This window comes from Nicotiana tomentosiformis, chromosome 1 (genome assembly GCF_000390325.3).
Source record: "Nicotiana tomentosiformis chromosome 1, ASM39032v3, whole genome shotgun sequence".
In the NCBI taxonomy this organism is placed as follows: domain Eukaryota; kingdom Viridiplantae; phylum Streptophyta; class Magnoliopsida; order Solanales; family Solanaceae; genus Nicotiana; species Nicotiana tomentosiformis.
In genome coordinates, this window is record NC_090812.1 from 129,132,451 (window position 1) to 129,204,539 (window position 72,089).

Genomic DNA, 72,089 nt, shown 5'->3' on the forward strand with positions numbered 1-72,089 from the left:
TTACAACCCACCAATCGGACTTATTCTGCTGCAATGGATAAGGAGTATAATACACTTGCCTAACGTTATGTGCAATTATGAAAGGATCATAACGATCATACTCCCTCGTATGATTAACCTCAATTATGTTGTATTGGTGATTTACTTTTGTACTTCTTGTTGGATTTGGGTCAAACCACTTGCTTATAAAGAGTATCAATTTCTTATATGGCCAACCTGTATATTCTAGTTGTAATATTTCTTTGACGATGCCATAATAATCAATATCTCCAACTTGGTTGTCATCACCACCTTGAACCCACTCCCCATTGTTGTAGATATTTTTATTCTTAGAGCAATCCTCTTTATGAAACTTATAACCATTCACTACGTACTTAGACATTGTTGTGACCTGAAGCCCAGGTCCCCAAGATATATCTTTTAAAAATTAATTTATACTATTATTTAGATTATTTACCTACATAGTATTAAAAAAAACTCATAAGTTAGCATAACCGAATATATATATATATAGAGAGGGAACTTTAGAAGTACATTATCAGGATAAACTTACAAACTATTTGAACCACATATCAAAACTCGTATATACATCATCATGGCCAAATTGATCCACGAAGTGACTGTGACACATCAAAAACTTTTATTAGTTGCATCAATATGTAATCACTATAAATTTTATATTTTGATTAGTAATAAATCAATACTTACTTAAGAAATGGTTGAACTTCAGGACAATTTAGCAACACATGCCTTGTAGTTGACTTGTACTCCATATCACTCAAACTTCTCTTTCTAACATCCTTAGAATATCGGCCTGGTTGATTGAATATGGACATTGGTGGATATAATGGATCATTCACACATTCGACAGTGTGCCTATTCCTAGAACATGACATGTTACTCTCAAAATAGTAAGAACAAAAATTTGAAGTTTCATTTGCAAGATAGGCTTCGCATATAGATCCTTCAATCCTATTCCTCTGCTTAACAAATTATTTGCATTTGCCAATTGTCCTACATTATGTCATGTTAGCCAAGAACATTCAAATAAAATAGAGTATTACATCAAACTTATAATATTACCTCTCAAAGGGATACATCCATCTGCATTGAACAGTCTCTCCAAGTCGTGCCTCGTGTACAAGGTGGATTGAAAGGTGTTCCATCACATCAAAGAAACCACGTGAAAATATTTTTCCATCTTACTAGAAGTTACATGAATGTTCTGATCCATCTGAAGTAGGTTTTCTTCCCTTAAAGTGGTAGAACACAAGTCTTTGAAAAATAAACTAATCTCTGTGATGGGTTTCCAGATTCTTTCAGGCAAACTGCAAAATGCAATAGGCACTAAGGTCTCCATGAAAAGATGACAGTCATGACTTTTCAAATGGCTCAACTTCCCTACCTCCATAGCTACATTGTTTCCCAGATTCGAAGCATAACCCTCAAGCATCTTCAATTTCGTAACCTAATCACAAATTTGTCGTCTTTTCTCCAAAGTGAATGTGTAACTTGCTCTGGGCTTGAACACCTTACCATTGTTCGCTGTCTGCAAGTATAATTTAGGTCGCCTGTAATATTCTTGTAAGTCCATTCTAGCCTTTGGGTTATCTTTTGTCTTACCTTTAACATCCATCACTGCGTTGAATAAATTGTCAAAATAATTCTTCTCAATATGCATGACATCAAGATTGTGTCGGAGAAGATTATCCTTCCAATAAGGCAACTCCCAAAACATACTCTGTTTCGTCCAATTATGAGTAACATCATATCCGGGGAATCTAGAAGGTGGAGCCTCAGTAACTTTACTGAAGTTCTGGACCCTCCCCCAAATTTCCTCACCCAAAATATCGGAGGTGGCAAATCATGTTCCACTTTATTCCTTTTTAATACATTTTTCATCCTTCTAAAATCACGATCATTAGGCAAGAACTGACGGTGACAATCAAACCATGATTGCTTTCGCCCATGTTTCAAAGTGAACGCTTTACCATCTTCCATGCAGTAAGGACAAGCTAGTTTCCCATAAATCATCCACCCAGACAACATTCCATACGCAGGAAAATCGTTAATAGTCCACATTAAATTAGCACATAAGTTGAAATTCTGCTTGGTTGATATGTCATATATTTCAACACCATCATACCACAACTGTTTTAGGTCATCAATCAAAGGTTGCAAATATACATCAATCAAACTTTTCGGATTACGTGGACCGGGGATAATAGAATTTAAAAGTATATATGGACTAGTCATACACAACTCAAGTGGGAGATTATAAGGTGTAAGAAAGACAGGCCAGCATGAATATGGTGTCACAGATATAGAAAAAGGCATGAAGCCATCAGCACACAAACCTAACCGAATATTCCTTGGTTCACTAGCATAATCTGGATATAACCTATCAAAGTGCTTCCAAGCTTCTCCATCTGAAGGATGACACATAACACCAGGTGGTCTTCTATTTTCAAAGTACCATCTCATATGAGGAGCAGAACTCATCGACGCATATAACCTCTTTAACCTAGGTATAAGAGGCAAATAATACATCGTCTTCACAGCAACCATATTCCCGCTGGAAAGTCTCTTGAAACGAGGCTTTTCACAGAATTTACAACTTTCTAAATTTGCATCATCTTTATAATATAACATGCAACCATCTTCACAACAATCAATTCTCATCGACGAAACTCCTAGCTTAGAAACCAATCTCTTTACCTTATAAAATCACTAGGTAAGTTGATATTTGGATCAACTAGTTCACTCAGAAGGTCAATGAAAGAGTCCATGGCCGTTTGAGAAATATTCCAATCAGATTTGATACTTAGTAATCTAACCGCAACAGACAGCTTTGAGTGCAGACTTCCTTCACGTGGTGGACGACTAGCTTCCTCTAATTGTTCATAAAAATATTTTGCATCATCATTAGGAGTTTGTTCAACATTTTCATTGGGCTCGACCCCGGAGTGCATCCCAAAAGCATCCGCAACCATATCATGAATTCTAGAATCTTGATTCCTATTCTCCACCGACCTACTACTTTCACCAACAACCATGTTATAAAATATTCCACGGCTACTATCGGTCTCTTCATGATTAGTCCACATAAAGTAATTCTCTATAAACCCCTTCCTATAAAAATGAAGCTTAACTTCCTCCTATAATTTAAACTTCACACAATCGCACTTGACACAAGGGTACCTAATTACTCCTTCAATTTGGTATGATGAAAGTGACATTGCATGTCTAATAAAGTCATCAACTCCTTCTACAAAATCATCTCTCAATCCCCGCCGATTAGGATACTTCCTATTGTACATCCAAGTACGATGTTCCATCTATACAAATAAAACAAAAATAAATTGAGATATTTCTATAATTATTAGAACTACTTAATTTATTCTACAATTATAAATTAATTAAATTATTTTTAGTTAATTAAGATAATTAATTTTTACTAATTATACCAAAATTAAATTATAGTAAATATAATTAGTTATGATTCATTCAATTTAAACATAAACTATAAGTTCAATTCCCCAAAAAGTTCAACACTTATCCCTAAAAATTTAATTTATATCCAAAAAGTCCAACCAATACCCCCTAAAAGTTCAATTCATATCCTAAAAGTTCAACCCAGACCCTAAACAATTCAATTAACCTCACAAACATAAGCTCTATCCAAAAAGTTCAACACTTACCCCTAAAAGTTCAATTCATACCCTAAAAGTTTAATTTACAAGAACAAATCCTAAACTACTCAAGTCAATACAAACTTAAAAATTCAATTTACACCCTAGGTAATCAATTCAATTTTAACAAGATCTAAACCCTAGATTTCAATAAAATTTAAAGTTAAAAAATCAATTTAAACAATAATTAACTAATTCATAATTAACAAAATATTAAAATTATACAAACAATGTAAGTTCAAATTGAAACCTAAAATTTTAGGAGGTGGAGAAGGAGGGGCAGTGGCGGATTCTGAATGCAGTAGTAGCAGCAGCGGCGGGGGCAGTGGCGACGTGTGGTGGCACGGAGGAGTGGGGAATGAGATTTGTGTGAGGGAAATAGAGAAGGAGTAGGGGAAGAGTGTTGTGTGTGAGGGAGAAGAGAGTGGGGAGTTGGAAAATTTTGGGAAGAGAAGAAGAGAAATGAGGGGAAAACCCCGTATTTCAGATCTAAAATTAAAGGTATCGACCGACGTCGGTCGGTACACTTAAGTGACTGTTGACTGTGTTTGACCACAGTTAACCGACCGACTTCGGTCGGTTATCTTAAAAAGAAAACCTAGATTATTATTTTTTTGTGTTATTATTTCTTAAAATATTATAAAATTTTAAAAAATAATTATAAACTATAAGCATATATTTTATTCACATATATATATTTACTAATAAATAATTATAAACTATAAGAATAATCTTTGTAAATATTTATATTAACTAATTACTTTTAATAAACTATAAGCATATATTTTATTCACACATATATATAATTAATCAATCATGATAAACAAATAAAGGTATATATATGAGACGTTTATTTTATTCGAATTCCACGTTTCGTCTTATATATTCATTTATTTTATAACTAATTACAAATCACATAGATTAATAAATATCGGTCAAGACGTTTTACCTTTTGTATTCTTCTATCTAAGTTAATTTTCTATGTTATAATTAAGTATATGAGTCATTTCACGTACACAAACACACACATATATTATATTGTAATTGATGATCAATCACATACATTACTACGCACGAAAACATGATCAATTGATGAATTGGTAAACTAATATTATTCTATTTTAAATATGTTTAGTCGATTGTTATATTAACTCGTCTACTTAATGCTAGTAGCTTCTTTCGTTTATTTAATTTGTGATACATATATACATGTCAAAGAAGTTTAGCATTGTTCTATATTTCATTCATTCATCACTAATAATGCATGACATAGATTAATCGATATAGGTCGAGACATTTTATTTTTAATATTCATCGATATAGGTCGAGACATTTTATTTTTAATATTCATCGATGCATCTAAGTAACTTATAAGTCGATGAATCAATTTACAAATAGATATATTTGATGATGATCAATTATATATACAAATTAGATTATTGCTTCTTCACAAGTCTATCCCCAAAAAAACCCGACCTTGTGGCCCTAGCGCTTCACGTATATATTTACACACTTCGTTGTATAACTATATATAGCTTGTTATAGTATATGTTAGTGCACTCATTATTTGTAGTATAAAATAAAGTGTTAATGGATTATATTTATATTATTTAGATAGTAAATTTTAATGTGATTCAAAAATTTGACCATGTTTGACCTATGAACCGACCGAAGTTGGTCGGTTATTTTTCAGAAATTACAGCTACTAACCAAAGTTGGCCGGTAAAATCTTCTCCTGTAATAACCGACCGACTTTGGTCAGTAACTTCAACTATAAATTTTATAAAATATTTTAAATAATAATATAATTATTAAAATTTAAAAATATGGGTCCACCTAACCGTCCGATATTGGTCAGTAATAAAAAACGTGCTTTGACTAAGCAAGTCTGACCATTGCGGTCAAATGTTTGACCAATATACCGACCAATTTCGGTCGGTATGTAATTTTAAAAAAAATATAAAATATTTTTTTGTTAGTTTTCGTCTGCTTTGGACGATTTTTTGGTCACTTTTGTTGACCGACCAACGTTGGTCGGTACGCCTCGATCGGAGTTTTCCGGATTTCTAGTAGTGTTAATTCTAACAGCCACTTTTCTCAACTCTCTTTCTTCTCCTGCTCCCAAAATAAAATAAAAGTAATTCTATACTATTCTATATATTATATGTCACGACCCGAAATCTTACCCGTCGTGATGGCGCCTATCTCAATACTAGGCAAGCCGACATCATCAATAACCCACAATATCTTTTAAATACGGAAAACATCATAATTAAGTTTTTAAAAAACCCACAAATACTAGGTAAAATATTTTTTCAAAACCCAGTGTCACTGAGTACATGAGCATCTATATATTTTAAGTCTGAAAAACCCAGTCTATAATAATCTGAGACCAAATACAATAAACAAAACGATAGGGAAGGAGAGACAAGGTCTGCGAAACATAGCAGCTACCTCTGAATCTCCAGAAAATCAACCGTGCGAAAGAATCAACACCCACTATGTCCGGGATCACCTGGATCTGCACACGAAGTGCAAGGTGTAGTATGGGTACAACCAACTCAGTAAGTAATAATAATAAATAAAGAACTGAAAGTAGTGACAAGTTTCTCAGCTAAGTCCAAATACAGTACTTTCCAATATAAAAGAGTAGGCATGCTCTCAAGTTCAACATTTAAGATTTTACTGAAATTTCATATCAAGTTTGACCGAAACAGAAAATAATATTTTTCCGAAATTTCCAAAATAGTGATATATGACAACTGAAATATATAAAATAATGAAATCAATGCATCCTCTCAGAGTAACAGTCACTCAGTCCTCCCGTTCACTCCAACCTCACAGTCACTCTTTCCTCAGAGTCACTCTTTCCTCACAGTCATTCATTCCTCACAGTCACTCATCACTCGGGACTCGCACTCAGTAGGTACCTGCGCTCACTGGGAGTATGTACAGACTCCGGAGGGGCTCCTTCAGCCCAAGCGCTATATCAAACCAATCATGGCATAAATCAACGAAACATCCTGCGGCGTGCAGCCCGATCCCATAATATCCTCATAATTAGGCCCTCGGCCTCACTCAGTCATCAACTTCTCCAGTCTCTCGGGCTCTCAGAAAGCATGATAAGCAGCCCAACAACAATGATATGATGCTTCAATAAATAGCAACAGAGACTGAGATATGATATGAAATGAATGAACATGACTGAGTGTGAAATTATAATTTTTGAGCATATAATTCAATCACAGAAATAACCCCAGTGGATACCAACAATAACAGCATATGCCTAAGCATGATTTTTAATTCGAGTCTCAGCTCAATTTTCTGTAACACGTAGAAAATGTACATATATCAACAGATTATTCAACTATATAGTTCCATGGATTTTGACCAAGTCACAATTCTGACGGTGCACGCCCACACGCCCGTTACCTAGCATGTGCGTCACCTCAGAACCAATCACATAACACATAATCCGGGGATTCATACCCTCAGGACCAAATTTAGAACTATTATTTACCTCAATCCGAGCAATTCTTTATTCCAATAAGCCTTTTCCTCACGATTCGGCCTCCAAACACCTCGAATCGTAATCAAAATAATTCGATACAATCAACACGAGGTGTAGGAATCAATTCCATATGAAAATGCTAAATTTTACAAATAAATCCGAAATTAACTCAAAATTTAGCAGTAGAGCCCACGTCTCGGAATCCGATAAAAGTTACAAAATGTGAATGCTCATTCAACCACGAGTCCAACCATACAAAATTTTCTAAATTCCAACTCCGATTCGGCCTTCAAACCCTCAAATCAATTTTTGAAAGATTTCTATTCTAATCCCCCAAATCATGAAATAAGTGCTGGAAATAATGTTAGATTTATAAATAACGGACCAAATCAAGTTAAGATCACTTACCCCAGTCCAATTTGTGAAGTTTGCCTCTGAAAATCGCCAAAACCGAGCTCCCCAACTATTTTTATGTCAAAAATGGCCAAAAACCCCGTTTATAGAGCCTTTGACGTTTTCGAGTGCCACAGGCAGCGTGGCGCCATTTCTAGTATCCTAAAAATTCCCAACGCCCTACGCTACCCTGGGCGCTGGCGGCGACGGAAAATTATTCCCAACACGGAAATGGGCATAACTCTATCATACAATGTCCAAATTCGAGGATTCTTTTTGCTATGGCTCCAAAATTTCAATACAGGTCTAATGCTTCAATAAAATCCGAATTTGGAGCTCATTTGTTTAATGCGATACCATTATTCTCGAAGAAACGACGTCGGAACATTCTACATTCGATGCCGAAACCTAGCAATTCAAGTCCGATTGACCTCGAATTTTGCACACAAGTCATAAATGACATAATGGAGGTATTTTAATTTTCATAATCGGATTCCGGTCCCGATATCAAAAAGTCAACTCCCCCGGTCAAACTTCCAACTTAAATTTCTATTTTAGCCATTTCAAGCCTAGTTTAACTACGGACTTCCAAAAAAAATTTCGGACACGCTCCTAAGTCCAAAATTACCATACGAAGCTATTGAAATCATCAAAACTCTATTCGGGGTCATTTACTCAAAAGTCAAAGTTTGGTCAACTCTTCCAACTTAAAGCTTCCAAATTTAAAATTTTCTTTCCAAATCAACTCCGAAATTTAATTCCGACCACACGTACAAGTCATAACACCTGAAATGAAGTTACTCAAGGCCTCGAACCGCTGAATAATACGCTAGGGCTCAAGACGACCGGTTGGGTTATTACATTATATTAGACCAATTAGCATAGTCTAAAATTGTTGCAGATCTTGCCTCCTTAATAGAGAGTTTATGATTTTCTGTTTTTTTTCTTTTGTTATTTATAACAAAATATTTTCAATTGTTAGTAATTTACCTAGAGGGGAATGAGTTGAACTCTAGGCAAACTGTTAGCACACTCATTTGCTTAAAGTCTATATAACAAACATATTTAACTCCATGATTGAGTCTTTGGTTTGATGCGTTTTTTGAAGATCTTTAATTAGTCGGGGAAAGTGAAATTTTAACGAACTGAACAGATTCTTTCTATTTTCCTTTATATAATATAGTTTCTTTACCGACCAACCAATGTGAACGCTCTTTATGTACTATATGTACAAATATACAATTGATAAGTTGTCTCATCATACTAATAGGAGATTTAACCTTTATGTGTTCCCGTGAATCTAATAATTTTTGTCAAAACTTTATATTTGTATTAAAAAATTTACTATATATATATATATATATATATATATATATATATATATATATATAAAAACTCATAAACTTAATTTCTGGGTTTCACCTATTGCTTGACCAATTACAACATTCAAAAGTATAAAATATTGATATAAATTTGTTCCTGTAACTTAACATTTTTTATACAGAAGATTGTGTTTTAGTAGTTTGTAAAATACATGAGTATCCACTTTGTGTTTTAATAATTCGTAAAATACACGAGTCTCCAATTTCCTTACTCAATTTGAAATCAATTTTTACTCTCTATCCTAAATCATCTTTTTCCCCTTCCAGGTTTTTGATGATCAAATTGTACCGAATTTAAGAGCAAAATTGAACATGAACAATGCCATAATTTAAAACAATATTTGTATATCCGAAAAAAAATTGAAAACACTGCAAATTCAAATATTTTTATTTCAGAGTATAAAGATAACTAAAAATTTTGGTATAATATTGATTCACGTAACTCTACATTACCACCAAAATGTGTTTTTGATCCGCATTTTAATGTATTTCTAATTTAAATAATTTAATAACTTTAAACTTTCTAAGTTACCCTAATAAAATTATTTATAGCTACATAAATATCTACGAATTTGTTTAGCCATAATTTTCAAAAAAATATCTTTTTTAAATTTCGTATCAAATCAAATACCACCACATAAATTGAGATAACAAAAACATAATATAATACTTACAACTTATGCCAGCTGTAACAAATGGACAATGATATGAGGGGAGACGACGGGTTAGGAGTTAGTATTAACAACTTTTATTCTTCACCATATACGGGTAGCTTCGCACTCTTGGTCTCGCCAAGCGAGACTCCACTTTCAAGGGCTTCTCGTTCTTTTCTCTCGTTTGGCGAGATCCCATTATCCTATCCAAATACTATATTTATAACGAAATATCGTTCGCTTTTTTATCTTTTGTAAGTATAATTAAGTTGAATAAAATTGTACATACAAATAAAATTTATTTTCACAAAAAAATAAAATTGCCATATGACAAAAAAGAAAAAAGAAGAAGAGAATAAGTAGGAAACTCCTTCAATTACTATATACCTAACAAAGAGTGATTATCGTCGGTTTAAAAAGGAAAAAGGAAATAGTTAATATCCCTATTAAGTAGAATTCAAATTGCCATACGTTCAAAAGGAAAAAAGAATAAGAGAACAAGTAGAAAACTTATATTTAATATCTTTATTAAAACCCGTAGGTTTATATCCCAATTTTTAATTTATTCTCCATGGACACTAAAGTTTAGTTTCCTTGTTGGTTAATGCATTCATCAACTTAATTTTCTGCTGGAGTACTTAAATTAGAAGTTTTAAATTTAAAATTATATATCTCTTATTCGTCAAGGATTATCTGTTGAAATTGGGAAGGAAGAATGATAAATTCTTGAATTTAGAGCGATAAACTTATAAAACTGAAACAACTTTTTAATTGAATATATTGACGGTCTATGAAAAAAGGGTTAGGATATAGGACAATATTTATCATGTTTAGGAATATAAATTTTTATTTTATAACTTAGACACAATATTTTAATATAATATTTATATAATTTTTTAAAAACTTTATCTTTTGAGATAATATACACGCGCAGCACGCGTATCATAATGCTAAAACTACGTGCATTGATTTGGAGACGGTTCAAGTTTATTGATTCTTTTTTAAGTTTAAATTATGAAGTATGTATTTTAAAAAGATGAGAACGCGAGGTGAGACATAGCGTTGAGGCACTGGATGTAATCATCAGGATCTTTGATTTTATAAATTAATGTAACAAAAATAAATATTAAATTATAAAAAATTTAACAAATATATAATAAAGTAAAAATGTATATTGAACTGCTTCATATTAAAATGATAATCAGAATCAGCAGCTGACTAAAAGCTAATCATAGCTATTTCTTGAAAAAATTAATTAAAACTGCTTCATCAAAGAAAACTAACCAAACTTTAAAAAAAACGAAGTAAAAATCTATAAACTAACTCGAAAGATCAACAAAACCTAAAAAGAAAGAAAAGCGAGACGAAAACCTACAATCATAAGCGTCCAACCAGAGCAAGTGATGGAGTATGCTATCACTGCTAGAGAAAGGCTAATTTTCGATCGTCAAATCGGTCGGAAATCGAGGTTTTCAAGATCAGTCGGAAAACACATGGTCAAGAAAAATTTGTATCTAAGCCGCCGAATTCACTGCACCGGAGACATTGCCGGACCTCCACCGAAGGGGAGAAGAGCCGCCGGATTCATTGCACCAAAAAACGAGTTAAAGAAATTGAGGCAAACACTATTATGGGGAAGGGGGGTGTTGGACGAGGGAGAGGGAGAAGGAGAGTGGGAGAGAGAATTTGTGTGTTAATTACCTTGTATAGAGAAGAAATAGGTCGGGTGGGGTCAGAAGAGGAGAGGAGAGTGATCCACGCCCAATCCACACTCAATAGTGAGTGAAAACGGTCGTTGAAAGAATAGTACCCAACAAAGTCGAGGTCGATTTTCACAGGGAGTTAAATATAGGTGTTAGGGTATATACTTGATGAGCGTAGGTGAAATAGCTCAATTACACTTTCAAACAACGGGGTTTTGTTATCTACTTCTAAAATTGACACTAGCAATGATCAACTAAGGAAAAGAGACTAGAAAACGAGTAATTGTTTTTGTTGTTTTTATCAAATAGGCAAAAGGCATAGGGATGTAATATTCACCTAGGTGTTAGCCTAATGGGTAAATTATGTTACTTATTTTAGTGGTCGGGGTGTATTATAACTCTCAACTCTAAATTACCCACTCAATACCTCTCGGTTATAGAGTGATTTTGCCCAAATTGACTTTCTCAAGCCCAATTGGGTATCAATTCAAATAATTGATATGAGCTCAAGTCGAGTTTCCCAATCTCTAGTTCAAACCCTTTAATTAGGCTAGCCGAAACCTTAACTAGCCCAATTTCTTGTTAGCCAAGTTTTCCTAGACTAAGTCTCTCTTTCTCAAGTAAGAACCAAGTCAAAAAGGCATGAATCATTGTTTGTAACCATTAATTCTAGAAATAATGCATGAACAAGGCTAAATAATAAACACTCAATCATAAACAAGCATTAGATTAATTACCCATAAGGTTTACATACTAAGGTTGGATCACAACCCTAGAGAAAATCTAGCTACTCATTATAGAAATTAAAGAAAACAAAGAAGAAGAACTAATTAAAGCCATAATACAAGATTAAATTGATAAAGTAATGTGTTTTCACCCCAAAATGGTCACAAATTAACAAAAAAAGTAAACTATAACGGCTACGGCACAAACAGATATAAAACTTGCCCTAAAAAAGTGTTTTCCGTCTATTTTGTAGTGGCCTAAAATTCACTAACAAAAATGCCCTTGGGGAGGTTCTGCGGTGGCACAATTCCATGTGCGGTCCGTACTTTTTTGGTTCTGCAGGTGGAGGATTTCAGCAGTCGCATAATTTGGTTTGCGGCTGCATTTCAGCTTCTGCGGCTACACTTTTGGCAAGGCTTCACACTTGATCGTTTTACACACTCTCTGAACTTTTTGAATTCTTGTCAGTGTGACCATATTTTGCGGCCGCACAAATTGTATGCGGTCCGCACCTTTCCAATCATCCTCTGAGCTTCAACACCAGATCTGCGGCCGCAGAGGTAATTCTGCGGTCCGCACTTTCTCCTGCGATCACAGAATTACTTCTGCGGACCGCACTTTTGGCCTGCTGCACTCCTTCTTGCCTTATGAGCCGGAATATTCTTTTTTGAGTTAGATTTCTTCGTTGAGGTCCAATTCTCCAACATTCCTGCAATTTGCAAAATTCATTAGTTTTGGAAATAAAAATCAACATTTCCGAACTAAAACTAAAGCAAGAAGGTACTAATAAGTGGTTAAAATCCACACTTATCAACTCCCCCAAACTTAAGTCTTTGCTTGTCCTCAAGCAAATAGATTAGTTTTCACCTCCTCAAAGTGAAAAGTCATTTCAAAGAGTCAATTATAAGTCATCCATACTCAGTTGGGACCAACAATTACCCACAATACTCATGCATTTTCAACAAGGTGACAAATCACATATTATGCACATATAGTTCTAATGTGACATTTGAGCTTCAAGAATTGACTTTACTCATCAAGGACTCTTGCTCTATCATGTAGATCATGGTAGACTCCAAACTCTTCCTCTTCTACCTTCCATTTGCCAAGCTTACTTCAAGAATTAACACTCAAATTTTAGATCAATGAAAGGTTCACTCTTCTCTCACAAAAGAATGTCACAAGTAAGGCTTCAAGTACCATAAGCTTTCCCCTCATGTAGATCACCACTAATGTAAGCTTACTCGATTCAAAATCAAGTAGGACTTCTTTCGAGTTGTAATGAAGGCTTTTGGATTGGGGTAGGATACCATATGGGATAAGTGGTTACGCCTTTCCTTAAGCACTCCACATTTGCATTTCTTGGCTCACATTTACCAACTCTTAGAGGCATTTCCTTTTTCTTGGGGGCTATAGAGACTTGACATCACTCTTTCTTGTTCATTTCATTCTTTTTCTCCCTTGATGCTCATACTAGAGATAGTTGCCTCTTTTTGATTTCATCAACCTTCCTTTTTATTCTTTTTATGGCATTTTCTTTTTGTTCTTTTCTTTTCTTGCCTTCTCTTTTCATAGCGATCATTTCTTTTTTCTTTTTGGTGTCTGGATACCTGTCACGACCCAAAATCCTTGAAAGGTCGTGATGGCGCCGGACACTACTATCAGGCAAGCCAACAACAATAATTAGTAAATTCTCATTTTAATATTTTTGAAATCATAGTTATTCCCCTCAATTAAATAGCAGAAGATGGAGTTTATAAAATACGTAATAATGTCTTTAAAAGAATATCCAATACAGTGCAACCCATAATCATCCCAAAATCCGGTGTCACAAGTGCATGAGCATTTACTAAGAATGTAAAATAAAATACAACAGCTGTCCGGAATACAATTGGACAGGAAAAATGCAAGTACTCTGAAGGAAACTCTGTTGGCTGCGGAACGTCGTATAGAATGCAGCTCACCTAAGTCCCCGCCATAATCGCGCCTATGCGCCCACAAGGTCGCTAAACATATGTGTACCTGCACAAAAATGTGCAGCAAGTGTAGCATGAGTACGAGAATCAACGCGTACCCAGTAAGTATTCCGCTTAACCTCGAAGAAGTAGTGACGAGGGGTCGACTCGGATACTTACTATGGGCTATAATCAATATACCAATGATATGATAAATAATGAATTTTTATGAGGCAACGGTAAACACAATAACATGAGACAGGTAAATAATTCTCTTGTTAATAGGGGATTTCCAAATTTAACTTCATCTTTTAACGATTTATATCTCCGGCCAATGAGGTCATATCAATTATCAATTATTCCAAAAAATCAATTAAGTCATGCGCAAATCATGCCGAGGTCGTACGGCCCGATCCATCAAATATTTAAATTGTGCACTGCCAGAGGGTCGAATGGTGCGAACCATAGATGCATCTATTTACTACCGAGGCGCTCGACCCGATCCACAAATAACAATTATTTTCAAGAAAACACAAGTTTCTCATTTACAGTCAAGTATCTCATACAAACCTTCAAGCAAGTGAATTTAATCTCATACCAATTCTTTTATCAATTTCTATCATGACTAAGTGATTATATTAGCAAGTAAGGGCACAAACATTCTAAGTATAGCATGATACGTGTCCTAAACTACCCGGACAATAACATAATAGTAGCTACGTACGGACTCTCGTCAACTCGTACGTACGTAGACCCCCACATTTAGGTACAAACATTTATTTAATTCACCTATGGGGTTAATTCCCTCTTACAAGGTTAGAAAGGAGACTTACCTCGCTACGAAGTTCCATAACCGGCTCCCAAGCCCTTCCGACGACTCAAACCAATGCCCAACGCTCCAAACCTAGTCAATAATTATGCAAACCCATTAATATATACTCAAATACTCATTATAATCATATTTATAACAATTCCCAACTCCGCTTGAAAAGTCGATAAAATCGCCTTCGGGCTCACGTGCCCGAATTCCGAAAATTTTCGAAGTTAATCATTACCCATAACCTTATGAACTCAAATATATGATTTATTCCCAATTCCATGCCCAAATTCATGGTCAAAATCTAAAATATCAAATTCTAGATTTTCTACCAAAACCCCACAATTTCTACTAATTTCCATATTTAAATCCTTATACAAATCATGTATTTAACTTATGATAAGTGGGAATCACTTACCTTAGAATTGATGATGAATAATGAGCTCCAAACTCGCTCCAAGACCCGCTCTCATGGAGAAGATGAGGTGAAAATGAGCCAAGCCCTCGTTTTTAAAGAACACACTGCCCAACCCCGACGTTCGCACCTGCAGTACAATAGACGCTCCTGCGGCTCCACAGGTGTGGTCCAAATTCCTCTCCTACGGTCCTCACTGCCCAGCCAAGACCTCGCACCTGTGGAAGTTTCTTCGCTTCTGCGAGCTTCATAGGTGCGACCTGCTATGCGCATCTGCGCAAATTTTACGCACCAGCGGTAGCTGCCTCGCGCCTGCGCACACGCAGGTGCGCTTCTCCAGTCCGCTTTTGCGGCTCCCCCAGCTCCAGTCCCTTCTCGCTTTTGTGAGCAATTTGCCGCACCCGCAATCTCGCACATGCGGCCAAAGTCACGCATGTGCGATTACACCAGAAACATTAAGCTTCAGAAATTCTTAAGTCCAAAAATCGATCTGTTAACCTTCTAGAATCCACCCGAGGCCCTCGGGACCTCGACCAAATATACCAACACGTCCCAAAACATGTTATGAACTTATTCGAGCCTTCAAATCACATCAAACAATGTCAAATTCATGAATCGCACCCCATTCCAAGCTTAACGAACTTTAGGATTTCAACTTCTACATTCGATGCCGAAACATATCAAATCAGGTCCGATTGACTTCAAATTTTGCACATAAATCATAATTGACATTACGGACCTACTCCAACTTCCAAAATCGGAATCCGAACCCGATATCAAAAAGTCCACTCCCGGAAAAACTTCTCAAAAACCTTCAAATTTCTAACTTTAGCCAAATGACTCCAAAATGACCTACGGACCTCTAAATTCACTTCTGAACGCTCTCCTAATACCGAAATCACCATACGGACTTATTCACAGGCTCGGTATTCCAAACGGACATTGATAACATGGAAATGCACTTCAACCCAAATTTATGAAATTCTTCCAAAATGCTAACTTCTACAATAAGTGCTGAAACGCTCCCGGGGCATCCAAAACTACGTACGCCCATGTCTGAAATCATCATACGAACCTGCTAGAATCTTAAAATCCCGATTTCGAGGCCGTTTACTCTAAAATCCAATCTTAGTCAATTCTTCCAACTTAAAGCTTTCGAAATGAGAATTTTCTTTCCGATCCAACTCCGAACTTTCCGAAATTCAATTCTGACCATACGCACAAGTCATAATACCTGAAGTGAAGCTGCTCATGGCCTCCAACCACCGAACGACGTGCTAGAGCCCAAAACGACCGGTCAAGTCATTACATTACCTCTTTCAAATTCCTCAACTCTCCCCCCAAACTATGCCTTAAGCCACTTATTTCATAAGAGTATTAAGGAAGCTCTGGGTTCCAAGAGAGGATTACAACAATACGGGTAAAGGCTTGTGGCGTGGTTACCAAGTAAGCAAGGCTAAAGGCTCAAAGGGGGTTTACTAGGGATAACAAGCATTGGTTGGCAATAGAAATCTCAAACAGACCAAGGAAAGCCTACAATCATCTTCCAAACCAAGCAAACTTAGGATTTCGCCTTGAAGCATATTTTGGGCAAGTTCTAGACCATTCACACATATACTTGGACTAGCAACAAAAAATTACCTCACCCCTCTTGCAACTAGACCGTAAAGGAGGATAGAGTCTAGAGCCTAAAACAATCACAATCAAGTTAAAGATCACTATGGTCCAATTAACCACTCAATGATTATCAAAGTCAACTCAAGAGTCTCAAAGTCACTAACTAGAGCTATTTTCTTTCAAAAACCTTGTTTCAAACCATAAGCACGTAGTTAAGTGTGTTGGTGCCAAATGAATCATGAATAACTCTTTTTAGAGAATGACTTGATTAGGGATTTTATTCATTACTACTACTATTATTATTACCTAGACACAAAAACGGACTCATTCCCTTAAGAAGGTTGTCACACCATCCATCCTCGGGACGAGTCACCCGGTTCACACAAAAGACCACCTTTGGAAAGAACTGTAGTATTAAGAAAACCAAAGGCTTATTATCTATACTACTACGAAAAACATGAAAACTACTAACATAAAAAGAAGCTACTAACAAAACAAAAATCAAAGTAAACAATTAAAGAAGCTAATGAAAGCAATAACTAATTAAAGATAGATAAACTAAAAAGAAACAAAATTATCTGATTATTGCAGTCCAAATATATCTAAATATGTCAAATGTATCAAATAAACTCCACCCCTCCCCAAATAAAAGTAAGCATTGTCCCCAATGCTTAACAAAATAAGAGCAAAAGGAGAGAGGGCGAAGAAACTCCCTAGGCATCCTTGGACATCTCAGTGTCCCCAGCAGCATCAACTCATGTTGGCTCAGCAAACTGTATATCATCATCATATCTGAGAGTGGCGGGAGTGGCAAACATCGCACGCACTACATCAGCAGTGTCGGTAGCAAGGCATGGCTCCTCAGACTGGCTAGCTAGTGCAAACTGTGCAGATGGATCTAGGGCGGACTGGTCTGGGCCAAGCAGCATATCAAACGGTAAATCCCCAGTTATCGCTAGTCGGGTCACCTCTTTCCTAAGCTTATCCACTGACTCTTTGCTGGCTTGAGACTTTCTCATCTTCTTCACTTCTTTGGTCAAGTCCTCAATAACTGAACCATGTTGTACCAGAGTGTCCATGATCAACTTCTGGTTATCCAGAATCTTGCATAGCTTCTCATCAAGCATAGTAGAATCTTGTGATGCCTGTGTGGATGACTGCCCTACAACAGTACTAGATATCTCAGACAGCTTAGAAGTAGTTGCCTGCATCCAGTTGTTGAGACTTGCCAATGTCTGGGAGACTCGCAAAGCAGAAAGTGATCCTATAGGCATGGGCATCGGCCTCGGAACTGGAGTAGGGACTTCCCTAGCAATTGTGGTAGGAGCTGTGGACGGAGCTAAAGATGGTGGCGGAGGCATAGCTGTTGCACTGGTAGAGGGCTCAGCTGATGTAGATGGAATATCAGCTGTGTTAGAAACTACCACTGTCGGCTCATTAGACTGGCCTGTAGTAGTAGAAGGTTGAGCGCGGGTTTGCCGGATCCTACAGCGAGTACCACTCAAATGGCTTATTTGGCTTCACCTTTGTATCAAATGGCTTTGGCTCTACCTTTGCATCAGTAAGGTACTCTGTGATAGTAATGGGGTAGGGGTAAGCCGTGTTAGTCTGCTGCACTACCGATGTGATTTTGGCCGACATCAGGGCACCCACATTGATTGGGTACCCGGCCATGATTTGTTCTCATTCAGGCATGGGTCAAGCTTGCTGCATACAAAGATCTGCCAACCTTTTGCCTCAAAGCTCAATGTACTCCATAGAATTGGTACCCCAGCAGTGATCCATGGTGGAGGTGGTCCCGGTGCTAAGATCTCAGCAAGCCACGCCCGGGCCTCTTCTTTCAAGGCCAACTTCTCTAGGTACTCATTTGGCTCCAAATCATCAAAACCCAAGTACGCATTCAACGTGTGTTGATCAAATTTCACTTGAAGGTTGAGTACTTTGGTCACCTTTGTCCCCTTGCGAATGTGTGAAATGTTGGCATAGAAATCGCGGATAAGGTGCTCCTTGACATCCACGACTTTCTTAGTAAAAGACATCCATCCCTTTTCTCGATCTGAACTACCTCAACACTGCAGGGTTGTATCTATCTAGATCCCTCAACAGAAATTGCCTCTCATGTGTCAAGATCTCACCAGCCACCACATCCGAAAATTAGTGAAAGCAGTCAAACTCACAAATCTGTCTTCTCATGCTTTCTTCTTCTTTGCCCGCTCAACCCCAAGGGATGTACCCTCTCCCCATTTACCATCATCTGGAACATCATGCGCATCGGACTCTGGAGAAGCTGCTGGCTCGGAGGCCTGGCTAGCACTTTCCAAACTCTCGAAAGTGTTGTGAGATGATGAAGCCACATCCAGGGGCTCGGGTCGCCCTTGTGGCCTGTACTGTGCAGCTGCCTGCTCCTCCGGAATAGACACGGAGTTTCCCTCGGAAGCCTCCCTAGACGGGGCATAAGAACTAGACTCGAAGAGGTCTGTACCCCTTCCTTTTCCTGTTGTGGTCTTCTTCCGAATAGTTTTGAGCACACTGGGGGGAAAGGCACCTCTGCCTCGACCCCTACAAGAGTCTCCTCTACTTTTGGCAGTCTCGTCGTAGCCTCGTGATCGAACCATTATTTGTATCAAAATAAAGAGGATTGTTAGTTGCATGTCATCATTCAACACAGTTAGGACTTATGTAAGCAAGGGAGAACAGTGTGGACACAGTAGGGTTTCATCAGAATGTCATACATGCAGAATATGGGATATGCGGTTCGCACTTTTCTTATGTTCGACCATAGAATGGGAGTGCAGACTGCACATTTTCATGTGCGGACACACTTCTGACAAGTTTAGAGGCTCAGATGCCTGGAAAAGTGCGGCCGCATAATTCATCTACAGTTTGCGGAATTTTAAGTGTGGTTCGCACATCTGTTTTCTCAAGAGACAAATATCTGATAGACAGTGCGGACCTAAGGGCGGCCATTTTCAAAATTTTGCGGGTCCGCACAATAAAGTACGGCCGCAGAAGCATATGTCTGCTACCAGTTACCAAAATCAACCAACTGCGGACCACACAATTATAAGTGCGGCCGCAGATTTCAAACAATTAATGAGCGATCTATGTTTTTACTTAGATTTTGCAAATACTTGTTCAAATCGATATGGCAACATGGTATACACATAAAATTTAACTAACCCAACCCATTCTAGCATGTATTAACAACTACCCATCACCGATCTACCCCACATGGACACATGGATGAACTAAAATAACAGATGGCCTAAAAGAGAGCAAAACAATGCAAAACTCAAATCACACAAAAGATTAACATAAAGTGAAGCATACCAGATGATGTGAGTGTGCAAGATCTTATAAGTGCAAATGGGTGTGTGTGTTTGACAGTGAAAGGGTCCTTAGATAAGCTCTAGAGCAACAGTGAATCTCAGGAGAGTAAAAAGTGTAAAATGAGTCCAAAATTCCTATTTATACTTAGAGTGAAGGAAAGGGGAAAAGACCGAGTGTGGCCGCACAAATCCAAGTGTGGTCCGCACTCCTTCACCTTGGTATCATTTGTGTTGTCTGCATAATTTTGAGTGCGATCGTACAATTCCTCTTGCGGCCGTAGAATAGCCCCGCACTGAAACTCTTAAACTTCAGAGAGTTTGCAATTTAACACTTTGCCAAGCTTCCAGAAGTGCGGTCCATATGTAAAATATGCGGCCGCACAAGCTCATCTGTTGTGGCACACTTAATTTTACAGCGGCAAAATTAGAATGTGCGGTCCATATTTCCTTTAACACTTAGCCATTTTTATGTCCACCCTACTTGCATGTAACACTCAAACCTGTAGCACACTTCAAATCAAGTTAGAACAACAAACAACACCTAACTACAAAAGAAAAAGGAAAAGAACTTGGGTTGCCTCCCAAGAATACAAAAGAAAAAGGAAAAGAACTTGGGCTGCCTCCCAAGAAGTGCCTGATTTAACGTTGCGGCACGACGCAATGTCAAAGCATCTTCAAGTAAAGTAAATGACCGCCACCACGTGGCTATCTACAACCTTGCCCAAGTAGTGCTTCACCCGGTGACCATTGACTCAGAATACTTCATTGTTCTTGTTCTTCAAATCCAATGCACCGAAACGTGTCACACCAGCAATTTCAAATTGACCATTCCACTTGAGTTTTAGCTTCCCGAGAAACATCCTCAATCTTGAGTTAAACAACAATACAAGATCACCCACTTTGAACTCTTTGTTCCAAATATATTTGTCATGAAGATATTTCATCTTTTCTTTGTATAAGGACGAACTCTCATATGCATGGTACCGGAACTCATCCAATGCATTCAAGTGTGCAACCCGCAAGTTAACGGCTATATCCCAAGCAAGATTCAATTTCTTTAAAGCCCACATTGCCTTGTGATCTAGTTCCATCGGAAGATGACAAGATTTCCCGAATACTAACTGGTATGGAGACATTCCGATAGGTGTTTTGTAAGTCGTTCGATAAGCCCATAAAGCATCATCAAGCTTCTTGGACCAATCTGTCCAATTAGCATTTACCATTTCAGACAAGATACTCTTTATCTCCCGGTTGGAGACTTCCACTTGCCCACTAGCTTGTGGATGATAGGGAGTCGTGATCTTGTGAGTAACACCATACTTGCTAAGTAAAGTGTCAAAAGCCTTGTTGCAAAAGTGTGACCCCCATCGCTTATTATTGCACGTGGATTACCAAATCTTGTAAAAATATTCTTCTTCAAGAAAGCCACTACACTTCTCGCCTCATTGTTGGGTAAGGCGATGGCCTCAACCCATTTGGACACATAATCCACCATGACCAAGATGTAAGTGTTTCCACAAGTACTCACAAAAGGGCCCATAAAGTCAATGCCCCAAACATCAAAAATATCAATCTCCAAGATGGTTGTGAGAGGCATCTCATTTTTCTTTGAAATTCTACCGGCCCGTTGACATTCATCACATGTTTTCACTAAGTCACTTGCATCCTTATAAAGAGTAGGCCAATAGAAACCACAACTAAGAACTTTGGCCGCCGTTCTTTCTCCACCATGAAGACCACCATATGGCGAAGAATAACAAGCACCAAGAATATCACCTTGCTCTTCATCCGGTACACACCTTCTAATCACCCCATCTGTACAAATCCCGAAAAGGTATGGTTCATCCCAATAATAGTCTTGAAAATCTCTCTTGAGCTTATTCCTTTGGTTTGAAGAGAACTCATCCAGAATGATTCCACTCACAAGAAAATTTGCCAAGTTTTCAAACCACGACACCTCTTTTATTGAAATTGCCAAAGGTTGCTCATCGGGGAAGGAGTCATTGATTTCAAGGCCATCATGTGGCCTCCCCTCCTCCTCCAAACGAGACAAGTAGTCCTTCACTTGGTTTTCACTACCTTTCCTATCTCGAATATCAATATCAAATTCTTGCAACAAGAGCACCCATCTCATTAACTGAGCTTTAGAATCTTTTTTCTCATAAGATAGCGAAGCGCCGCATGATCCGTGTGGACAATAACTTTGGCACCCATTAAGTACAGGCACAACTTCTCAATTACAAACAAAATAGCAAGGAGATCTTTTTCCGTAACGGTATAATTGGCTTGGGCACTATTCATGGTCTTAATAGCATAGTAAACCAGATGAAATACTTTGTTAATACGTTTCCCCAAAACAGCCTCAACCGCTAGGTCACTTGTATCACACATGAGTTCAAAAGGCAAACTCCAATTTGAAGCGGTAATGATAGGAGTAGTTGTCAACTTGAGCTTCAATAGTTCAAAAGCCCTCATACAATCATCATTGAAATGGAACTTGACATCCTTCTCAAGGAGCTTATACAACGGGTTCACCACTTTAGAGAAATCTTTGATACAACATCGATAGAAACCCGCATGGCCTAGAAAACTCTGCACACCCTTCACCGAAGTTGGGGGTGGAAGCATAGAAATCACCTCAATCTTCACCTTGTCAACTTCATTTCCATCCTTTGAGATTTTATGGCCAAGGACAATACCTTCCTCAACCATGAAATGATAATTCTCCCAATTGAGCACCAAGTTGGTCTCTTCACATCTAACCAAAACTTTGTCCAAATTTGCAAGACAATCATCAAAAGAATCCCCAACCACCGAGAAGTCATCCATGAAAACTTCAAGGCAGTCTTCCACCATGTCCATAAAAATTGCCATCATACACTATTGAAAAGTCGTCGGTGCATTGCACAAACCAAATGGCATCCTCTTGAAAGCAAAAGTACCATAGGGATATGTAAAGGTTGTTTTCTCTTGATCTTCCGGAGCAATGAGAATTTGGTTGTAGTCCGAGTACCCATCAAGAAAACAATAGAAAGCACGGCCTGCCAATCTATCTAGCATTTGATCTAAGAAAGTAAGTGGAAAGTGATCCTACCTTATAACTTTGTTGAGCTTGCAATAATCCATACAAACCCTCCAACCGGTCACTGTTCTTATAGGAATCAACTCATTCTTATCATTGGTAACCACTGTCATGCCCCCCTTCTTTGGGACACATTGAACCGGAGAAGTCCATGAACTATCGGAGATGGGGTAGACAACCCCGACATCCAACCACTTGATAATCTCCTTCTTGACAACTTCCTGCATAGCCTCATTGAGTCCTCTTTAATGTTTAATGGACGGTTTAGCACCATCCTCCAACTTGATCTTATGCATGCAAAAGGCGGGGCTCATACCCCGAATATCCGCCAAATTCCACCCAATGGCCTTCTTCCTCTTTTGTAACACTGCCAATGTGGAATCAAGCTGCACGTTAGTCAAACAAGAGGAAAGAATAACCGGTAAAGTAGAACAAGGGCCAAGAAATGCATACCCGAAGGTGTGGAGGCAATGGCTTCAACTCCAAAGTAGGTGGCTCCTCAATAGAAGGCTTTATAGGAGGAGTCTTCTTATTCTCAATATCCAAAGATAATTTCTGGGGTGCATAGTTGTACGATCTCATTCCTTGCAAAGAATTCACACATTCCATGAAACCATCCATCTCGTCATCATCAAAATTGACCAAAACGGCTTCCAACATATCACCAACATTGATTGTAGCACTTGTATCATCAACAATAACATCAGTCACCAAATCCACAAAAGAACACACCTCATTGCTATTTGGTTGCCGCATAGACTTACACACATGGAATACCACTTGTTCATCACCAACCCGAAAAGTGAGTTCTCTGGCTTCCACATCACAAAGAGCCTAACCCGTAGCAAGGAAAGGTCTCCAAAGAATGATAGGCACTTCATAATCAACTTCATAGTCTAGAATAACAAAGTCCGCTGGAAGAATGAACTTATCAACCCAGACCAAAACATCTTCAATCACACCCAACGGCCTCTTCATGGTACGATCGGCCATTTTCAACCTCATAGAAGTGGGTCTTGGTTACCCAATTCCCAAAGTTTTGAAAACCGAATAGGGCATCAAATTGATACTTGCCCCAAGATCACAAAGAGCTTTAGCAAACTCGGCACTCCCAATTGTACAAGGAATCATGAAAGCACCGGGATCCTCTAACTTAGAAGCCATGGAATGAACAATTGCACTCACTTGATGAGTGACTTTGATAGTTTCAAAATCCATTGACCACTTCTTTGTCACAAGGTCTTTCATAAACTTTGCATAACCGGACATTTGTTCCAAAGCTTCTACCAATGGCACATTGATTGAAAGACTCTTCATCATTTGAATGAACTTCTTGAATTGATTCTCACCATTTTTCTTGGCAAGTCTTTGAGGGTGAGGAGGTGGAGACCTAGGCAATGGTGCCCTATCCTTTTGCACTACCGGTTCCGGTATGTCAATGATGTGTTTACTAGACGGGTTCACCTCCTCTTGAGTCTCTTCAACACTATCATCAATTTCAATACAAACCTCATCATTTGCTTGAACAACATTATTTGGAATCTCTTCTTCTTGTACCACTTGGTCATCGTCTACAAGTTGGCTTTCACTTGAGGTGGGTGCATTCCTGACTCTTCCACTTCTTGTGATAACCGCCATAGCATGCCCCATATTGTTACCACCCTTTGGGTTCACTACCATGTCACTTGCTAGTGCACCCTTAGGACGAGAATTTAGAGCTTGAAAGATTTGCCCCATTTGAACTTATAGATTACGGATTGATGTGTTGTGTGAGGCAAGTTGGGCATCCAAATCGGCATTCTTTTCCATCATGTTCTCAATACGAACCATCTCATTGTTTGAAGAACTTGAACCATGGGAAGGATAAGGAGGTGGGTTGCTCGGTTGTTGATACATTAGGGGCCTTTGAAAACCCGACCCCAGGTTGCCTTGATTGTTTCCCCAACCACCTTGATTGTTGCCTCCCCAATTTCCTTGGTTGTTTCCACTCCAATTTTCTTGATTATTGTTATTATGCCAATTTTCTTGATTGTTAGAACTCCAATTGCCTTGGTTATTTTGTGGTCGCCATTGTTGTTGATTTGAGCCTTGAAAGTTATTTCTTTACCCTTGAAAATTGTTCACATATTGAACTTTCTCTTCTTGCTCATGATAGGAATCATCTTAATCAAAACCACCATCATCTTGCACATAATTCTACACTCGAGTTTGCATTTGTGGACCCTTGGTCCTCTTCTTGTTCACCAAAATATTAACTCTCTCCATGGCATGAACTTGCTTAGGATCTTGCACTTGATTAAGTTGGTCCTTTGCTAGTTGAATCATGGTTGTTGTCAATTCGGCAATGGCTTGCTCATGATCTTGCAACTCTTTGTGGAGGTGTATCATGTTGGGATCACCTTGTGGAATATTAGCTCGGGATTGCCAAGCCGATGACGTTTTCGCCATCTCATCAAGAATTTTGCACGTCTCTGCATACGGCGTTGTCATAAAGTTTCCACCGGCCAATTGATTGACCATACATTGGTTCATAGTATTGATACCACGGTAGAAAGTTTGTTGAATCATGTTATCGGTCATATCATTATTTGGGCACTCTTTCACCATTGTTTGATATCTCTCCCAAATCTCATGCAAGGATTCATTAGGCTCTTGCTTGAACGCCAATATCTCATCCCGAAGAGTAGCCATGTGCCCGTAAGAGAAAATCTTAGCAATAAACTTCACCGCCAACTCATCCCAAGTGTGTATTGAATGATTCGGCAAACTTTCCAACCAATCTAAAACTTTACCCCGTAGAGAGAAGGGAAAAAGCCTTAGCCTCAAAGCATCCTCGAAAACATTAGTTTGCTTGCTCCCCCAACATGTATCCACAAAGCCCTTCAATTTCTTATAGGCGTTTTAACTTGGCGCACCGGTGAAAAAGCCTCGTTGCTCAAGCAAAGTGAGCATCACATTGGTGATTTGAAAGTACCCGCCCTAACACGAGGGTGGACTATTGCACTAGTATAACCTTTGTTGGGAAATATTCGATGTTATGCTGCTTGTGGTTGAGGTGGTGGAGGTGGGGGTGGTACGGGCACGTTGTCTTGTGGCACCCGGCCTCGCCGATTAGGTTGTGGCACTTGAGGTACCTCATCAAGTTGTTCCTCCTCACCGTCCAAGTCCCCCAATGGCATATTTCTGAGCTCATTGTTCACCATGTTTGTACCTATGATTTCTTCAACAAGTTAGTAACACGGAAGGGAAAGAAGATATTCTAAAAATACACTCAAGTATATAGCTAACACCGTTAAAATTCCCCGGCAAAGGGGCCAAAAATTGATCCACGCCCAATCCACACTCAATAACGAGTAGAAATGGTCATTGGAAGAATAGTACCCAACAAGAGTCGGGGTTGATTTCCACATGAAGTTAAATATGGGTGTTAGGGTGTACACTTGATGAGCGTAGGTGAAATAGCTCAATTACACTTCCAAACAACGGGGTTTTGTTATCTACTTCTAAAATTGACACTAGCAATGATCAACTAAGGAAAAGAGACTAGAAAACGAGTAATTATTTTTGTTATTTTTATCAAATAGGTAAAATGCCTAGGGATGTAACCTTCACCTAGGTGTTAGCCTAATGGATAAATTATGTTAATGCTTGTTTTAGTGGTCATGGTATATTATAACTCTCAACTCTAAATTACCCACTTAATACCTCTCGGTTATAGAGCGATTTTGCCCAGATTGGCTTTCTCAAGCCCAATCGGCTATCAATTCAAATAAATGATATGAGCTCAAGTCGGGTTTTCTCTATCTCTAGTTCAAACCCTTTAATTAGGCTAACCAAAACCTTAACTAGTCTAATTTCTTGTTAGCCAAATTTTCCTAGACTAAGTCTCTCTTTCTCAAGTAAGAACCAAGTGAAAAAGGTATGAATCAATGTTTGCAACCATTAATTCTATAAATAATGCATCAACAAGGCTAAATAATAAATACCCAATCATAAACAAGCATTAGATTAATTATCCTTAAGGTTTACACTCTAGGGTTGGGTTACAACCCTAGAGAAAATCTAGCTACTCATAATAAATTGAAGAAAACAAAGAAGAAGAACTAATTAAAGCCATAATACAAGATTAAATTGATAAAACTAATGTGTTTTCACACAAAATGGTCACAAATTACCAAAAGTAGTAAACTATAACGGCTACAGCACAAAACACTATAAACCTTGCCCTAAAAACGTGTTTTCCGTCTATTTATAGTGGCCCAAAATTCGCTGACAAAAATAACATTCAGGAGGTTCTGCGGCTGCACAATTCCAAGTGTGGTCCGCACTTTTCTTATTCTGCAGGTAGAGGATTTCTGTAGCCACATAATTTGGTCTGCGGCTGCACTTCAGCTTTTGCGGCTGCACTTTTCCTTCTGCGGTCCGCACTTTCTCCTGCAGCTGCAGAATTACTTTTGCGGACCGCACTTTTGGCCTGATGCATTCCTTCTTGCCTTATGAGCTGGAACACTCCTTTTTGAGTTAGATTCCTTCGTTAAGGTCCGATTCTCTAACATTCCTATAATTTACACAATTTTATTAGTTTTGAGAACAAAAATCAACAGTTCGGACTAAAACTAAAGCAAGAAGGTATTAATAATTGGTTAAAAACCACACTTATTGCGGAGGAGAGGAAAAAAATAGAGAAAAAAGAAGAAAGAAGAAAAAACGGGTAGGGGCTTTATAAAAAGAGGTTTGCGATTTATTCGGTCGCAAATCTCTTGACCAGTCAAACCTAAATTTTTTAGCATTTCCGACCAAATCGCCGGAAAATTTATTTTAATTTTTAAATTTTTGCGACCGATTCGGTCGGAATCCTCGAATTATATTTTCTCGACATTTTCCGCGTAATTGATCGACGGAAATGGTCCAAATTTGGAGGCAAAAATTATTAAATAAATGAAAATATAATTTTATTTATATTTCCGACCGAAGCGGTCAGAAATTCCGATTGCCTTATTTCGGTAAGAATTTTTCAGTCGAAAAATAGCTTTTGTTTAGTAGTGTATGTTTTTGTGTCACGACCCCAAAATCCCACCTGAGGTAGTCGTGATGGCACATAGTCTCTAAGACAAGGTAAGCCTAACATACAAGAGAATTCGACAGAAATAATGACTAAGAAAATTAAATAAAGCTGATAAGTCTCATGATAGCATCAATACCGAATAACAATCACAATATTCCCAAAATCGGGTGAAACTGAGTCATAAGCTCTAACAGAAATACACTTAGAGTCTCTAAATACAATACTGTTTTGAACTGGAAATATACAGTAATATAGCCGAAAGCAGACCTGCGAGCGTCAAGCAGGTATACCTTGAAGTCTCCAAAGTAATTGATCAAATCATCGGCATCCGGCACGAACAGATGTACCTGGATCTGCACAAAAATATGCAAAAACATAGCATGAGTACACTACAACTATACCTAGTAAGTATCAAGCCTAACCTCGGTAGAGTAGTGACGAGGCTAGGTCGATGCCAGCTAGATAAAAGAAACCTGGACAGAATATGATATAATCTAATGACGGAAGCATGAAGTAAATGACAACAAAGCAGTACAATGAGGTGAGACTAACAACGGATAATAAAGCAATAAAGGACAACAAGAATGAGCATATGATAAGAACAACAAATAATCCAATTCAGTCAAATACTAGTAAAACAAATTAAAGAGTAACAACAGCCATTAAATCAACAAGCCTTTTCAACATAGAGTATACAACAAGAATCACAACTGAGGCACCACACCTCATATCCACATTTTACAATTTACAATCACAATCTTCCTTATATCGCTATGTGAGCCTTGCATTTAGTTTTAAAATGTTTTTTTTTCGAAAAAGCTACACGCGCTTTAGTCCCCTTATCTCACTGTGTGGCTTCAAGTAATTCCCTTACTAGAGACACACGTATAAATCCCATCTTATCTCGCTGCATGCACATCAACCCCTACCCTTATATCGCTGCATGTGCATCATATCACAACACAATAATCAACTCGCACCACACGTGTACATATGTCACAACATTGCCAAAATCAACAATACTGGTGATACCACAACATATAATATAACCCAAGGCTCAATCACAATGTGTACAATAATCTCAATAGCAACAAAAGGGATGAGAAACAACTCAACAAGGAAAGGTATCCCAACCAAAAAATGAGTTCAATCTAATTCGAAATACGTCCGAAACACACCCGAGCCTTCGGGGCTCCAAACCAAATATTCACACACATTTAAAAACATCATATGAACTCGCTCGCGTGATCAAAACACAAAAATAACACCTACAATCATGAATCGGACATCAAAATGTGTGAATTTCAAAGGAAAACTCAAGAACCTCTAGAATTGCAACCAAGCGTCCGAATCCTATCAAACCAACTCCAAATTACACCAAATTTTGCAGACTTCCAAATAGTAAAAAGAGCCTATTCCAATTCCCAAAACCAAATTCTGAACCTGATAGCCACAAGTCAACCTACGGTCAAACCTAGGAAAACTTCTAAACCTCAAATTGCCAACTTTCAGCAAAACAAGTCAAATTAACCTAGGGATCCCCGAATTCAAATTCCGGGCATACGCCTAAGTTCAAAATAACGATATGAACCTATCAGAGCCATCAAAATACCGTTTCGGGGTCGTTTTCATAAAAGTCAAACTTCGGTCAACATTTCCAACTTAAGCTTCTAAACCAAGAACCAAAGGCTCCAAATCAACCCAAAACCTTCCCGGAACGAAATTAACAACCCTGCAAGTCGTAAAACCACAAATACACATGTGTGAAGCATCAAAAGGGGAAATGGGGCTCAAGTACACAAAATGACTAGTCGGGTCGTTATATTCTCCCCCTCTTAAAACAAATGTTTATCCTCAAACGTGCATAGAGACATACCTGAAGTACCAAAAAGGTAAGGATAACATCTCCACATGTCGTGCTCGGTCTCCCAGGTCACCTCCTCGACCGCATGACCCCTCCATTAAACCTCTACTAAAGCAGTGCTCTTTGACCTCAACTTCCGGACCTGCCTATCCAAGATAGCCACTGGCTCCTCATCGTAAGTCAAATCCTTGTCCAATCGAATTGAGCTGAAATATAATACTTGTGATGGATCACCATAATACTTAAAGATCATGGAAACATAGAACACCAGGTGAACTGCCAATAAGCTAGGTGGCAATGCAAGTCTGTAGGCCACCTTGCCAACTCTCTTAAGGATCTCAAAAGGACCAATATACCTAGGTCTCAACTTGCCCTTCTTCCCGAACCTCATCACACTCTTGATGGGTAAAACCCGAAGCAAAACCCTCTCTCCCACCATAAATGCTACATCACGAGCCCTCCGATCAGCATAACTCTTCTGTTTAGACTGAGTTGTATGAAGCCGATCCTGAATCAACTTGACTTTCTCCAAGGCATCCCAAACCAAATCAGTGCCCAACAACCTAGCCTATTCCGTCTCAAACCAACCAACTGGAGAACGACATTGTCTCCCATATAAGGCCTCGTATAAGGAGTCATTTAAATACTCAATTGGTAACTGTTGTTATAGGAGAACTCTACAAACGGTAGAAACGGATCCTATGAACCCCTGAAATCCATAACACAGGCATGTAGCATATCCTCCAAGATCTGAATGGTGCGCTCGGACTACCCGTCCGTCTAGGGGTGAAATGTTGGACTCAACTTGTCACGTCCCAAACTCAGGGAGCGCGACCGGCGCTCAACCGAGAGAACCCAGCCGAGCAAGCCTATTAGACTTACTTCTACCCAAACTCATCCATGAATAAAGAGGAGATGTACTCCATTAATCAATCACTGAAAAGATTTTATTAACAACTTCCTTTTCATTCCCATTAGTAGCTTCATTCATAATTTTCAAAACATTACGAGTTTATAGAATTAATGAAAAAAATTCAAGTACCAATATTTCTAGTTCAATTCCCAACATCAACCATAACTCACAACCTGTCTACGGAGCCTCTAAATACAATAGAAGAGTAATATGAAAATGCCGGCAACAAGGCCCCGGCTATACCTCAAAACACTGTACATGAGAAACAAAAGATACATGACCCCGAAATGAAGTTGGGCTCACCAAATCAGCTGAATAGAGTGTACTGCTATCACTGATCAATGCCGCCTGCTGAAGAACCACCTGCATCCATTAAAGATGCAGCGCCCCCGGAAAAAGGGACGTTAGTACTGTCGAATAGCACTCGTATGTATGGCTAAAAATCCTCTTTCAAAATAGAATGCCCATATAAGAAAAGGCAACACACAGGAACAGCAAGTCACAATCAATAATATCCAAACGTCCAGTTAAAACATAAGAATTCTCAAAATACAAACTTCATATATAATTTTGGTTGGGAGATCATTAGCACCAATATACCACCGTCTTTGTTAGCACGGAGTCCGATCACGCCCGATCGGCTAGGCCATCTCCCCACGAATAATGTGGTTAAACATGTGATGCGAAAGAAAGTTGTTACCAAGAGTAGTACCACCATATGCGCAATATGGCGTCTGATCTCCACCCGATCAGCTAGGCCGTCTTCCCACATATGCCGTGCGGGTTGACTTTTCCAATCCACAAAGGTTCTAGTTTCATCCCAATTAAGGGGAATAATATCACAATCCACCCCTACACCGTCACGTGTAGTTTCAGATGTGGGCCTTATGACCCACCCTTCCTCGGTATTGCTAATGATGCTCCCAAAAATAGTTTTGATTTGATTTGCAAACAGAAATATCATAAATACAATTGTAATCACCTCAACATCTTTCACATTGTATGAATTCTCATTAGTATTTCTAGTCATTCACAACGACAATATTTCCTTGGCTCATTAGGCCATTCACAAGATTCTTTATTCCTGGCACAATGGCCGTATTTCATATTCCACACTTTCACCTCTTTCAATTTCAAAGATCACCATCAAGTATCAACATATAGGATATTTTAAAAATCATATACTTCAAATCCATTTGAAATGAAAACTTCAAACACAAATGGTTTCTTCCCAAAGAATGAAGCATACCAACCAATAATAGAAACACACATGAAAAATCATAAACAGTCAATACACCATTTACTCTTGCAATACTCTCCCCCCAGAAATGACAATGTACAATTTCAACACATGAGTATATAGAACTCGAATCACCCTGGATATATTTATAAATCAAAGCATTAGTTAAAGCAACCACTAATGGGCATGAATTTAGTACAAAAGCTTTTAGACAATTCTATCTTTCATTGAAACACGACTCAAAGCCATAATATTTTAATACGTAACCCACACTTTGAAACTTACTGAAACATTATGGAATTCAATTCCAAGAGAGAAAGTTTAGCCAACATACCTCAATTGCGCTTCTATAGACTCTACAATTTTTCGGAACCCTTAGCAACCTCAATCTATTTTAGCAATATACAAATTGAACCCAAAATTAGGAAAACGTTCATGGTTCTAGTTCACTTCTTATTTTTCCCACACTCTTTATCACATGCATGCAAAATAAATAACTTTCACACCCATGGACCATCTTATTAATACCCCATTATAGCTATGTTTGAAATTAAGAGCTAGGGTGATGAAGTCTTACCTTTTTGGATGAAGAATTTGGTACTCTACTTGAATATTTTCAAGCTTTGAGTGATGGTTGAAGATTAATTGGTGGGAATTAGGCCCTCCCTCTAGAACCCTCTCTCTCTCACACTAGAAATATGATAAATGAGCTTCAAAATGGGCTAAATGGGTGTTTTAACGGAATGGGGGTCGGGTTTTAAATTAAGAAAAAATGGGTGCCCGACACAGGTCTGCGGTCGCATATGCGACCGCATAATGGTTATGCGGTCCGCAAAGTGACCGCAGAAATGGCCCTCAGGGGCCTGAACTTACGGCCCAGGTATGCGACCAGTATGCGGTCCGCATACTCGTTCTGCGGTCGCATAATGCACCGCAGAACTACCTCCGCAAAAACTCAAGAGGGATTATGCGATCGATATGCAGTCCGCATATCGATTATGCGGTCGCATAATCGACCGCAAAACTGACCTCAAGTTGGCCAAACTTACTGCTTCACTCTATGGCCATTATGCGATCCGCAGAGTGATTATGCGGTCGTATAATAGGTTGCAGAAATGCGTTCTTCTGCGAAACATTTTCCTCTCAGTCCGTAGGGTACTGTTCAATCCAAAAAGTCCGAACCTACTAATATAATACAGGGATCTATCTCGGCACCATGAAACCCCGAGTTTTTAGTTTAAATTTTTACGGGTCCTTACACAACTGAACTCGTGTCCTAACTCACGATGCACAGCTCTCCAAAAATACGATGTGAACTGTGTGCCTAGTTCAGAGATAATGGACACCGACACACCATGATGGTGAACAATCTCACGGATATAGATCTGGGGCAGCTGCTCTGAAGAATAGGTAGTCACAACCGGAATGAAGTGCAGAGACTTGGTCAATCTATCCACAATAACCCACATTGCGTCAAATTTCTTCAAAGTCCATGGAAGCCCAACAACAAAATCTATGGTAACATGCTCCCACTTCACTCGGGAATCTCAAGTATCTGAAGCAAACTGCTCGGCCTCTGATGCTCGTACTTCACCTGCTGACAGTTCAAGAACCGAGCCATACTATATCTTTCATCATTCTTCTCCACCAATAACGCTGCCTCAAATCCTGATACATCTTGGCAACACTCGGATGAATGGAATACTGCGAACTGTGGGCCTCCTCAAGGATCAACTCACGCAACCCATCTACATTGGACGCACATATCCGGCCCTGCATCCGAAACACCTAGTCATCTCCAATAGAAACCTCATTGGCATCGCCGTGCTGCACTGTGTCCTTAAGGACAAGCAAATAGGGGTCGTCATACTAACCTGCTCTGATGCGCTCATACAAAGAAGACTGAGAAACTACGCAAGCAAGAACCCGGCTAGGCTCCGAAACATCCCGCCTCACTAACTGATTGGCCAAAGCCTGAACGTCCATGGCTAGTGGCCTCTCTGCTGCTAGTAAATATGCCAAATTGTCCATACTCTCAGCCTTTCTACTCAAGGCATCGACCACCACATTGGCCTTTTCGGATGATATAGTATGGTAATATCATAGTCTTTCAGCAACTGTAACCATCTCCACTACCGCAAATTAAGGTCCTTCTTCTTGAACAGATGCTGGAGACTCCGATGGTCGGTATAAACCTCGCATGGAGCACCATACAGATAGTGCCTCCAATCTTCAATGCGTGAACAATAGCTACCAATTCTAAGTCATGAACAGGGTAATTCTTCTCATGAATCTTCAACTACCGAGATGCGTAGGCAATCACCCTACCATCTTGCATCAATATCGTGCCAAGCCCAATACGTGATGCATCACAATATATAGTGTAAGACCCCAAACTTGTAGGCAACACCAACACTGGGGTCGTAGTCAATGCAGTCTTGAGCTTTGAAAGCTCACCTCACACTCGTTGGAAAATCTTAAAGGAGCATCTTTCTGGGTCAATCTAGTCAAAGGTGCAGCAATGGATGAGAAACCCTCTACGAAACCGATAATATCCGGTCCACCAAGGAAACTCCAAATCTCAGTAGCTGAAGACGGTCTAGGCCAACTCTTAACTGCCTCAATCTTCTTCGGATTTACCTTGATCCCCTCACTAGACACCACATGACCCAAAAATGCCACTAAAGCAAGCCAGAACTCATATTTGGAGAATTTTGTATATAAATTCTTATCCCTCAAGATCTAGACCATGATTCTCAAGTGCTGCTCATGATCCTCCAGGCTGCGAGAATATACTAAGATGTCAATAAACATGATGACGAAAGAATCAAGATACGGCCGAAATACAGTGTTCATCGGGTGCATAAATGTTGTTGGGGTGTTGGTCATCCCAAATGATATCACTAGAAACTCGTAGTGACCATGCCGAGTCCTGAAAGCAATCTTTGGGATATCCGGATCCCGAATCTTCAGCTGATGATACCAAGACCTCAAATCAATCTTCGAAAACACTCTAGCACCTTGAAGCTGATCAAACAAGTCATCAATGCTCAGTAATGGGTACCTGCTCTTCACTGTAACTTTGTTCACCTGTCTATAATCAATACACATCCGCATATAACAATCCTTCTTCTTCACAAATAGAACCGGAGCACCCCAAGGTGAAACACTCGGCCGGATGAAACCCTTATCAAGCAACTCCAGAAGTTGTTCATTTAACTCCTTCAACTCCATTGGTGCCATACAATATGGTGGAATAGAAATAGGCTGAGTGCCCGGTACCAGGTCAATACCAAAATCGATATCCCTATCGGGCGGCATGACCGGTAGGTCTACTAGGAACACATCGGAGAAATCTCTCACTATCGGAACTGACTCAATAGTAGGAGTACCAGCACTAATGTCCCTCACAAAGGCTAGATATGCTTTACACCCCTTCTCAACCATCCATTATGCCTTTAGAAAGGACACAACTCTGCTAGTAATATAATCCAGTGTACCCCTCCACTCCAACAGCGGCAAACCTGGCATAGCCAATGTCACGGTTTTGGCGTGACAGTCTAGAATAGCGTGATAGGGTGACAGCCAATCCATGCCCAAGATCACGTCAAAGTAAACCATACCAAGTAGCAATAGATCAACTCCGATTTCATAACCACCAATAGTGACTAAACACGACCGATAAACACAATCCACAATAATAGAATCTCCCACAAACGTGGACACATATATATGGGAGCACTCAAAGAATCACTGATATATCCAAATACGGAGCAAAGTAAGATGACACATATGAATAAGTGAAATCCAGATCAAATAAGACTGATGCATCCCTATGACAGACTGGAACAATACCTGTGATAACAGAATCCGATGCAACCGCATGAATTAGCGACTAAGTCTAAATGCATGAGAATAACTCAACAATAGAAGAAACAAAATGTAACAACTATTACAAATAAATGCACATAAGAGTAACTTGATGATGGAAACTAGAACATGCAATGACAAGTTCAATTAAAGCATGTGAGAATATAATTAACAACGAAAAATATAACAAATAATAATAACTTCAATTAGGTGTTTATATGAAATCTAAGGGTCTAAGCCGGTCAAATATCACATATAAGCCCGTGTACACACTCGTCACCTCATGTACACGTCTTTCACATAATTCGAATAGTTCAAACAATCCAAATCCTAAGGGGTAGTTCCCACACATAAAGTTAGACAAGATACTTACCTCAACTAGGCCAAATCAACACTCAAAATAGTTTTTCCCTTATAATTCGCCTTCGCACGGCTCAAATCTAACCAAAAATGACTTAATATCATCAAACAATGCAAGAGAAACCAATTTTAATCAATAAAGCTATGATCTTTACAAAATTCTCCAAAAGTCAACCCCGGGCCCGCCCAGTCAAAACCTGAGTCCAAGGGTAGATCTTGACTACCCATAACCCCACGAGTCTATATAAGTATTTTATTTTCAAATCCGAGTCCAATTTGACTCTCAAATCCCAAATTTTTAATTTTTCAAAACTTAGATAAAAGTCCCCACAATTTCTCTTTGATTCTCATAAATTTGATGTTAAATCTCATATATAATCATGAAATATAGTTGGAAATTGATCAAAACTACTTACCCAATTATTGTAGGTGAAAATTCCCTCTCCAAATCGCCTCCTACCAAGCCTAGGGTTCTAAAATGAGATGAAATCCCGTCTTTCCAACCCTTTGTTCAGTTGCAGATGTCGCAATTGCGACACTGAGTTCGCAATTGCGAAGAAAGTCTCGCAATTGCGGCTCCTGACAGCCTAAGAGGAAGTCGCAAATGCGACACTGGCTTCACAATTGCGAAGCCTGCTCCTATCGCAAATGCGAAACTAACCAGACTAGCCCACACTTCGCAATTGCGAGTGAGGCATCGCAATTGCGATACCTGCTCCCCTACTGCTCACTTCGCAATTGTGAGGCTGGTGCTTGCGATTGCGATAACTACAGCACCGACAACCCAAAAATGAATTCACTCCAATCTGAAACACGTCTGAAACTCACTCGAGCCCTCGAGGCTACAAACCAAATATCCACACAAGTCTAAAAACATCATATGAACTCGCTCACGCAATCAAAATACCAAAATAACACCTAGAACCATGAATCGGACATCAAAACGCATGAATTTCAAAAGAATACTCAAGAACCTCTAGAATGACAACCAAGCGTCTGAATCCTATCAAACCAACTCCAAATGACACCAAATTTTGCAGACAAGTTTCAAATAGCAAAAAGGACATATTCCAAGTCCCAAAACCAAATTCCGAACCCCGATAGTCACAAAGTCAACCCACGATCAAACTTAGAGAAACTTCTAAACCTCAAAAGGCCAACTTTTGGTAAAACAAGTCAAATCAACCTAGGGACCTCCGAATTCAAATTCAAGGCATACGCCCAAGTCCAAAATCACGATACGAACCTATCAGAGTCATCAAAATACTGTTCCGAGGTCGTTTTCACAAAAGTCAAACTTTGGTCAACATTTCCAACTTAAGCTTCTAAACCAAGAACCAAAGGGTCCAAATCAACCCAAAACCTTCCCGGAACGAAACTAACCAACCCAAAACGACCGATCGGATCGTTACATTTTTCTTTGTAGTTTACAAATTGATTATTTTTTCCTTTATCGCATAGAAGATGAAGAGAGAATAAAAATTAGGGTTAACAATTAAAAAAATCCATTTTTAGGGTTTGTTTTTTTTTACTTATTAGCTGACTTTAGTATTTTTTGGTATTAAATTAAGAACTTGTTTAGCAGTTTTAATTTTAATTTGGAGAGGTTTTCTATGCTTATGCCCCCCCCCCCCCCCTCCCCATTTTTTAACTCCAAGAATGTTTTGACTCTAACACACTGTGCTGGAGTTTCACATATAAAAGCTTCGAAGTCCAGCACGCTATGCTAGAATTTTTCGTGTTTTAGCTTCAGATATTTTTGTTCAAATTTATTTTCTGTACTAAAAAAGCACTTAAGTTTGAATAGTTTTAATACAATGATGAATTCTTGATTAGCAGTCTGAAAAGTGACTATTTGTCCATCTTTTCCATCGTTTTCTATAATCATTAAACATTTTCTTTTGATAGGTAGATAGAGGGTGTGTTTGGTATGAACTTGAAAATATTTTTTTTGGAAAATGAGTGATTTTATCACATATTTCCCATGTTTGGTTGATGAGTGGACTGTTTTTTTCTGAAAAATATTTTTTTAGAAAATATATAATTTAGACAAACACTATGGGATGGGAATGGAGGTGGGAGGGACCGAGGGGGCGGGATGGGGGAGGGGGTGCAGGCGGGGAGTTGGGTGGGGTGCGGGGTGGGAGGCGGGAAGGGGTGGGCGGGCGGGGGTTTCGGGGTGGGATGGGTGAGGTGGTATGTGGGGGTGGGGTATAGGGTGTGGAATGTTGAAAAAGAGTTTTGAAAAATGTTCCTCTACCAATTGAAGGAAAATATTTTTCCAAATATTTAAACCAACCAAACATGGAAAAATTGAAATATATTCCTTCCTACCAAACGTGCCATAATTTTGTTACCCAAGATTAAACCAGAATATAGTAATTTAGGGATGAGATTTGGTTGGAAAAAATTTGGAATTCAAGATACGTAAGCACCTCATAGACGTCAGCAACACCCTTCAATATAAGAGTCATTAGCAGATCTTAAGTGATGACACCGCACACTGAAGAGGCAAGTTTTAAGCTGTTCTATTACTTGAAACTTGACTGATATTTCCCTAGTACTGTACTATATATTTTATTACATCGTTTGAAAAAAATTCAACAAGAAAGAAAGAACAAAAGGATTAAAAAAGGGCGACCCATGTGCTGGGTACATTTGAGCTGAGTTCATTAAGGGTGTTTTGCAGTAAATTCTTAAGGAACTTTCTGTAGAAAACAGCGATAAAATATCAACCGTGTACAGTAAACTGACTAAATCATCTTTCTTTATTGTCCTATCATAAGAAAAGGGTTTACAAATAAGCATAATGGGATTCCTATGATTCCATTACTGCCGGCAATTGATCAGAAAGTAAACAGAGCCCTTCAGGGCCTTCAACTGTTTGAGTTAAAATCTAAAGTCTTGATGTTTGGTACGTCTAGTACAGAGCTTATTGCAAAGTATTTGAATTCTCAATTCTGCTCTCCTGAATGGAAATTTGTTGTGGACATTGGTTTAGAAGGCCGGGTGGAGTATAGCATCCACCATTATGATTCGCTAAAGTTGCGGTAGGATTCACCCAAACGTCTGATCTAGGTAGCTTAGATGACTGACACTGCATACTACTCTGTCCTCCAAAGTAAACACCATAATGGTTCCTGAATGTTGCTGCCGGTTTCACCAACACATTTGATTTTGGGTCTTCCGAAGACTGGCATTGCTGTTGCATGGCACTGTCTGCCATTTCCCATCTTCCATCCTCAGTTATTTTTAGAGTTTTCTTTTGCCTTCGCTTGCGCTTCCTCCATCTTGATCTGTGGATCTTCTTGGGAGCAACTTCAGAGCCTAAGACGTCACTGCTCTCCTGGTGTCATGTCATGCATTTTCAAAACCAATAAGATTCCACTCAAGCATTAAGCCAACTAAGCAAGGTACTAGGTAACTCTAACTCTGTACACCAAAGCTTGGATAGATGAAAAGAAATCACCTAGCATTTATTCAAATCCATATAATGTACATGTTTACACTACAATTTAGCAAGTCATTTTCCCCTCCATCCCTCTTGGGACACATGCAAAGGAAAGGCACTGATTTCTAATCTTTTTTTTTCTCTCTCCTTTTTTATAAGTAAGATATTTATTCATATCAAATCACAAAGTGGCGCTGGTTGTATATGGAAAAAAAAAAAGGCTAGAAAGGATCACTCTCCCTTTTAGCTATGCGTGGAGCTAAGTAAATCCATCATAGCATGTATATCATTTATGGGCTCAAGGCTTTAAATTACACCAAAGCTGATAATTGTAAACATATGTATTTCCAGCAGTGTAAAGCCCTAAATCTACATTCATTGTGTTTCATGTTCCTTTCTTTCCATACTGCCCAAACACAAGCTGGAACTTTGTTCTGGGTGTCTAACCTCTCTTTGGTGCTTTCTTGTTCCAGATTAATAGGGTGTCTTTTGGTGTATCAGAAGAGCTTCATGCATAGCAATCTAAGCAAAACATGCCCTTTCAAGATATGCGTTGTTCTTTCAAAGAATTTGCCAAGACCACTGTGTGACATTACTGCCAGGTTAGAGAGTGTAATATAGCAAGCCTCGAAAGTAAAGGTTCTCCTTCTGTCAGATCTCATCTCATATGGCTAAGTAGTGAGCTTCTTCTTCTCAAATTTTCTGATCAGATGCACCTTACTATCAACTTCCTAATTCTGGTAATTTTTCTTGAACCTGATGTCCTAAAAATCAGTTGAATAGATTAAAGCTACGGTTGCCTCAGAGAGGCAAAACTTCACTCTTTAGGATGATGAGTGCCAACATGCATCTTGTTGAGAAAATTGATGGAAATTTATGAGGATGAAGGGTCTTGACATAAAATTTAATTGGCCAGGAGAAAGCATATGACGAAGTGCCAAAAAGAATTTTGAGCGATGTTGGAAAAAAAATCACATTATGTAAATGTGATAAAAGACATGCATGAAATACCTGTCACAAGTGTGAGCACAATGGTAGGACATACAAAAGAGTGTTCATAAACAAGAGTTTACACCAGGATCTGCATTGAACCCGTATTTGTTAATTATAGGTGAGCTAACAAATAGTATGCAAGATGACGTCCCATGACATATGCTATTGCAGACGATTGTAATAATTAATGAAGCTAGCTAAAGTGTGAACCAAAAGCTTGCACCTTATAGAAGCACTCTAAAGATAGGACCTAGTGTATAAATACCTTTGCTTAGGATGTAAGAAATACACAGAAATACAAGAAGCATTTTCTTCTTCTTAAAATCTACATGGTATCAGAGCCATTGGTGTCTTTTTTAGGTGAGTTATCTCCCTCGCAGCACTAGGGTTCCGTTTCTACCAAAGAGGTGAGCTTTTTCTCTCTTGGTGGCTGTCTGCAACACAAATTCCTTCCGGTTCCGTCGAGACAGATTTGGTTTCCGGCGAGACAAATCATTTTTGAGCAATTTTCTTCAGATTTCCTTCTGAGTGGGCAGAAAATATGGAGACATTTAAGGAGACGGTTTCAGGAGAAATCTTGTCTTCGGATGAAATTCAGCTTCTCCATCGCCTCCTGGCCAAACTTGACTCCACTAATGTTGCCACATCCAATTATGTGCAATCAGGTACTGCCTTTGCTGCTCACCTTAATTCTTGGATTGTTGATTCTGGTGCAAATAGACACATGACAGGCTCTTCTAAAGGCATTCAAAACTATTCTCCGTGTCTCAAAGGAGATAATATTAAAATAGCCAATGGTTCTTTAACACCTATCTCTGGAACAGGTTTTGTCGTTTGTACTCCTAATATTAAACTATCATCTGTCTTCCATGTCCCTGAGTTCCATGTCAATCTTTTATCTGTTAGTGCCATCACGAAAGCTCTAAACTCCAGACTCCACTTGTGGGATCCCACTGGGTTGTTGTTGTTGCCATCACGAAAGCTCTAAACTGTAAAATTGAGTTCTCTCCCGATCATTGAATTTTTCAGGATCTTCAAATAGGGAAAAGGATTGGCAGTGGTAGATTGCATGATGACTTGTATATATTAGATGGAATTCAAAACTCTGGTCAAGCCTTTTTTGGGAAAGTAATGTCAACCAAGAAATAATACAGCGGCATAGACGGTTAAGACAACCATCATTCTTTGTTTTGAAGAAGTTATATCCCGATTTGTTTTCAAGGGCTCAATTTGAATCTTTGTTCTGTGATGCGTGTGAATATGTCAAGCATACTAGAAACTTTTATCCTATGAGTGATAATAGAAGCACAACTCCGTTTATGACTATTCATTCTGATGTATGGAGTCCTGCCCAAACTGTTTCTTTATTTGATAATCGATGGTTTGTTACTTTTATTGATTGTTGCACTAGGATGACTTGGGTATATTTGTTAAAAGCCGAAAGTGAAGTTTTCTCTTGTTTTCAGTCATTTCATAAGATGATTTGTACTCAGTTTGATGCCAAAATAAAAATCTTGAGAACTGACAATGGCAGCGAATACATGAATAAAAGATTTAGTGCTTATTTGGAGTCCAATGGGATAGTCCATCAGACTAGTTGTCCTTACACTAGTGCATAAAATGGGGTAGCTGAAAGAAAAAATAGGCATTTGTTAGAAGTAGCAAGATCTCTTATGTTCACCATGCATCTACCAAAACCTTATTGGGGGATGCTATTCTAGTGGCTGCATATCTTATCAACAGAATGCCACTTAAAACCCTCAATTTTCAAAGTCCTCTGGAAGCTTTAAAGGGTAAGAATGAAAATATTATTCCTCAAAAGGTGTTTAGGTGTGTTTGTATTGTCCACACTAGAAATTCTAGGAAACTTGATCCTAGAGCTATAAAGTGTGTTTTCATTAGGTATTCTCCGACACATAAAGGTTACAAATGCTATCATTCTCCCTCTAGGAGATCTTTTGTTAGCATGAACGTTACTTTTCGAGAATCTGAGCTCTATTTCAGTATTACCTCATCACATCTTCAAGGAGAGAGCAGTAAGGAGGAAGAGGTGATTCTACCTAGTTCCATTACTGGACCTCTTGATGACATTGTCATAGGGGAAATTGAAATTGGAGAAAGAATTCAAGGGAGACTATTGGGCATCTGGATAGGCCTGATTTGAAAACTTACTCAATGAGAAATGGAGCACAAGAAGCCATCATGCAATCTACCGAAATTGAACCTTCTTCTACTAGTGAGTTATCTACATTTCCCAATGAGTTAGATGAACCTATTGTTCACAGAAAAGGAGTCAGATCTTGCACCACCAAACACCCTGTATCTAATTTTGTCTCCTATAATTCTTTGTCTCCCTTCTATAGAGCCTTTGCCTTGTCTATTTCTTCTGTGTCTATTCCCCAAAATTGGAGGGAAGCTTTTGCAGATCCTAAATGGAAGTAAGCTATGATTGAAGGCCTTGTCAAAAAATGAGACTTGAGAACTTGTCATTTCACCATCAGACAAGAAGTTGGTTAGCTGCAAATGGGTCTTCGCTATGAAGCACAAAGCTGATGGCTCGATTCAAAGATTCAAAGCAAGATTGGTGGCTAAGGGATTTACTCAGACTTATGGAGTGGACTATCAAGAGCCATTTCCCCTCCTAGCTAAGATAAACACTATTAGAATTCTTTTGTCTTGTGCAGCTAATCTTGATTGGGACTTGCAACAGTTTGATGTGAAGAATGCATTTCTTCATGAAGACTTAGAAGAAAAGGTGTATATGGAGATTCCTCCTGGATTTGATACTGCACAAAGTCAAGGAAAGGTATGCATATGGAAGAAAGCATTGTACGGACTGAAGCAATCTCCCAGAGCTTGTCAAATTGACAGATTATGCAAAGCAATGATCTCCTTTGGTTACCAACAAAGCAATGTTGATCACACCCTCTTCATAAGACATCATACGGGTAAACTCATTCTTCTCATAGTTTATGTTGATGACATAGTAATGACAGGAGATGACAAAGAAAAGATGACCCGATTGAAGAAGTTGTTGGCACATGAATTTGAGATCAAAGATCTAGGAAAATTGCAGTACTTCTTGGGAATTAGGTTTCTAGATCAAAAAGAGGAATCTTTATTTCTCAGAGGAAGTATATTCTGGATCTCTTGAAAGAAACTGGTATAACAGGTCAGGGGCGGATCTATAGCCTCAATTATGGGGCTGGTGAACCCATGATCCTTTCGCCAAACTAGGTATTTTATGTATATATTTTCTAGAATTCGTCCAATATTATGTATTTGCACCCATGCTCCATAAAGGTTGAATGGTGCACTTGGTTCAATACTTAATTATTTACTCAAAGAAACAAGGATCAATTCTCACTTTATACTTTTTTCCCCTCCTTTCTTTTATGGTGCACTCATGTTCTAGATATCCTAGATCCGCCTCTGTGACAGGTTGTACACCCATAGAATCGCCAGTTGAAAGCAATCACAAGCTACAAAGCTGAGTTGGAGAGTCAGTTGATAAGGAGAGATATCAGAGGTTGGTTGGAAGACCCATTTATCTCTCTCACACTAGACCAGACATAGCCTATTCAGTTAGCCTGGTGAGTCAGTTCATCCATGATCCCCGAGATCCTCATATGCAAGTTGTCTTTCACATTTTGCGGTATCTGAAGTCTGCTCCAGGGAAAAGTCTACTTTTCTCCAAACATGATCACCTCCAAATAGAAGCCTTTACAGACGCGGATTGGGTTGGATCTCTGGATAACAGAAGATCTACATCAGTTATTGTACGCTCGTAGGAGGAAACTTGGTTACTTGGAGAAGCAAGAAGCAAAGTGTAGTTGCTAGATCAAGTGCGGAGGCAGAATATAGAGCTATGGCCCAAGGTGTTTGCGAACTGCTTAGGCTACAAAAACTACTAGAGGAATTGAGACTGTGTGAAAAGGAAAAACTTTCCTTGTATTGTGACAATAAGAATGCCATCAGTATAGCTCATAATCCAATCCAGCATGACCGAACAAAGCATGTGGAAATTGATCGACACTACATCAAAAAAAAATTGCAACTAGTGTATTGAGTTTGTTTCATGTGTCATCGCAAAAATAGTTAGTTGATGTGTTTACCAAGGATCTCAACAAACAGACTTTTCATACACTAGTTTGCAAGTTGGGCATGTGCGACATCTTTGCACCAACTTGAGGGGGAGTGTTGATTGGCTTAATTATTATGAAAATTTTGATTCTGATTGAGAAAGATTTGATTCTGATTGAGATTTGATTTTATTCTGATTGATTGTAATTTTACTTCCTTCCTAAAATAGTCATAGGACCTAGTGTATAAATACTTTTGCTTAGGGAGGTAAAAAATACACAGAAATACAAGAAGCCTTTTCTTCTTCTTAAAATCTGCAGATAATCCCTAACATCACCACATACTGGGCTGAAGTTACTCTATGACTTCATTGGAGTTGCACCTGAATCAACTGTAACCACACTTGGTACACCGTAACTTTCTTTTCTCCTACTTAAAGCAGGACAATAATGCTTACTCTCAGTAGTCACATGGAAGCAGATTATTGTCTCGAAGATCACACGATAATTCAAACAAAAGTACCCCCAAATTTATCTATAAGTTTTATTCAAACACCAATCCATCATTATTGAAAGTTGCCTAGGTTAGCATTACACATCACTTCTGGCACAGGGGTTAAAGATTACAGGGGTGGCAGAGTAAGCAGACTCACCATTTGCTGAAGAAGATCCTGGACTTGGAAGAGCAGAAAGAGGGGTAAATGCCAAACTTTCTCCTTTCAACAATTCAAAATACTATAAACTAAATACCACCTTATATTACTTCAACCTTAATGTTACTTCTTTTCAACTATCTACTCCATCCATTTACATCTCAAACTGTCACTCACAGTGTTTCTTTATCAGAGGCAATACAATCATCCTTCCTTTTTTTGTTTTTTTTTTTTATAAGTAAAATCTTTTATTAAAATGGTACCAAGATGGTACACACTCGTTCTTTTTTTTAACATTTTACGCTTAAAGTCAAACCAGGTCAATTTAATGGGACAGAGGAAGTACTGAATTTTATTGGACTAATAATTAATCTTATTAATACAACTATCACTTCAATAATTTATTTGTACTTTCGTAAATATCTGCAAGTTTTCTTTAAATTCCAACATTTATGTGCAGCCTCTGAAGGAAAATGCACACATCACTCTGTATTGATATATTCAGACAACCTATCTGGAAGGTGTCCTATGTCACATTCATGTTTGAAACTTTTGAACCATGATTTCTGAGGCTACAGGATTTTCATCAAGCATGACTTGAACAATCCCATTGTGAGACTACTAGAGAAGAATGACATAAATCCCCAAGGAAATCAACTATATGTTGGGGAGAAGATATCACATGGCAAAGCCCTCTACTATTTCCAGAAATGGTACACAAACATAAACACAAAGAAAGAGAGGCATCCTCTGAATGCAAACAAACTCAATAGCTTCTTGATCTACAGAGCCATACCTTCGCAGATTTGCTGTCTTCACATAAAAGATATATATCTCCATCCTTTCCTTCTTGCAATGTATGATCTACTGCATTATTGCCTTCACTGGAAGGACCAGTCTCACCTGTGTTGCAGCTAAGAGAAGCTGGGCGAATGTTCCAACATAGATTTAAGCAATCCTGCACGGACAGAGGATAAAATAAAATCAATATGCTATGAGCATTGACTGATAGAAGTTGTAGAAAGTAGCAGATATGACTTACTGAACCTAAATGACCAAGGTTTCCACAGTTGTAGCAAGATGCTTGTCTTGGTCTATAATCTTTGTAATCAATGCAGCAAAGATGGCCAAAAGCTTTGCAAACCCAGCATTGAATTTTCTATCCAGGTTGAACCATCAAATTCACCATTAGTTTAGCATGAATATTTCTTACAATATACTACTTTCAGAAAAGTAATCAAAATAAAGGACTAGAATGTTGCACCCAAGGCTATGGCGTAGCGACCAATAAAGATGGATTGAAAATCATAAGAGACTGAGGCTCAAATCCCAAAAGAGAAACAAAAAACTTGAGTATTTTTTCCCGTGTTCCTTGTGAGCCGGGATCAAACTCTTCTCTGAGTATGATTAGGCACTCAGTAAGGAGAAGGCAGAATCTAGGTGCTACACTAAACTAGGCATCACCTGGGATAGCATGACTTGTATTTATTTATTCAATGGTTATGTCTCTAACATGACAACTTGATGAAATGTGAGGCAAGTGAGGTAAATGGCCAATATTACTGGAAGGATTTCTCTTTCGAAAAATGGTAATGTAACTCTTGTTATCAGTTTAATAGATATTTCTTATATGGTTCATGTTCAGAATTGGGTTCCTACCAATCTCGAAATAGGCTATTGCTTTCGGCTTCTTTCCCCAACCAGTCGCCCTTGTGTGGGAGGGGCTTAGCTTGGCGACTTCTCATTTGTGGGGAATAAAACTATATTCTGCTCAGTCCTTGGTCGGCGGGAGTTACCGAGTACGTGTCCTGGTGAGAAGTTGCAGGTACACAGTAAATTGTCGAGGCACGCACAACGTCACCCAAACACCATAGTTATTACAAAAAATAACTGACCAAAAAGCTGTTTTAGTTCACACAGTCAACAACATAAAATTACAGAAAGCATATTTAAGAGGATTTTTCTTTTTTTAGAAATGGTAAGTGTACTTAAGAGGATTTTCTCATAAATGCTACAGAATATTAACAAATCCACATCAATAATTGCATAATCGAACATTAATGTAATAGTCTAAGTAAGAGCTTAAAAGATTGCCGTCAGTAAATTACGGATTATGGTATGACCATTACAACAACAACAACATACCTAGCGTAATCCCACATAGTTGGGTACTTGGGTCTGAAGAGGGTAGTGTGTACGCAGATCTTACCCCTACCTTGTGGAGTAGAGAGGCAGACTCCAATAGACCCTCGGCTCAAGAAAAGCATATGCACAACAGCAATGTATGGAATGACTATTATTTGTTTTAGAAGTTCAAGAGAATAGTTTCCAAAAGTAATGACTCAATAGGCACCATAGTATAAACTACAATAATTGCCTACTAAACGACGATGTATGCTAATACCAGATAAAGTTGATAAACCTCACATACCTCAAGATCACTAGAGGAGTAACAATCTTTACAAGTGAACATGTCATGTCCTGTGTCACCACATTTTAAACAAAATTCACAAGATTGATCTTGTAGTATCTGTATTTTAGTATCAGGACAGTCTCGGGCTAAATGGCCTCTTCTCTTGCAAGTGAAGCAACCTCTGATCTGGAAACAAAAATATGGACTTCATCTTAATATCAGTTCCTTGCCACCCCCTCCCCCTAGAAGAAAAGTAAAAGAAAGGGGAAAAAAGGGAAGATAGCATAATAAAGGTAAGGAAAGGTAAAGCCTCAAAAAATAACAGTAAGGAAGAAGATGAAGTAAATAATTGAGCCAAATATTGCCAGATTGCTTCAAATTGTGGAACAAGCACGAGTTCATGATCTGCTATCTAACCGAAAACCTTATTTGCTAAGAACATGCTTTCTTTACTTAAATCAACAAACTTAGAAAACAACCTTGGTCAAAGAAAAATAAATTCTTAATCCATACAGAATCTATGGGTCCTGAAATAGTAAGACTACTAAGAAGTCATCAGTGGAATCACATTTTTCTAAGTTGAACGAACTTGGATTTGGTTTCAATTACAAGTAAAATATTTTTCTTAGTGATAAGATGTTATGAGCAGTCTCCCTTGACGAAAATCATTTATTCATTTTTCATTTATTATTGTTATCATCGCAACTATTATTTATGTAATACTTCTTCTTTGTTGATATCCATGATATGAAATGCCTATAAATGAGCATGAAATTGGAACTGAATCAAAGGTATAATACTTCTAGTGCAAGAAGGAGTTTCATTAATTTTTCAACAAATGATAAGATTTTCTTCATTGATCATCTTGACCTTTCATAAAATCACTGAGACCACGACTAGACGTTAGTTGAGATGGCTCAAACAATGTGGATTCATATAAAGATATCTAATTGATCAAATTTATATGAATCTATGTTCATATCAAGGTATCTAATCTGTTAAAGTAAATGAATCTATATATGTCATATGCGTCAAATGTATTAAAGCTTTTCCGGGTTATATGGCACCAAGCGTCTGTGATCTGATTAATAGGCTTCTCTCCCTAAACCAAGTGGTTAACATCCTTACTCTATCTTCCATCCCAACTATTCTTTTTTTATTGTTAAAGATAAATACATTAACTTCGGCAACAAGAGAGTGCTTCAAAATAAGTACAAGAAGAAGCTACATTACGAATTGTGTAATGAGCTATCCTTTATATCATCACAGACTTCTTTTATAGTTATTGGTTACACACTTACATGTGCTTTCTTAATCTTTGCCATAATACACATAAGCTATATTGGTGCAATTGAGTGTATCTTCTTATCTTCTTACTCTATTCCCGATCAGAGGGCTATATTTATGTTGTTTTATGTCCAAGTTCTACTATAGTAGAATCATAGGAAGAATTGACCAATTGGCGTCCTAATCAAACTTAGTCGGCACTATCTTTTTTCTTTATCTTCTTCTATTTCTTGTTCTTTTTCTTCTTTTCATCTGTATTAACTTTGGTAAACTTAGAGAAGATTGAATACATTAGAGGAATACTAATCATAAATGAACCTGCATAATCTCAGGATACTTCATGCTACGCTTATGAAGTAGCCATACAGGGTAACTTTGTGATATTTCAATGTTTGTTAGTCTATGTAAAACTACCACAGCCAAAAATTTTGTTATCAAAATATTTTCTGTTGAACAGGAAGCATTTAAGCAAAAAAAAAAAAAAAAAAATTCCCATTACCCCCAAATTTAGCATGAGACTGTACATGCAGAAACCATCACAAATACCCCCAACTATTTATTTTGTTGGACAAGGAAATAAAATGTATACCACAAATACAGCCATAAACTAAACGGAAAAGATTTGAGCAGCGGATGTGTTGAGTCCCACATCGGTGGAATGTGAATTTCCTGGACTCTTATATGGTCTTGGGCAATCCTCACCTCATGAGCTAGCTTTTAGGGTTGAGTTAGGCCCAAGGTCTATTTATCATGGTATCAGAGCCAGATTCACCCCAATTCATTGTTTGCCGATGTTGGGCCTCCATATATTAATCACGCTCCAGATGCCAAGCCTGGGCGTGCGAAGGAGTTTTGGTAAGTCCCACATCGGATGGGGTTGGAGCAATTGGTCTCCTTAAATGGCTTGGACAATCCTCACCTCATGAGCTAGCTTTTGGGGTTGAGTTAGGGCCAAAGTCCATTTATCATGGTATTAGAGTCACGCCCATCCCAATTTATTTATTGTTACCGATGTTGGGCCCCTATTATGTTGTCCACGCTCCAGTTTGCAGGCCTAGGCGTGAGGGGAGTGTTGAGCCCACTTCAGTTGGATGTGGATTTTCTGGACTCCTAATATGATTTTAGGCAATCCTCACCTTATGAACTAGCTTTTAGCGTTGAGTTAGGTCCAAGGTCTTTTTATCAAATCAACCCCCAATGATGATTACATGCTTAACTAGCTAATTCTCAAAAGAACACCAACTTCCAAGAGGTATTAAGAGCATGAGCAAAAAGATAACTCAAATTTAAAACATCTCACAAGAAACTAGAAAGGTGAGAGAAGGAGATCAAATGGATGTTAAACTTAGGCAACAGATGGAAATATAATTAAAAATCGTTAGAGAAACAACAAAATAAAAGACAGAGAGAAGAAATAACCTAAAGAGAACTCAATAGAACAAAGTTTTTGTGTGTGTGTGTGTGTGTGTGTGTGTGTGTGAGAGAGAGAGAGAGAGAGAGAGAGAGAGAGAGAGAGAGAGAGAAAGAGAACTCAGATATAATTGGACATATTTAACATATCATTTCGGATTTTGCCACTATGGTTAGACGCCTATAACAAGTTTTTCTAAGTTACTTCTTCAAGGGTGCAAAGAGAACCAAGCCCTGTCAACCAAGCTCTTCAGTTCCTTGACTTAATGGGTAGAACATAGATATGTGCATATCATTTGGATCCTTCAATACACATCAGAACTGCACCAAGTTGACCATACCAGTTTAATACAGGTGCAAACTCACGTTCATCTAACATGGGCGGGGAACAGGAGAAATAACTAAAAGACAGCCCAGGGAAAAGGTATGCTCCAAGTGTCGACATAACATATATTAAAGTTTGTCAGAGAATGAAACTGGTGAAACAATTGTTACCAGACCTTCTTGCAATATTTTCCATTATGCCCATAATGCCCACAGCGAAAGCATGGCCGTTTCTTCTTTTCAAGAGGGCTACAACCTGCTGCTCCATGATTTTCTTCACCACACCTCTGGCATGTTTCCCATCTGCTTCCTTTAAAGTCAAAATATCTAGGCGCCCGCTAAAAAAGTTGGTAATCTTAAGCTATCACAGTTGTTGAAAGCAAGGACTTAAACATGAGGTCTGAATTTTAAGTATACTCACAAGAAGTGCCTGCATCACAAAACTTTCCCTTGTGCCAAATAATTCAGTCTCCAAAACCATCACTTGTTTCGCATCTGTTGCAGCATGCACCTGCAAGGCAGTCTCCTTAATAAACCTCTAAATTCAATTGCCAAAGGCTATGATAAAATCAGATATTATTAGGTGTTTTACGCTAACACGTTCTTCACTTCAATGCACAAACGAAACAAATGTTGCAAACTAAAATGGGAAAGAAAACGAAAAAGACAGCGAAGCTATTAAATTTGATCTCATCATTATGTTGCAAGTGGATATCAAAGATAAAATAATAGATTAACTAAGGGGTTAGGAAATTGGCACCTAAACTATGTTTTCTTCCGTTTCAATCCAAAACTATTATCAGAAGTACCCTAAGGTGCAAATAAATAGAAATATGAAATAGAATGTCTTTCATTTCTGTAACTAATTTAAATAACAGCAGCAACAAGAATATATGTTCTATCGACTCAGCTACGGCCAACAGGTACACATTTTAGAATACTATAAATAATTCACACAAACCCACACCCATGTTACACTCGTTCAGTATGGGCACATCAAGGCAAATGAAGAATCCATATAAAATAAGTATGAACGCCACAATCAGTTTGGCAAATTTTCTAAAGCGTCTTCTTCTTCGTTCTTTTTCTTAAATACTGGTTCTTTGGTCAGAGTTTCAAGTGGAGCCCCAAAAGCTCCCCAGATTTCACTGGCTGTTGAAGACTCCACCCACAACATCATCACTTTCTGCGCAGGATTATAACCTTCCTTACCATTAGCCTAGAGAGAGTCATTGACAAAGAACTTTTGAAACTTGAAAGTACCATGAGCAGATTCATATTAGTAAAGTAACCACATAACCAGTAATTATGTTTCGTAATTAGTTTAAGGAACAATTTATTATTTGCATCTATATCTGCTCTGAACTATCGTAAAAAGAAACAAAAGGATGCAATTAAACACAAATTCAAAACTGGATCTCCTTTTAACATCTGTACTTAAAATGCTGCTATTTAAATGACAATCAGTTTGGCAAAGTGGCAGAGAAAGTAAAAATGTGTAGACACTGAGAAGTAGGATTAATGACTTACAATAGTCTCTTGCTCTTCACTTCTCTCTTTGTCCACCATTGGTGGTTTCGACTGAGTTTTAAGTGTATATGCCGACAAATCTTCACCACCTTCAGGGGAGGATAAACATTGTTCAGTGACTGTTGAAGCCATTACATCACCAGTAATTTCAGCTCCATCTTTTTGTTGACTATCTCCTTTCCCACCATTAGCCTAAGATAATTAGGGACATTTTTTTCAGATGCCAAGAGGAGGTTCATATTCAAAAAGAACCATTAACTACGTCTCTGACATGGTTTTGAAGGAAGAACTTTTTGCTTTTTATTTCAATCTGTCGCTGCCCAGAACTAATGCTATAAAGCAGCAGGAAGACTCATTTAAATACAAATCTGAGAGGATATCCCTATGGTATCCTACTTGAATACCCACAGTCAAAATAGGACCCCAAAAAAAAAGCTACAATGTGTTTTTTTGGACACTAAAAGGAAAGCTACAGTATCACATATCAGAGGTAGGATTAACGAACTTACAATAGCCTCTTCTTCTTCACTCCTCTCTTTTTGCACTGTCGGTGGTTTCGTCACAGGTTTAAGATCTGCTGCAAAGCAGCCCATATCTTCAGACATTCTTCACCTACAGAGTAGGATATACACAGCTCACTGACTGTTGAAGACTCCACCTAATCACCAGCTATTGTTCTCCAGATTTTGGTTGATTATATACTTTCATAACATTAGCCTGCAAAAAATATTAATGTAAGAGATTCTCTTTAAAACACCAAAAAATGTTTATACTCAAAAAATATATTATTTACTGTATTAAGGGCGATTTTTCATCTGCTTCTTGCAGTTCTGCTTTATCTTTTTGCCTTTTTTGATAGGTTCTTGATTAAAAAGAATTTGGGATTCTAGCTTCTATGATTGGGGACTTGTTCTTCTTTTCCTATTGTTAATGCCAAAATTTGACACAGATGAACTGAAGGATTAATACAGCCGAGTCAAAAACCAAATCCTTGAAGCTACTCCACTGGGGGACAATAATTGTCCACAACGATAGATCAGGCCTAAAATGGGCTTGGTTGGGCCAAGATTACACCCAGAAATGGGCTATCCAAAAAACTAAATTCAAGAGAAAGCTATAACCCAATTTAGAATGGCATATGAGGGTTACCACATCTGACCAAGTTCAAGGAAGCTCTTACAGTTAGAAGAACCAGTCAGCTACTAACTTCTCACAAATCGTGGACGGATGAGGATCCGTTGGTCAGATGATACAACCCCTAGAATGGAGGAGTCAGCCAATCAAGCCGCCTATCCTTCTTAAGATTTTATGCAATGAACCAAATATGCAAGAATGATGGAGGAAATCTAGAAGAAGGTGCCCAAATGGAAAAGGCAGCCCAGCAGCTAGTTTTAGTATTTATAAATAGGCTAATTGACTGTATATACTATATAGTAGTGGCCATCATCATCTGCATCCAACATATCAAGTTTCTCTTGTTATCAAATAATTCAAATTCTTCATGTTCAATTTACAATACTCACTTTATTTACAAGTTCTTTTCACATTCCTTTAATGCTTCTTAATACCTCACACATTTACAAGAATCTCTCGTTCTTTTAATCTGCCAATGATACTTCTTAGCAATAACCGTGAGTGAGGAAAGAGGGTACCAACTGAATAATATATCGATCTTCAACATTAGCCGTTCAAGGGAAGAGAATGGGTTTCACTGAGGAAATCTCTCCTTCAAAAAAAAACACGAGTGTATCTTCATGACAATGGACTACTTCACCAAGAGGGTAAGCCTAGTCAACAGAATCAGTCAAGCAAGTTAATGTGGTCAAATTTATTAAGAACCAAATCATATATAGATTTGGCATACATGAAACAGTCATATCTGGTCGAGCTACAATGTTCACCAAATAGTATGGTTGACATTTAAATGAATTTGCCAAAGGCTTCATCTTATTGTTGAAGTGTGTGACCATCTCATCTAAAAGATTAAGTTGTTAGAGATGGTACACTTTTATTTACATAATCATGTCTTCAACACTTATTAATTAACACATTGAAAGACATATTTATACATGATCATTAAGGATATTCAATGTCATTATTTTTACTAGAAAACATATGCTACTATGGATCCCAAAAGCGGTATACTTTTGTTTTATTTAAAATGTGGTATCACATTGAAGTTTCAAAGTTTCTCCTAAACTATCTTCACTTGTTTCCTGAACAGATGCAAATAATTTCCATAATTAGAATTCAAATTAGTACAATCAAGTCGTAAAATACCTACATCACATGTATGGTAAGCATTTGGTACCACTTGAACACGGATACGTCAAAGCAAGACAAAGAGTCAATGTTACATAGGTGACTACACCACTGTCAGTTTTGAAATGTCAGTAATTTATCAACCCAAAGAAAAAAGTGACTACGCCACTGTGAAATCAAAGATATGATCTTTAAATTCCACCTTTTAATTCATGAATTCCACCTTTTACAAAATGGACCATTGAATATTATCTTCTCTTGCTCAACTGTAAGACCAACTTTCTCATTAATTGAGTATCTCTTGAAACAAATCTTACAATGCTGTTCTAAATCTAAAAGTAGAAAAAAGAGTATCATTTCTGTTGCTTCAACTAACCAATGCAAGGTTCAGAGCGCATATTCTATTTAGAAGAATCTTTCCCCCAAAAACGAAAAAAGAAAGATAGGAGGAAGAAGAAAAACTTACCAGAAGCAAAAGTGGCATTCCATTTTCAGATACAAGGGGGAACTACTCGCATGGGCGTGAGCATAGGTGTTGACGGAAATGAGAAATAAAGAAGAAATAAGATGATGAATTTGTAATCTTGTTCTAATATTTGTAAATCTCTTCTGGATTTTGTGGGGGAAAAATATCTCTTCTGGACAGTTTAACTTAATACTTTATCATTGTTATAAAATAAAAACCGTAAAGTAAATAAATCGATGATAAGTAAAGAGAAATTGATATATTATTTAACTTCAAACTCATTTATATCTCCTTTATTCATAAAAAAAAAAGTAAATTGTTGTGTAAGCTGCTACTTCAAGCTACTCTGTAAGCTCCTTGTAAGTTACTACTGCAAGTTGCTCGGTAAGATCCTTGTAAGATGTTGTGTAAGTTGTTTGTAAGCTGTTACTCCAAACTGTTATGTAAGTTGCTTGAAAGGTGCTATTGTACCAGATATAGATAATCTTCTACCGGGGTAATATTTATCTATAACGGAGTACCGAAAAGATAAACTTATTGTATCAGATATAGATAATTTTTTACCGGGGTAATATTTATCCATAACGGAGTACCGAAAGGATAAACTTTTTCAGAAGGCTTATTTTAAATAGAGTACTAAATAGATAAATATATTTACGGCGGAGTCTCATATGAATAAGTTTCTTCAGGAAGCTTATTTACAATGGAGTACTAAATGAACATCCATAATATAATATATTTATAACACTCATCCTTGGATGTTCAATAAAAGATAATGTGCCTCATTAAAACCTTACTAGGAAAAACTCTGTGGGAAAAAATACTAGTGAAGGAAAAAGAGTACACATATTTAGTAATACACATAACTAGTTGTCTCATTAAAAACCTTATAAGGAAACCCGTGTGAGCAAAACCTTAGTAAGAAAAAAAGAGTATAGCGCGTATTTTACTCCCCTGATAAAAACTTTGTTTCAAATATTCGAGTCTCCGCATTCCAATCTTGTATACCATCTTCTCAAAAGTTGAAGTTGGCAAAGATTTAGTGAATAAATCTACCGGATTGTCACTTGAACGGATTTGTTGCACATCAATGTCACCATTTTTCTGAAGATCATGTGTGTAGAATAATTTTGGTGAAATGTGCTTCGTTCTATCTCCTTTTATAAATTCTCCCTTTAATTGGGCTATACATGCAGCATTGTCTTCGTATAAAATTGTGGATCTTTTATCACATTCCAAACCACATTTTTCTTGAATAAAATGAATCACTGATCTCAACCATGCTCATTCCCTACTTGATTCATGAATAGCTGTTATCTCAGCATGCTTTGAAGAAGTAGCAATAATTGATTGCTTTGTGGAGCGCCATGATATGATAGTACCTCCACATGTAAACACGTACCCGGTTTGAGATCGAGCTTTATGGGGATGAGATAAATAACCTGCATCTGCATAACCAACAAGATCTGCACTACCTTTGTTAGCATAAAACAAACTCATATCAAGAGTTCCCTTTAAAAATCACAAAATATGCTTAATCTCATTCCAATGTCTCCGTATAGAAGAAGAGCTATATCTTGCTAGTAAATTAACAGAAAATGCTATGTCAGGCCTTGTAGCATTAGCAAAATACATAAGTGCACCAATTGCACTGAGATAGGGTGTTTCAGGACCAAGGAGTTCCTCATCCTCTTCTTGAGGTCGGAACGGGTCTGTATTCACTTCAAGTGATCGAACAACCATTAGTGTACTCAATGGGTGCGTTTTGTCCATGTAAAAGCGTTTTAAGACCCTTTCTGTATAGGCAAATTGATGTATAAAGATCTCGTCTGCTAAATGTTCAATTTGCAGTTCAAGACAAAGTTTTGTCTTTCCAAGATCTTTCATCTCAAATTCTTCCTTAAGATATTCAATTGCCTTTTGGAGCTCTTCTGGAGTTCCAACAAGATTTATGTCATCAACACAAACAGCAAGTATAACAAATTCTGATGTCATTTTCTTTATAAAAATACATGGACAAATAACAGCATTTATGTAACCCTCTTTCAACAAATATTCACCAAGGCGATTATATCATATGCGCCCAGATTGATTTAAACCGTACAAAGATCTTTGTAACCTGATTGAGTACATTTCACGATACTTTGAACTATATGCTTCAGGCATTTTAAATCCTTCAGGGATCTTCATATAGACTTAATCAAATGAGTCATATAGGTTATGACTTGCATTTAGATGGCATGACGTCTTCAGGTGTCTGGACTACAGGTCTGATCCTCACAATCATTTATAATATTGTGTACTATATTGTATCAAATATATCGCCGACGATCATTTTGTATCAGTTCCTAAGCGACATAACTTGTTGAGATCTCATCACTTTCTTTATTTTCAGGTACCTAAACTTCTTCTGGAGTTTCATGAAATGTTATGTCGTGGGCTCTTCTAGATATCATTTCCTCCTCATTATGATCATTTTGATCATTTGCTCCTATCATTTTTCAAGGATTGTTACCTTTGGAACCGATTGATTTACTACGCTTCATGCGTGCAGTAAACTTTATCCTTCAGGGACTTTAATTTTAATTGGAGCATTTGCAGCTGATATATGATATTTAATTTTGGATCAACAAATGCTTCTGCATTTGACTTGAATTATCTTCTAAGTGAAGATCATATTAATGATAATTCGATTCATATAGCATATTTTCCAGTTGTTTATTCCATCCCTCAAATGTTAGAAAAACTAACACATATCCCCAATCTTCTTTGGAAAATCTATCTTTGTGCATTGTGGTAGAGAAATTAATCATATACCACACATCAAAAGTTATTAGTTAGTAAAAATATTTGGTTTCTGATCCAAAACTAATTGTGAGGGGAGGACTTATCATATTTTGTTGGTCTGATGCATACAAGTATTGCTGTATGCAATTTAGAAAATCTTAGACCAACACATGAAGCTTTGTTCTCATAAGCAACAGTTTAGTCATTAATATGAGGTATTCAATGCTAAACTAGCTTGGATATAAACCAGCATCATCAAGATGAACTATCTTGATTTCATAATCTGAAAATTATACTCTTAATTGAGAAAAGCAATTTCAAATGCCAAACTGCAGGTTGACAATAAACACACATGTAACCATCTCATATATGCATCTATAAGTGATTCACATGATAGGTGAATGAGACCATATTCACCTTTTATATATTCTAGAGTTTAGGGGTTTTAGTCCCAACTTTAGCTGGTATAATCAATTTATTATGAGAACAAGCAACAGAAGAGAATTCTTGAAGAATCTTCTAGTTCATCAGTATATGCTTATCTGAATTCTCAAATAGCTCATTTAAAATGGCAAATGAAAATTTCAAATTTATCATGGCATGTGCTATCTCTAAGTAAATTTCTGGTTTACTATGGCATAAACTTTTGAATCAGTAAACTTCTGATTTACCAGCTACTTTTGTATCAGTAAATTTCTGGTTTACAGTAGCTACTTTTGCCTCAGTAAAACTTCTGGTTTACTGTGACTGCTTTTGCATTAGTAAACTTCTGGTTTACTGTGATACATGATGTAGTACAAATTAAAGAATAAAGCGGGTAACTTCTCACATACATATTATTTTACCCCCTATGATTGTGGAAACATGAAGATTTTTAATCTTTCAATCATTTGTGGTCTCAATATGATAGCCATTTGTATCAGTAAACTTCGAGTTTACTACAATATATGTTTTGACCATAATCATATAATATGAATGACATATTTGTATATAAGCTCTTCGAGAGCCTTCATTTATTATCCACAATCTAATATTATTCGGACACTACTGGTGTCACGTGTCTTCTAGACAAACAGTTAGTTCTTCAGAAATTTTTGATACATTTTGTACTATCAAATATTGCTCAGACATTTCTGGTAACATGAGAGAAAATCATAATCAAATAAACAATATAAAAATAATTTTAAATTTATAAACGTCAGAAATCAAAAATTTTAATATTTTTACCACCAACTTTGTAACAAATATCTCCTTCAGGGAGAAACGCCATTAACATATGAATATTTTATATCAAAGCGGCAACCACATAGTCATTACATCCTTCAAGGAAATATACATGAGTTGTTATTTTTTTCGGGGTAGTTAATAACAACTAACTATAATATATCAATGTGGTTGTAGTACAAAGCATTCTACAAGAATGCTTTTGCCTTAGAATGATAATTAATAAAATTATCCAAGATGTTTTACGTACAACACATACGTGTGGCAATGATCTTTATGCTACAAAAATAATATTTATATCCTCTATTATTCTACCTCTTCAGAAGGTGAGTTGTGATATTTCTTCATTCACTCCAGGGAATAAAACTGTGCTTCAAAAATAACTTTGAATAGCTCATTATTTTGGTTAAGCACAGAAAGGCACTGCTTCAAAATATTTTTCTACTTCAGGAGGAAATTTCAATTGTGTTACTTCTTCAGGAACAAATTTAAAATACGAAATATTGAGTATATATTCTCTCAATATTATTAACTCTTCTAGAGGTGAATTATAATATATTTACATCAAGAGCGCGTTCATATTTACGGCTTTATTAATATTATCACATTCACTTTAGGGAATGGATTAATATTTATCAAAAATTCTCATACTTCAGAAAATGGAATATAATTTTCTGAGCGTGCATTAAAAGAAATAATAGAAACAGTGTTAGAAATCTCTCTTTCATGAATGATTTAGACCCAGTATATGATAAAGCATTAAAACAGAGCCTAATCTAGAAGGATTCACAAACTATATTCCTCAAGGAAAGTCAGACCAGATAGTAATAAAATAAAATAACACTATAATAGCATTACTATTATAAGTCAACAAAAAGTTGGATAAGATTATTAAAGACAAACAAGTAAAACTTGAAATAGAAAATCCAAAGAATAGAGAGGTAGAAGATTTGATATAACAATTTAAAAAGGTAGAAATAACACCCCAAAAGGAAAGACCTAAATTAGTAAGAAAATCTCAAAAACGGACCTTTTTCAAGTAGGTCAAGAACAACAAACGAAGAAAGACCAAAAGTAAGTTTCTCAGACAATAGAATAGGTAACAATATGTTTTCACGAATCATAACCAGAAAGAGACAAGAAGAGAATCAACAATTAGATGAAAATAATAATATATATATATATATATATATATATATATATATATATATATATATATATATATATATATATATATATATATATATATATATATATATAGACTTTCCAACAAAATCAACTAAGGTTACTCAACCCAAAAACATTATATGATGTAGGATATTTTTTAAATAGCTCACAATTATATAGACATTATCGAGAAGAACAGTTATCAGCCATAGGAAATAAGGTTGCAACACTAAATTTGATTAATCCTGAATCAATAAGACAAATAAGAAATTATAAAAGGAGTCTAATGTATATGGGATTAATAGTAATAGGATTAAAGGGACTAACTAGAAAGAATTTAGGAACTAAAGTACTTGTTGTAGTATATGATGGTCAGATTTAAAGAAATTTATATAGGTTTAACGGAAGTAGATATGATAAATAATGGAGGAATATTTTATATAAGCCCAGACTTTATGATAAACATGACAGAATTTGGAAAAAATATTAAAGTAGGAATACACACTAAGGGATATGAAGAAATGAATAATGGAAATAATTTATTAATATGCGTAGGGTTCATAGGGAAAATGGCAACCAATAGTAACACAAAATTTAAAATTAAAGTAGATGATGTAGTAGAAGTAATGGGAAATAAATGAATAAGATTAATAAAACCCATAAAAATTAACCCAGAAGAATATGTAAGATTAGAATGGAATTTAGAAGAATTTACAAAACCAAAAATACTAAAACCAGAATCTCATTTAATGTATACAAACTCTAAAGGATAAGTACAGATTATAATTATACTAATCATAAGGAACTAGACGATGAAACTGAAAGTACATTAGAAAATACTGAATTCATGAACATAGAAATAACACAAAATGACTTTGAAGTAGATATAGCCTTAGAAGAAGCACGAGAACTCACTAAGAAAAATAAAAATAGAACTTTCCAATGTAAAGGATGTAAACTAAAGAGTTTAACCTTGAAAGAAACAGAAGAACATTTCAAGAAATGTGAATTAAGGACAGATAATTGGGGATATAGAGCAAAAAATATTTCACAAAGAAAATTAGAAAGTTTTGATAAAATTCTAGAAGAACTGCAAGATAGTTATGAAGACATCGAAACATATTCCTTAATAAGCCAAAAAGAATTAATGGAGTCAACTAGTTCTAGTCCATTTCAGAGAACAACCCAAAATAATACAGTAAATACTAGTACAGGAAATGTACCTAGAAGAAGGGTATATAGAATAGGACAAGAAATAGAAACGGAAAATATAAAACCATCAGGAAAAAGAATGCCTATAGAGGAACCTATTAGGTTACAAAAAGGAGGTAATAAAGGCAAAATACTAAATATAGTTGCTCATGATCCACAAATGTGAAACTCTACAATGACCCAACCGGTCATTTTACTTCCTAGATCCACGTTTCCCTAAATAAGACTCCTTGTATGTGCTTTAACTATTTTATGACTTGCGGGGATGGTTAGTTCGGGATTTGGAAGGATTCGGGTTGAAATTAGAATACTTGGTTCCTTGGTTTGGCCTTAAAAGGATAAGTTTGACTTTGGTCAACATTTTGAGTAAACAACTTCGGAACTGGGATTTGACAGTTTCAATAGGTTCGTATGATGATTTTGGACTTGGGCGTATATTCGGATCGGGTTTTGGATGACCCGAGAGCATTTCGGCGCTTAATATTGGAAGTTGGCACATTGAAGGTTTTAAAGTTTTTTAAATTTGGTTTGAGGTAGGATTTGGTGTTATCGAGATCCAATTGGGATTCTGAGCCTGGGAATAGTTCCGTAGGGTGAATTAAGACTTGCACACACAATTTGGAGTCATTCTGAGTAGTTTAAGTATGATTCGGCGCGTTCGGAGTAAGTTGGAAGAACTTGAAGTTCATAAGTTGATTCTATTGGTTTTGGCGTATGATTCTTAGTTTTGGTGTTGTTTTTCGTGTTCCGAGGGTTCAACCAAGTCCGTCTCATGATTTCAAACTTGTTGGTATGTTTGGGTGGGGCCTCGGGGGCCCCGAATGCCATTCGGACGATGCGCGGAAGTCATTTGGCCTTGGTTGAATAGCTGAAGCACCCAACATCTGGTACAAGCGAGCCCGCAGCTGCAGATACGTCCCAGTGTAGTCAGCACAGAAATTGCAGATGCGGACAAGGCGATCGCAGAAGCGTGGGCGTGCGTAGGTGCGGCTCATCTGCCGCAGTTGCAGCAGCGTAGAAGCGAGCCCTCATTCCGCAAATGCGGATTTAGGCCGGCTAAGGTAGGACCGCATCTACGATGAGTTGTCCACAGATGCGGAGCCGCATATGCGGCCAAGGAACCACAGAAGCGAAAAACCTGCTAGACAGAACCTTCATTTAAGTCGGGACTTAAACATTTTAGGTTCATTTATTGCATTCCTTGGGCCAGTTTTGGAGCTCTTAGAGAGGGGTTTTCACTAGCTATTTGGAGGTAAGTAATTTCTATCCAATGTCAGTTAAATATATAGATTATGGGGTAGATTAAGTAATTCCTCGACCCCTCGTCACTATTTGTTTGAGGTTAGACTTGATACTTACTGGGTACATGTTGTTTATGTACTCACGCTACACTTCTGCACTAACCGTGCAGGTTCTGAGGCAGGTGCATCTGGTAATTACCCCGGCGCACACCCCTGATACTCCGAGACTGAGCGGTGAGCTACCTTCCGAGCCGTTTTGCAGCACCCGAAGTCTTTCTTTTGTATTTTGCTTTCTGTCTACTTTATTTCAGACAGTTGCTTAGTGTTTTGTATATTCTACTAGTAGCTCATACACTTGTGACACCAGGTCTTGGCACGCACACTAGTAGACTTTATGGTTTTGGGATTATTACTATTGTTATGATTGCACTTAGCTGCTTTCCTCTTATTTATTTAAATTTGTTGTTTCGTAACCTTTTGATTAATGGAATTGAACTACTTGGAAACTTATTAAAAGGAGTAATCATGTGGTTAGTTCACTGTTGGCTTGCCTAGCGGCGGAGCTGGGCGCCATCACAGTCTATAGGAGAATTGGTTCGTGACAACATGGTATCAGAGCACTAGGTTCACGTAGATCTCACAAGTTATGAGCAGGCCTAATAGAGTCTTGCGGATCGGTGCAGAGACGTCTGTACTTATCTTCGAGAGGCTATAGGGTATTAGGAAACTACTCTTTCTTTATCTCCTATCATGCAATTGGTGTTGTGCTAAATATCTTTCTCTTATTCTCTCATAGATGGTGAGAACGCGCGCATCAGATGTACCCGATCATGGAGGAGGTGCTCCCCATGTTGCTAGAGGCCGAGGTAGAGGCCGGGGGAGGGCTCCAGCTCGTGGTAGAGGACGAGGACGTCCCAGAGTTGCTCCAGTTATTCCACCAGTGGATCGAGTAGAGGATCCTATTATTGAGGAGCATGGCGAGGTGCCTGTAGTAGAGCCAGCCCCGGTGGATTTCATGTCCGCACCTGGATTCTAGGAGGTCATGGGCCATATGCTACGGTTCATGGATTCTATGACTCATGCCGGTTTATTTCCAGCAGACCCAGCCACATCTCAGGCAGGAGGGGGAGCATAGACCCCTACCGCTTAGGCTCCAGGGCATGCAACTGCCGTGTATCAGACCCCAGGCGCACTACCCCTGGACGGAGCTCAGCCAATTGCAGCAGCTTTACCTGAGCCTAGACCAGTTGCGGCCGGCGATCCGCAGAAGCTATTGGACAGATGGACCAGGCTACAACCTCCTGTCTTTGGAGGTAAGCAACATGAGGACCCCCAGGACTTTATTGATCGGTACAGGGTCAAAATGCACAACATGAGGATATTGGAGTCCCATGGGGTGGATTTTACTACTTTCCAGCTGGAGGGCAGGGCCCAAAGGTGGTGGCAGTTATATCTTCTCGGCAGACCAGTAGGTTCTCCTCCCATGACTTGGGATCAGCTCACACACCTTTTATTGGACAGATATATTCCACCCTCTTAAAGGGAAGAGTTGCGATTTCGGTTCGACCAACTCCAGCAGGGCCAGATGTCGGTGACCGACTATGAGGCGAGATTCTCTGAGTTATCTCGCCATGCACTTATGATAATTCTGACCGATGCAGAGAGAGTGCAAAGGTTTGTTGTAGGTTTGCACTCTGCTAGCCAGGCCATTATGGCCCAAGAGGTTGAGATGCGGACTTCTTACGAGCTAGTTGTGGACATAGCTCGGAGGATCGAGGGTGTTCGTCAGCGGAGCTGAGAGCAGGCGATGACGGATAAGCGGTTTCGATATTCCGGAGAGTTTAGTGGTGCCCCGGCTAGGGGCAGGGGTTAGTTCGTGAGGGGTCAGTGTAGCAGGCCCACATATCCAGCACTGCTGCCTCCTCGGGGTGCCCTAGTGTGGCCCTATTTCAGCGCCATGCCAGAGAATTCCTACCGGCCACCAGCTATTCAGAGTTCCTCCAGTGGGTATTTAGGCCATAAGGGTCAAACTTCCGGCCAACTGTCCACCATTTTGAGGGGTTGTTACGAGTGCGGGGATCCTGGGCACATGAAGAGGTTTTGTCCCATACTTCAGGTCAAGGAAGTAAGTAGAGTCATCAGCCTATGATTACAGCACCAGTTGTCGCACCAGCCATTCGGCTGCCTAGAGGTTGAGGGCAGGTGGGTAGGGGCCATCCTAGAGGTGAAGGTCAGATAGGTGAAGGTCGGGCAGGTGGCGCTCCAGCTAGATTCTATGCTTTTCTGGCCAGACCAGATGTAGTGGCCTCAGATGCCGTGATCATATGTATTATTTCTTTTTTTGATAGGGATGCTTCGGTTCTATTTGATCCAGGGTCTACATATTCGTATGTTTCATCTCGGTTTGCTCATTTCCTAGGTGTTACTCGTGAGTCCTTGGGTACTCCTGTTTATGTGTCCATACCAGTGGGCGATTCTGTTGTTATGGATCAGATCTATCAGTCCTGCATTGTTACTTTCTGTAGTTATGAGACCCGAGCGGATCTTCTGTTTCTCGATATGACTAACTTTGAGGTATTCCTGGGCATGGATTGGTTGTCTCCATATCACGCCATCCTTGATTGCCATGCCAAGACTGTTACCTTGGCGATGTAAGAGTTACCTAGATTGGAGTGGAAGGGTTCATCTGTCAGTACATCTAGTCGGGTTATCTCCTTTCTGAAGGCTCGACACATGGTCGAGAAGGGTTGTTTGGCTTATCTAGCTTATGTTTGGGATACTACTGCAGAGACTCTGGCAATTGATTCAGTGCCCGTGGTCGGGGAGTTCTCCAATATGTTTCCTTCCGATCTTCCAGGCATGCCTCAAGATCGTGATATTAATTTCTGTATTGATTTGGCTCCAGGTACCCAGCCTATATCTATTCCACCGTACCGCATGACTCCGTAAAAGTTGAAGGAATTAAAGGAACAACTTGAGGAGTTTCTAGCAAAGGGGTTCGTCAGACCGAGTGTGTCGCCTTGGGGTGCACCGGTGTTATTTGTAAAGAAGAAAGATGGGACTATGCGGATGTGCATTGATTACCACCAGTTGAACAAAGTTACCATTAAGAAAAAGTACACGTTACCGCGTATTGATGATTTGTTTGACCAGTTGCAGGGTGCTAAGGTGTTCTCTAAGATCGACTTGAGATCGGGGTACCATCAGTTGAAGATTCGGGATTTGGATGTTCCGAAGACGGCTTTCCGAGCTAGATATGGCCATTATGAGTTCCTAGTGATGTACTTCAGTTTGACTAACGCCCCGACAACATTTATGGATTTGATGAACCGGGTGTTCAGGCCATATATTGGTTCGTTTGTCATTGTCTTCAATTATGATATTTTTATCTACTCGTGTAGAATGGAGGAGCACGAGCAACATTTGAGAGTGGTACTTCAGACCTTGCGGGAACAGAAGCTATATGCTAAGTTCTCCAAGTGTAAGTTCTGGTTAGCTTTTGTGGCATTCTTGGGACATGTTGTATCAGGCGAGGGTATTAAGGTTGATCCTAAGAAGATCGAGTCAGTTCAGAGTTGGCCTCGTCCCACCACAATGACCGAGATCAGGAGCTTCTTGGGGTTAGCAGGTTATTATCGCCGGTTTGTGGAGGGCTTCTCATCTATTGCAACACCTTTTACTAGATTGACCCATAAGGGTGCTCCGTTCCGATGGTCCGATGATTGTGAGGCGAGCTTTGAGAAGCTCAAGAGCGCCTTGACTTCAGCACAGATGTTAGTGCTGCCTTCTGGTTCGGGGATGTATACTGTGTATTGCGACGCTTCACGCGTTGGTTTGGGTTGTGTATTGATGCAGGAGGGGCGAGTTATTGCATATGCTTTACGTCAGCTGAATCCCCACGAGAAGAATTACCCTGCACATGATTTGGAGTTGGCCGCAATTGTTCATGCTCTTAAGATCTGGAGGCATTATCTTTATGGGGTGTCCTGTGAGGTTTACACCGATTATCGCAGCTTGTAACATTTGTTCAAGTAGAGGGATCTCAATTTGAGGTAGCGCATGTGGCTTGAGTTACTAAAAGATTATGATATTACCATCCTTTATCATTCGGGCAAGGCTAATGTAGTTGTAGATGCCTTGAGCATAGAGGCGGAGAGCATGGGTAGTTTGGCATTCATTCCAGCAGAGGAGAGTCCACTAGCTTGGGAGATTCAGTCCTTGGCTAACAGACTTGTAAGGCTAGATATTTCAGAGCCCAACCGAGTTCTAGCATGCGTTGTCGCCCAGTCTTCACTATTCGAGCAGATCAAGGCTCGACAGTTTGATGATTCGTACTTGTTGGTTCTTAGAGATACAGTACTGCAGGGTGGTGCCAAGGAGGTTACTATTGATGAGGATGGTGTTCTGCGACTCCAGGGTCGCCTATGTGTTCCTAACGTTGATGGCTTAAGGGAGAAGATCCTAGAGGAGGCATACAGTTCTCGATATTCTATTCATCCAGGTGCTACGAAGATGTATCGCGACCTGAGGAAGAATTATTGGTGGCGGCGGATGAAGAAGGACATAGTTGAACATGTAGCGAGGTGCCTAAATTGCCAGCATGTCAAGTATGAGCATCAGAGGCCGGGTGGCCTACTCTAGCAGATGACTATACCTGAGTGGAAGTGGGAGCACATTACTATGGACTTCGTAGTTGGGTTGCCACGGACATTGCGGAAGTTTGATGCAGTTTGGGTCATTGTCGACAGGTTGACCAAGTCGGCACACTTCATTCCGGTTGTCACCACGTATTCTTTAGAGAGGTTGGCACAAATTTACATTCAGGAGATTGTTCGATTTCATGGTGTGCATGTCTCCATTATATCAGATAGAGGCCCTCAGTTTACTTCACATTTTTGGAGGGCAGTACAAAGTGAGTTGGGGACCCGGGTGGAGCTCAGCATAGCCTTTCATCCGCAGACCGATGGGCAGTCGGAGCGGACAATTCAGATCTTGGAGGATATGCTCATAGCATGTGTGATTGTCTTCGGAGGGCAGTGGGATCGATTCTTGCCTTTGACTGAGTTTGCTTACAATAACAGTTATCAGTCCAACATCGAGATAGCTCCATTTGAGGCTTTATATGGTCGGCGATGTCATTTTCCCATCAGATGGTTTGAGCCCGGCAAGGCTAAGTTATATGGTACTGATTTGGTAAAGGATGCCTTGGAAAAGGTAAGGTTGATTCAGGAGCGACTTCGCACAGCACATTCCAGGTAGACGAGTTACGCGGATTAGAAGGTGCGTGATTTATCATTTATGGTGGGTGAGAAAGTTCTCTTGAAGGTCTCGCCGATGAAGGGAATCATGAGGTTCGGGAAGAAGGGCAACTTGAGATCAAGGTTTATAGGCCAATTTGAGGTATTAAGGAGAGTTGGGGAGGTTGCTTATGAGCTTGCTTTGTCACCCAGTCTATCGGGAGTTCATCCGGTTTTCCAAGTGTCTATGCTTCGCAAGTATCATGCCGACAGGTCGCATGTGTTAGACTTCAGCACGGTTCAGTTTAGATGAGAGCTTGGGTTATGAGGAGGAGCCAGTTGCCATTGTTGACAAGCAGGTTCGCCAGTTGAGGTCCAAGAAGATTTTTGCGGTAAAAAATCAGCGGAGGGGGGAGGGGCCAACCAGTCGAGGAGGCAACTTGGGAGGCCGAGGAAGACATGCGGAACAGATATCCACACCTATTCAACACTCTAGGTATGATTCTAGACCCGTTTGAGGACGAACATTGTTTAAGAGGTGGAGAATGTAACGACCCAACCGGTCATTTTGCTTCCTAGATCCCCGTTCCCCTAAGTTAGACTACCCGTATGTGCTTTTACTATTTTATGACTTGCAGGGATGGTTAGTTCGGGATTTGGAAGGGTTCGGGTTGAAATCGGAATACTTGGTTCCTTGGTTTGGCCTTAAAAGGCTAAGTTTAACATTGGTCAACATTTTCAGTAAACGACCTCGGAACCGGGATGTGACAGTTCCAATAGGTTTGTATGATGATTTTGGAATTGGGAATATGTTCGGATCATGTTTTGGATGACCCGGGAGCGTTTCCGCTCTTAATATTGGAAGTTGGCACATTGAAAGTTTTAAAGTTTTTAAAATTTGGTTTGAAGTAGGATTTGGTGTTATCGAGGTCCAATTGGCATTCCGAGCCTCGAAATAGTTCTGCATGGTGATTTAAGACTTGCACGCAAAATTTGGAGTCATTCTGAGTAGTTTAAGTATAATTCGGCGCGTTCGGAGTAAGTTGGAAGAACTTGAAGTTCATAAGTTGATTCTATTGGTTTTGGCGTATGATTCTTAGTTTTGGTATTGTTTTTCGTGTTCTGAGGGTTTGATCAAGTCCATATCATGATTTCAAACTTGTTGGTATGTTTGTGCGGGGCCTCGGATGCCATTGAGACGATGTGCGAAAGTCATTTGGCCTTGGTTGAATAGCTGAAGCACCCAACTTCTGGTGCAATCGCACATGCGGAGGGTCAGCCACAGGTGCGAGCTCGCAGAAGCGAGCCAGCAGCCGCAAATGCATCCCAGCGTAGGCAGCTCAGAAACTGCAGATGCGGCAAGGTGACCGCAGATGCGCGACCATAGAAGCGGCCAAGGGACCGCATAAGCGTGGGCGTGCGCAGGTGCAACTCATCTGCCACAGGAGCGGCAGCGCAGAAGCGAGCCCTCATTCCGCAAATGCAGATTTAGGCCAGCTAAGGGAGGACCGCATCAGTGATGAGTTGTCTGTAGATATGGCCCAGGAACCGCAGAAGCGAAAAACCTGTTGTGCAGAACCTTTATTTAAGTCGGGACTTAAACATTTTGGGTTCATTTATTGCATTCCTTAGGCGATTTTTGGAGCTCTTACAGAGGGGTTTTCACTAGCTATTTGGAGGTAAGTAATTTCTATCCAATATGAGTTAAAATTCATAGATTATGGGTAGATTTTAACATGTAAATTTGTGAAAATTATGGGTTTAGATGAAAACTTAGGTTTTGATAAAAATGGGATTTAACCACGAAAATGGTTGTGGGTTTGAGTGAAAATTATATATTTAAGTTATGTTGGTTATGCTTGTTAATTTTCTTACATGGAACCGAGATTAAGGATTTTTAGATTTAAAATCCCCAGTTTGAATTTCTTATGTTTTGGAAGAATTGAACAATTTTATAATAACTTTGAGAAATCTATGTTCACTCGCGTCGCAAGTATTTTCGCGAGCGATGTAAATTCCTCTACTCTCATGGGAGCGGGTCGTTTGCCTCGGCAGGTTAATAAATATATATATGGTTCGTGCTGTTCGACCCTCGGCAGTGCACATAGTATATTTCTGGATCGGGCCATACGACCTCGGCATAAATTGGGTGTGATAATTGTCGGAGCCTAATTTTACTTGATATTAATTTATGGCCTGAGCGATTATAATTATTTAAATGGAAGGAATTGACTCGGAATTTATCATTAGTGAAAGAATTATTATTCACTGCTTGTTACTGAGTTGTATTAATTGTTTACATAATCCATGCTTATTTATAATTCCTGCATTTTATTGTTAGCCCATAAAAAGTGTCGATGTCGACTCCTCGTCACTATTTCTTCGAGGTTAGACTTGATACTTACTGGGTACATGTTAGTTATGTACTCATACTATACTTCTGCACTAACTGTGTAGGTTCTGAGCCAGGTGCATCTGGTAGTTACCACGACGTACACCCCCGATACTCCGAGACTGAGCGGTGAGCTACCTTCCGAGCCGTTTTGTAGCACCCGAAGTCTTTCTTTTGTATTTTGCTTTTTGTCTACTTTATTTCAGACAATAGCATAGTATTTTGTATATTTTACTAGTAGCTCATACACTTGTGACACCAGGTCTTGGCACACACACTAGTAGACTTTATGGTTTTGGGATTATTACTATTGTTATGATTGCACTTAGCTGCTTTCGTCCTATTTATTTAAATTTGTTGTTTCGTAACCTTTTGATTAATGGAATTTAACTACTTGGAAACTTATTAAAAGGAGTAATCACGTGGTTAGTTCACTGTTGGCTTTTCTAGCGGCGTAGCTGGGCGCCATCACGGCCTATAGGATAATTGGGTCGTGACAAACTCAGTAATAGACCTTTGGTAAGGGATAGTAGTAACAGATTATATAAAAACCTATCACGATACAGATGTAGAAACAATATATAAATATATGGAAACTTTCTTAGGAGAATCAACAAAAGGACTATGGGAAGCTTATAAGTCTGAATTCCCACAAGAATTTCAAGCCTTAATAACAATGGGACCAAGTCCTTATAATTTTATAAATAAAATACACAGTTTAATAACAGGAGAAGATCCAAATAGTGGATTAATTTTATTACAGAAAAATAAATTAATAAAATTAGAACAACTCAGTATAAGTAGTTGGTTTCGCATAAAGAAGTACCTAAACGATTATTTCTATTATTATACTATCAGTGGAAATGCATTTGACCAAGAATTTGGTAAAATATTATTTAATAAATTATCAGGAGTTTTAGACAGAGAAATAGAAGAAAGATGGTACAAAAGGGAAGGAGTAATACAAAATCCGAATGCAAAATGGTCCATAGGACACAAAATACAACATATAATGGAAATATTGCAAGAAAACTGTACACACATACAAATACAAAAATAACTAAAATAAAATAATATTAGTTTTCGTAAAAATGTAGTATACACAACCCAAAGTTATGACAAGGATAAATATAAAAAGAAAAAATATAGAAAATATAAGCCTCAATATAATAGAGGATATACTAGAAAGAATTACTATCTTAGAAAATCACCAGCTAAAAAACCTTACCTAGATAGAAATATACATATTAGAAAATATAGAACAGAAAGAAAATATAAAAATAAATTAGAATGTTTCACTTGTGGAAGCATAGAACATCTAGCAAATACTTTCCCAAAAAGGATTAATAGCAAAACAAGAAATTCACAACT

General features: G+C 38.4%; 2 protein-coding genes across 6 annotated transcripts; both read right to left on the reverse strand.

Moving 5' to 3' along the window:
• Window positions 1-20,945: 20,945 nt before the first annotated feature.
• Window positions 20,946-22,327, reverse strand: LOC138909496 (uncharacterized). Its single transcript, XM_070200698.1, has 3 exons — window positions 21,718-22,327; window positions 21,178-21,394; window positions 20,946-21,060 (listed from the first exon to the last, which is right to left on the reverse strand). Exons 1-3 carry the CDS (start codon window positions 22,325-22,327, stop codon window positions 20,946-20,948), a joined length of 942 nt encoding a protein of 313 aa, XP_070056799.1.
• A 6,096-nt stretch (window positions 22,328-28,423) lies between these two features.
• LOC104084555 (uncharacterized) lies at window positions 28,424-55,609 on the reverse strand. Of its 5 annotated transcripts, XR_683639.4 has the most exons (10): window positions 55,459-55,609; window positions 53,240-53,447; window positions 52,731-52,922; window positions 51,622-51,711; window positions 51,377-51,538; window positions 48,198-48,365; window positions 46,809-46,925; window positions 46,563-46,724; window positions 41,050-41,119; window positions 39,869-39,933 (listed from the first exon to the last, which is right to left on the reverse strand). XR_683639.4 is itself a non-coding variant. In XM_070191435.1 (9 exons), exons 2-9 carry the CDS (start codon window positions 53,333-53,335, stop codon window positions 28,487-28,489), a joined length of 1,194 nt encoding a protein of 397 aa, XP_070047536.1. In that variant the 5' UTR covers window positions 53,336-53,447; window positions 55,459-55,609; the 3' UTR covers window positions 28,424-28,486. The 5 variants fall into 5 exon arrangements, 4 of the variants coding, with proteins under 4 accessions (XP_070047536.1, XP_070047540.1, XP_009586740.1 ...); XM_070191435.1 differs by lacking the exons at window positions 39,869-39,933; window positions 41,050-41,119 and adding an exon at window positions 28,424-28,693; XM_070191439.1 differs by lacking the exons at window positions 39,869-39,933; window positions 41,050-41,119 and adding an exon at window positions 31,137-31,480.
• Window positions 55,610-72,089: the final 16,480 nt, after the last annotated feature.

Excerpts from the sequence above, each read along its gene's own strand:
- LOC138909496 (XM_070200698.1), bottom strand. The coding sequence starts at position 22,327 with ATGAGATGGGTGCTCTTGTTGCAAGAATTTGATATTGATATTCGAGAT. Across the intron at positions 21,395-21,717 it reads CTTTATGGGCCCTTTTGTGA|ATTGGTCCAAGAAGCTTGAT; the intron begins GTACTTGTGGAA and ends CTAATTGGACAG. Across the intron at positions 21,061-21,177 it reads AATGCATTGGATGAGTTCCG|ATTGAGGATGTTTCTCGGGA; the intron begins GTACCATGCATA and ends GTTTAACTCAAG.
- LOC104084555 (XM_009588445.4), bottom strand. The coding sequence starts at position 53,335 with ATGTCTGAAGATATGGGCTGCTTTGCAGCAGATCTTAAACCTGTGACG. Across the intron at positions 48,366-51,376 it reads ATGGAAAATATTGCAAGAAG|ATCAGAGGTTGCTTCACTTG; the intron begins GTCTGGTAACAA and ends TTTTGTTTCCAG. Across the intron at positions 46,926-48,197 it reads ACTCCTCTAGTGATCTTGAG|AAAATTCAATGCTGGGTTTG; the intron begins GTATGTGAGGTT and ends CAACCTGGATAG.